General features: G+C 40.3%; 1 protein-coding gene across 1 annotated transcript; it reads left to right on the top strand.

Annotated features, from left to right (window-relative positions):
- Nucleotides 1–14,435: 14,435 nt before the first annotated feature.
- On the top strand, nt 14,436–60,139 carry Tmem26 (transmembrane protein 26). The gene is made up of 6 exons (XM_027395066.2): nt 14,436–14,626; nt 32,650–32,728; nt 38,177–38,290; nt 41,428–41,648; nt 56,733–56,809; nt 59,724–60,139. Exons 1-6 carry the CDS (start codon nt 14,436–14,438, stop codon nt 60,137–60,139), a joined length of 1,098 nt encoding a protein of 365 aa, XP_027250867.2.
- The last annotated feature ends 11,950 nt before the right edge of the window (nt 60,140–72,089 follow it).

Raw genomic sequence — 72,089 nt, 5'->3', positions numbered from 1 at the left:
TTCAGGAAAGCTTTATTTGTTAAAGCACAAAATTCTACAGCACAAGGTCACAAAGTTTTCTTTTTCTTTCATTTTTTTTTTAGTTTCCTTAAAAGTAAGAAAAGGGTAGGGCTGAAGAGACAACTCAGCAGTGACAGTACTAACTGCTCTAGTAGCCTATTGGAGTTTCATTCCTGGCAGCCATGTTGGGCAGCTCACAACAACAGAACTCCAATTCCAGGGCAATCTGGGGCCTTTCTTTAGGCACTTTCATTCACGTGCACACACCTCCATGTAGACACACATAATTAAAAATCATAAAAATCAATCTTTTACAAGGGCAAGTTTAGAAACATTAATAAAATTGTCTGCACTGAGACCAGCCTATCATGTCAGCTTGATCACCAAAGCCAGCCCAAACCCTTACCTTGTCTTGCTCCTTTCTGCGCTCATGAAAGACATTCAGGCAGTTGTTTCTGCTGTTTGCAACCTGTCATCACTCAGCAAAAGTAACTGTCCTTGCCTTGGTTATTATTTATTTATTTATTTATTTATTTATTTTATTTATTTATTTGTGATCAGACCAACATATGTGGAAGTTGGAGGGCAACTTGTAAGAGTTTTTTTTTTTTTCTCTCTCTCTCTTTCCACCATGTAGGTAGGTTCCAGGGATCAAACTCAGGGTGACACTTGGTAGCAATCCCCTTTACCCATTGTGATGGTTTCAATAAGGATGCCCCTCATAGGCTTATATATTTGGATAATTGTCTGCTAGTTGGTGAGCTTCTTCGGAAGGATCACGAAGTTTGGTCTTGCTGGAAAAGGTTTGTCACTAGGGTGAGCTTTGAGATTTTAAAAGCCAACACCTGACATAGTCTTTCTCTTTCTGCCTCTTACTTGAGGATCAGATGTAAGTTCCAATTCCATGCAGGCCTGCCTCCTGCCATGCTTCTTGCCATGATGGTCATGGACTCAAGTCTTGAAACCAAAATCAAGGTCCTAACTAAATGTTTTCTTACATAAGTTGTGTTTGTCTGGGGGACTCTTCCCTAAGACACCCACTGAGTCATCTCACCAACATTCCTGGCTTTTTCATAGCTCATTCTTGCACACTTCTGCACCAGTAGTGACTCCAAATACCAGGATATATTCTTTGTTGGCATTCAACTGAGTGCCTACCCTTAAAAAATGATTATTCTGGTTTGTATAGGGCTTTTCCATGCAGGTATATAACATGCTCAGTGTCCATTTCCTCCTCAGCTCTCCTATCCTCCCTTTTCCTGACCCTCCTTTCGTTAGTCCTCTTTGTCCTGACGTAGTTTCACTTCCACTCTCATGTCATCTTTCTATTAGCATTTCATGTGCATGTATAAGATCCATGACACACAGCTGAACACGATAGGTGTCTTTCTGAGACCGACTTAGCAGACATAATATAGTTTTCTCCAAGTCGTATCCATTTTACTGCAAACAACATTGTTTTATTCCTTATAGCTGAAAAACATTGCACTGTGTACATAAACCATAACTTTTTTTGGTCCTCTGTTAGTGTACACCTAACTAAAATGCTACAAAAATGCCGTTGCGCAAGTGTCTCTGTGATGTGGTGACTAACGTAGTGAAGAAACATCCTACAGAATGGCAGAAAACCTTTGCTAGTCACGTAACTGACGGAGAAGATGAATCTAGACTATACAAAGAACTCAGAAAACACTGTAACTACCAACCAAGCAATGCAAGCCATGAATGGGCCAAATAAATGAGCATATAGTTTCCAAAAGATAAAGCACAGTGACCAATAACTTCGAAAGCCATGGAAGAAATGCAAACTACGCCCTGATTTCATCTCGCCCAAGTTGGAATGATGGCCCTCAAGAAAACAAATAACAACAAGTGCAGGTGAGGATTTGGGCAAAGGATGACACTCATATGCTGCCGCTTGGAATGGAAACCAGTCCAACCACTATGAAAGCCAGTGACAAGGTTCCTCCAAAGTAGGTTTACTGTGGGATCTAGCCATCCCCTTCTTAGGTACCTATTCCAAATCTTCTCATCCTTTTTAAGATACTAAGCTCCTTTGGAATCAGTGGCAGCAGATGTTTTTAAGTTAAATTTTACTTTATTTGTATTCGTATGTATAGTCTGTGTACATATGCCTGCAGAGGCTTGACAGGGGAGTCAGGTCCCCTGAAGCTAGAGTTAAAAGGTGGCCATGAGCTGCCCAGTATGAATGCTCAAAACCCAGCTCAGATCCACTGGAAGAGCAACAAATGTTCTTAATTGCCACCCTTCCAGCCTGGCATCAAACTGTCATGTCCTTTGCTTCTCTTCCCCTGGCATCATCTCCTGTCTAGCTCCTTTCCCCAGTAGCCATGCTCAGACTTTATGATTCTCTTCTATTAAATTCAGTTTAAAGGGATTTTATTTTTCTTTCAGAATAAAGAAAACCTGGCCTCCTGATGCTCTCTATTGTTTTTCAATTAATTGAATTTCTATTCCTTTTTTGTCTGACATGCCATGGACTGACATGGGACCTGTTGCCATCAGCCTCTGGGGATCTGTCACATCCCTCTTCTCTACTGCCTTTAAGATGGTAAAATCTTCAGCAATACTGGCATCCTTTTCTCCCTTCTCTATCCCTGGACCACTGGAGACAGCTGGAAGAAAGGGCACATCTTACATTTTTTGCCAATGCAAACTTAGAATCACCCGTCAACCTCTCATCTCTTTTGAATAGACTTTCTGGTCCTCAGAGTCAAGCTCAAATCTTAGCCAGGTTCCTCTGGTTCCCACCCTCAGTCCCTACCCCTCCTTTTATCTAACAGCCTTGTGTCCTACTCTGCTCTGATGACTGAGGTCAAAAGGGCTGACTCATGCCAACTTCCTGTCTCCCTCCAGTCTTTGCTTTATCTCAAGCCACACCCTTCCTTCCTCCCTGCAATCTCAGAGGACATGATGTTGCTTCTCCCATCTGGAATCTTCACCATCCCCCTTCTCTCTGTGTGTTTATCTCTGCTTTCATTTTTAAGGCTTCTCCAGTGGTCACTCTTCTCAAAGTGTTTCTTAAGAACAGTCCCACAGTGGGGTTGGGTGACGTGATGCTCCTTGCCGACTTCCCAGGGCACACATGTATCCTCTCAGTGGCACTGTGTCATAAATCTTTTTGGTTGTCTGTTTCCTATTGGGAGGTCCTTGGGGTGAAAGGTCAGATTCTTCTCACCCAGTGCTTGGTGAAAACCTGTCCCAATAAAGAGATGGTTTTACTTTTCTGCTTTAAAAAAAAAATAATAATCACACTTTCATTCTTAACTGAGCCTGGCTGTATTCCCTTGGAAGCCTGGAGCAAAATCAAAACCAAAACAGGCCAACTAGATAGGACTATAGCTCAGTGGTAGAGAGCTTTCTTGGCATCCACAAGGCCCTGAGTTCTTTCCCCAGCATTTCAAAGGAACAAACAAACAAACAAATAGGAACAAAGCAAGCCAAACAGACCCACAGCAGGGATGTCTCAGGCTCTCATACCTTTTTTATTTGAAATAAAAACCATGTATGTGTGCTTCTTTATAAACATACAGAAATACATAGAGACAGTCCTATTTTTCTAAGATTTTGTGTGTTATTAAGAATAGATCTTTTGATTCACACCCCTAACACTGTAAAAAGTCAGGTTTTTGCTTTTGTCAAATATCCCTTTGGTGTCTCAGCTTACAAAATTGGAAGGTTAGATTAGGTAAACACTGTGGCCATTGCTACATGGAGGTACAAGTTTTATCAATGATAATAATGATGATGGTGATGACGATGATGATAACAGACTAACAGCAGTGTTAACAACAATAACAACAACACAGAGAACACAGAGACTCTTCCCATAGCAAAATAGCAAAGTCAAATCTGATAATCTGAAAATATTACATAATCCTTCTTTTATTTGACACCTCTGAAAGACAAGGATTTGTCTTCTAAATTGATTTCACATAAAATGGAGTAACCAAGTAAAATTGTGAGCAGTTGGCCTTTCATACCCAGGGGCTCCTAATCTGTGGAGTCAACATACTGTGAACCTAAGGAAAGACTTTATAAATTTCCACAAAGCAAAACTTGGAATTTTCATCTTGCCGAGGATTCTGCTGTGTCAACATGAAGTATGCCATAGGGAAGGGTCCCTGTTGTGTCCCTGCCATGTCAGGTCCTTCAACTTCCCTAAGGCACTTTCATGGACATTGCCTTGTAGCTTGTGCCAGGGCTGTGTACTCAAACCTACATGGGGTAATTATTACATCTGCACTGAACGTGGGCAGACATTCTTCCTGCCGTTATTCCCTGACTATTCAGTCTAAGAGCACAGCACATAGCGTATAGTTTGAATTAGGTATTATGAGTGACCTATAGAAGACAGAAAAGCACATAGCAGGAATTCATATGTGATGGGTAATACAAACACCACATTGTACAGTGAGATATACTTAAGCATCCTTGGCTTTTAGTACCCTGATCCTGGGACCAATAATTTGATAGCAAATGGACAATTTTATTTATATGCCACTTAACACTTTGGATTAATTCAATATGCTCTGACACAATTTCGCATATACATAATGCATAATGACCTCGTGTTGACTTTCTCCCACCTCTCTACCCCTCCCTTCCTCACCACAAAGCTCTCTATCATTTAAGTCTGTTCATTTTGCTTTGTGTCCCATGGAATTAACATTTTAAGACAAATTTTAACTTTGATAATAGTTTTAGATTAACAGAAAATTTGTGAAAACAATAGTTTCTTTGTCTCTTCACTAAAATGTTTCTTTCAGGTTAACGTTTTTAAGATATTGTGCTACGTTTCCCACGAATAAGGAACCAACATTGAGTTGTTATTACCATGCTAAGCAAACTCTCTCAACCACTTGAATTTCACTAGTTCTTATACCAGTTTTGCATTCCAGAATCATGTTCTGGATATGGTATGGACATTTAATAGCCACCCATGTCTCTTCAGTTTTAACTGGTTTTTCAGGGGGTCTCCCAGTCTGTTTTTCAGACCATTAAGGGTGTTGCAAAGGACGCTCTCCAGGAAATTCCTCAATCTGGCTCTGGTATATTCCTTACAGTGAGACTCAAACGGTATTTTAGGTAGAATACCATTCATGCAGCATCATGAATGGGCATGATCAGCATGACTAACGGCCAGTGCTATTAACCTTGACATTAGTGCACACAGAAATTTCTTATCTGTCTCTAGTTTGATTCATTTAGTAATCACAAAAGGGACAAAGCTGTCACCTCCCGTTCTATTTTACAGAGCACTTGAGGCAGCATCAAGTGCTCTGAAATACCGGTTGCCCCAGACATCTCTGACTACTCCTTAAAGTCACATCTAAGAGAACAGGAACCAATATCTTACAGTGTTTTCCAGTATGGCTCATCCTCATGCTTCCACCATTACTTTCCTTCATCGTTCGATGATCCATGTTTCCTTTATACCGTTGTATAAGCAACTTTGGGGGAAAATCCATATCAGAATAGCCAACCAACCAAGTAACAAATAGTAAACTATATAACTAAATACATTGGTTTAAATGCATGTTTAAAATGAAATTCCTTTCTTCAAGCTGTTGTTTTTGTGTCAGTCAAACCTTATGTACCTCAAGATTCATGGCTACTTTTTTAAAAAGGTTAATCCATTTTTTATTTTATGTATATGGGTTTTTTTGCCTGCATATATGTCTGTGTACAATGCATATAAAGTGCTCACAGGTGCCAGAAGAGTGGATTATATTTCCTAGAAATGGGATTACACATGGTTGTCACAGACTACATGGCTTACCCATCACTAACTCACTTCCCTGCATTCTGGAGGCTAAAGATCCCAGACTAAGGACTAAGGACTAAGGCCTGACAGGTTTGGTTTATTCTTATGTCTTCTTTCTTAGCATGCAGAGAGAGCTAAGTTCTTATTTTTACTTCCATGCTTTTTCTTTCTGAAGCTAATTCTTCTGGAATCTGTGGGCCCCAATTTCCTTTTATCCTAAGGGTAATGGTGAGATTAAATTAATGGCTAGATTGTGGTGGCTCTGCTCTTATGTGGTGTAATTTTCCAAATTCTGTAATTTATAAATTTCCAAATTCTGTAACTTATGATGCTGTATGAGAGGTGGGGCCTAGCTCATATCCCTTGCATGGGTTTGGTACATTGTGCAATGACTAGGCATGGGAATTTGTCTGTTTTGCCCTCCTGCTCTCTGTAATTCGATGACACCCTGTCCTGTTCTTCAGAAAGTAGACTGCTTATTAGGCCTATGACCCTGCTAGAGCTTGGGATTTACTCTGCACCCAAAATTATAAGTCGCAAATTCACCATTGTTTGAACTAACCAGTCTAAGCATTTTGTTGTAGTAACACAAATGACCAAGACAAGGTTATATTCTAAATTAATTATCTTTTTGGAAGACTTTATCTTTAAAACTGCTCCTGAAGAAACCACATGTAGGGAACTGAAAATAGGTCCTGTTTCTCATCATGTACAAAGACCTTAACATGAAGCCTGGGATGTTGATGTTATTATAGAAAAACCTGGGAACACTTAAGCATACAGATCCAGACAAATACTTTTTTTGAATAACACACTAACAGGAAAAAAAAAAACCCGGAAAAATACTGACAAGAGATTGAAACAAATTAAATCTTAGCACAACAGAAGAAAGAAAATACAGAGAGTAACTGGGCTATAGAATGGAAAAGAATCTGCTAGATTCTTATCTAACATAGATTGAATATCCAGAATGTATAAAGAACTCAAAAATATTTAAAACACAAAGAGCATGCAACTCAGTCAATAAAAAAATCAATGAACCAAACAGATAATTTGAAGGAAGTGCAAATGGCCAATGAATACATGATAAAAAATATCCAGTATCCTTTGTCATTAGGGAAAGGAAATTAAAATTACATCACAATCCCACATCACTTCAGTCAAAATAGTTGTCATGGGGAGAGTGAAAAAATAAGGAATGCTGATAAGGATGGAGGAGGGGACCCTCATGCACTGTTGATAGGAATGTTAATTAGCTTAGCTACTCTGGAAATCTATATTAAGGCTTTCCAATATCCTAAAAGAAGCCTGGTCTTATCACTTCTGAGTATACATCCCTAGGCATCAAAGGAAGGATGAGATGGAAATAAATACCTGCACTTCCTCCGCAGATCATGACATGGGTGAGAGTAACCCAGATGCCCGCCAACAGATGAATGAATAAAGAAGACATGGGGTAAACATATTATAGACTGCAGAGCCATATTTACCATGAGGAAGAACTAAACAATGACATTTACAGGAAAAATCATGGAACTGGAGATCCTTGGAAGCCAGCCTCAGAAAGGACAATCATCGTAAGTTTTCTCTCATGTGTTGAATGTAGAAAAGTAATAAAGGATGGCAATTGAGTAGGAAGAAAAGTATTAAGATGAGTAAGTGGGCGGTGAATAGAAGGGAGAGTAATGGGATGCTTCCTCGATCCTGTTGTACATTTGTCTGAAGGCATCACACTGAACCTACTGTTGTGTATGACTGTTAAAAGTTAAGCCCACCCAAGGACAAGGACAAAAGATGACTTATTTCCAAATATAACTCCCAGTTAGACACTGGGAGTACTAACTTAAATATAACACAGGAGGGGGCACAATTCACCTATAAGAGATCCAGTTCAAATCTAGCCTATATCAGATCCAGGGGTCAGAGCTAGCCACGTGGATCTGGAAGCTAATTAAACCACTCAGCTGTTCTGGAGTGTGTGTGTGTGTGTGTGTGTGTGTGTGTGTGTGTGTGTGTGTGTGTGTATGTGTGTGTGTCTAGAGCAGCCAACACTCCAGTAAGTTTAGGATTCCTTATCAAAAAAGATGGGACAGGATTTTGTCTGAATGATGGTCTTGCTTCCCATGACAGAATGACCTATTAAGCTCCCATTCTCACAGGAAAGGCAGCCGTTGGCTCTATTCTTTCCCTCCCACAAGAAGCTGGCCTTACAAGAAAACTCAGCCATAAAGCCTCTGGGGAATGAATCACATACATGCTGTGTGTGGTGTTCATTCAACCCTTTTGATAACTCTGTTTGCTTATTTAACAAATATTTGCTAAGCACTTACATTCTGAGCACCTCTTAAAATACAAACCTGTTTAATCCTAAACATTGACAAGAAGGAGTCATCAGATCTCCAATGAAGTGACATCACAACAGGCAAATCACTTAAGAAAGAGGAGAGCCAAGAGTTGAAGACGGCCAGCAGAAGTTAGACACATCTAGATCCTTATCCAAATTTTAGCTGTTTCTCCCTCACTAGCTTTCAGAGTGTCCACCTGTTGGCAATTACATTTACAGTTAATTGTAAGCTTCCTTCTGCTCTGTTCTCTACCATCGCCAACTTCTGGGAGAGGTGCAGCTAGTGTCTCCTGTTCAAGCCACACATTTTAGGATAGTAAATAAATCAGTGTGTTTTATGTTCTGGTTTGCCAACCAGGAACTAAGACTCTACTTTTAAAATGACAGAAACGTGTCTTAAACCTAGAAGAACAGAATAGAGACAACGCTGGAAAGCACGGGCGGTCGGGGAAGGGATTCTAAGGAATTTCAGGGAGGCATGATATGGGTAGAACTGTTAAGTAGAGAAACCAGAGAAAATAAGACAGCCTGGGACAGTGAAGGGGCCCAGCTCCTCCTCTGAGAATCCCGGAGAAGCTGACACTATAACTGGCAAGAGGAGACAGCCTCGGCGCTCTGTTTGCTCAGGTGCTGTATCAAGAGCAGTAGAATGGCGGCCATGCATCTCTGCCTCCTTCCTCAAGGGCGCTGTCAGTGATTCCCTCAAAGTAATAGAGCAGTTCTCTAAAGGAGGGGACAGGGGCTCGGTCTTGCTTTAAGTTCATCTGTAGAGGAGACCGAATAGAAGTATTACAGGTGGGTAGATGCAGATCTCTGACGTCACAGCTGGTATGAAGGGTCCGGGGAAAAACATGGCTTGAATCGTGTCTATGACGCCCCTACTGTAACTGTTGCTGCCTGCCTCTCTTCACTGTACTCCAAAAGGAATCAGTTCTGACAAGTGTTTCATGCCCTTCTGTCTAGAACCACAGCCCTTGCTATGGGCAAACAGCAAATGGAGTGTACATGCATACATTTATGTATGTATGCATATGCTAATTATCTTTGTCATTACTGTGATCAGATACCTGACATAAGTAACTTAGAGAAGGAAGGAAAAGGTTGTTTTGGCTCACCGCTTGGGGGATAAGTCTATCAAACTGGGGGAAATCTGGCAGAGGAATATAAGACTGTAGCCAGGAAGCAGAGAGAGAGGAAGGCCTGAGCTCAGCCATTCTCTTTCTTTTCTTTTCTTTTTTTTTTTTTTTTTTTTTTTTTTGGTTTTTCGAGACAGGGTTTCTCTGTGTAGCTTTGGAGCCTATCCTGGCGCTTGCTCTGGAGACCAGGTTGGCCTCGAACTCACAGAGATCCGCCTACCTCTGCCTCCAGAGTGCTGGGATTAAAGGTGTGTGCTACCAACACAACGCCCAGTTTACCATTCTCTTTCTTTTCCCTGTGTATTCAGTCTGGGATCTCAGTCTGCAGGGTGGTGGTGCCTAGTGTTTCATTATTCTCTCTTTTCTTAAACTGTTTTGGAATCGCCCTAGCACACATATTCAAAGGTGTATTTCTAGACTTTTCCCAATCCAATCCAATTCCATCGATTGTGAAAACTCATCGTCATCACAACTTATTCCACCCTATAGTCAACCCAGTCATAGATTTTCAAGCATGACAAGCAAGAGAACATCCTCAGATTGTTTGAGAATGTATCAACTACAAAACACTGGCAGTGAGACATGGGATTGAATAATGTGAGCAACAGAACGAAATAATTCAGGAGGACAGAATTACTTAAAGGCTGGAAGTAGCATTATTAAAGACAGTTTAAAAGGCATTAGAATTCACCAAGCAAGAACAAGCCAGTGTGAAAAAGTATCAATTCACAATTAAATAACTTGACAAAATTCACTCCTGAAGTTTAATAATAATCAAAAGACAAATGTAGACATCCTGGAGATCAATTTTAGAAACACTGTCAGAATATAGATGAAAAAGCCAAAAGGAAATGGAGAAGACATTTGTCTAGTTTACTTTTGCTGCTGTGAAAAAAAAAAAAAAAAAAAAAAAAAAAAAAAAAGAACCACTGACTGAAAACTGCCTGAGGAGGAAAGGGAAGAAAGGTGCGCTTTTTGGCTTGCAGGTTATATATAGTCTGTGGGGAGAAGCCAAGCCAGGAATTCAAGGCAGAAACCTGGAGGAAGGAACTTAAACAGAGACCATGGAGGGATACTGTTTACTGATTTGCTTTCTCTGAATTACTCAGCTGTCTTCCTTTGACAGCCCAGGCCCACCTGCCCAGGGATGGCCTTGCCCTCAGTGGGCTGGCCATGCTATACTGATCCCTAATCATGAGCACACACTACAGACTAATCTGATGGCAGCAATTCCCTGGTCCCCTTTTCTTAAGAGTGTCGAGTTAACAACTGAATCTAACTATGACCCCATTCTAGAAGAAGGTGGTAGATGCATGCAATGGAAAAATCACCAAAAAACTATCAGGAGACTGGACCCAGCTAAAGTGGAAGAATGTAAAATATATTTTAGAGGTGGGACTGTGGCCACCAGAAAAAGTAATAAAAGGCATTGACTGAGATTAATTCCTCTGGGAAATAGGTGTACACCTCTATATAGCAATTGACTTTTTTCTATCATTGTCTTACACATGCAGACACACACTTACGTATCAAACTGATATCTAAATAGTATGAACTTGTAGTTAAGGGAAGAGTGGAGATTACCACCCCAGAGGAGTGTGACATCTGACACCAACCTGTCCCCTTTGTAACCTCTGGATGGAGAGGTAAACTTGGACTGTATCCCCACTGCAAACACACAGATGCCTTCACAATCACATGCCAGGGTATAGGCAGCATGAGACAGGGATAACTGTATTATGGCAAGTATTATATGTTAGCATGTAAATACAGATATGAAGGTTCTCTATGTGTCAGCCAACATACCTGCTACCCTCCATTCTACCACTAGTTAAACAGCTCTGTCCAGAAGCCCTTGTTGAAAGACCCAGAGAGCTTGACAAAAGCATTCATTGTGTAGGGATGGCCAGTAACTGGTAGTCTATGACCTGCTGGGGACATAACCTGGTTAGTTACTTTTCCATCACTGTGATAAATGGAAAGGAGGAACAATGGATTTTGGCTCATGGCTTCAAAGTATTCACTAGAGGTTGGCAGACTCCATTTATCTTGGCCCATGGCAAGGCAAATGCCATCGTGATCATAGAATAGAGTAGATTCATGTCACTCATTTCATAGATGCCAGGAAACAGAGGGCACGCTGTCTGGAGACAAGATACACCTTCAAAATCCCAACTCCAGTGACAGTTCAAATCAGGGGCAAGTTTCAGCCATCTCCACTATCTCCCGGTGGCTGACTCAGTCATGAATCCATACACAGATCAACCCATCGTTTAAGACAGACCCACTCTCATCCACTCACTTTTTCAGCCCTACCATCACCTCAGGACTGGACCTTTAACGCATGAAGCTCTGCTGTAATTGTTCCAAATGCATCACAGAGCTCCTGGTGTCTAGAGTGAAAGGAAGTTAATAAAATCTCTTTCCAGCTTCAAACATTTAGCTGGAAACTAACAAGGTCAGAGTTGCTGGGCAAAGATCCACAAACTGCAACTCTCCGATCTCTGGTGCCACTAAAGTGGCACAGCTGGCCTCCAGCTCTCATATCCTGTTCTGGTTCTCAGGGATTCTACCACCAATTTAGAGCATGCATTCCTTTCCAGAAGCTACTCCTTTTACTTGGGTGAGCTTGGAAAAGGCTTTATTGAAACTCAAATGACAGTATTAAAAAAAAAGCCTGGGAAAGAGCAGTATTCACTTGGCATTCAGAAGTGACAAGGGGGCTGCTGGTGGCTACAGTGGACGGGGTGGAAGGTGGCTGGTGTGTGTTCTGTGTAACAACAGCTGGTACCAAAGCGGCCGGGGATTGACACTGAGACCATTTTTTCCCAAGTTGTATGGATATTTAAAATTTCGTGATGTTCTATACATTTAAAAGGGTTGTTGGAGATCTCCACATATTTCTCAAAGTCTCTTTTCTGTTTAGATGGTATTTTTTAAAAAGGAAAGAAAACTTTTCAACTGTCTTTAATGACAGTTTTGTCTTTCAGATCCAGACAATGGACTGCACACAACTCAAACTTTCGAAATCAGAACTGATAAAATGTTTAGAAGACATTGCATGGATGTCCCTTGTTGCATGTCCCTTCTGGAAAGCCCTTGATGGGACACATGGAGGACAGAGAAGTCCCTGGTGCCAGTAAGAGACTGGTGTGTCTCTGACAGTCATTGTTTGATTTCCTCCTCTTGAACAAGGGAACTTCATGCCAGAGAAGGCCAACTCTGTAGATAGGGATATAAACACTGTCCCTTTACACTCAGGTGTGAACAGAGTCAAAAGGCCAACTCTGTGTTGCTGTATCCCTTTATGCTCAGGTGTGATCACAATCAAAACAAATTGTTCAAGCTGCAAATGACCAAACACCATCTGATCCAAGTTAGGCTTAGCAAGAAAGCCGGTCATGAAATTAATTATGCCTCTTTGTAGCATCCGATCTAAAGCCCCATGGTCTTTAATCCCCAAGGTCACCTAAATTAAGTCCTGATACTTTCTAATAAGTCATACCTGACATTTAAAGAGTTTTCTAACACTCTTGCTGATCTAGTCTGGTCTCCATGGAGTGTCTCTCTCCAAGAAACCATAGTAAATCCAATTTATTTGGCTCCAGGGGGATTAGCTTGGTCTCTGCTGAAGGGTTTGACAATCTGTGACTCTCTACCCTTTCTGATTTTCCTTGTCTCGATTACTAAAGAGCAGTGACACCCTTAGTCCTGGCAGTGATCTGCACATTTACCATCTGTGACGAGATAGGGGCTTTGTGTGGGTTTCTCTCTGATAGCATTCCTGTTGCTCTTTCTTTCCATGTTATTTTATGGACAAGAGAATGCCCTTGCTTCACAGTACTGTGACGATCATTTTCTGAACCCTCTTTGTAACCAATCAAAGAGGGAGTTAGCAGCACAAAGCTTTGAAGGCCCTAGGTAAATCTGGTAAGGTCCCAATAACTTCATTCACTTTATTATTTTTTACAGCTGTCTCCCAGCTGCATAGCCTTTCAATTTACAAACAGCACAGTTCTTCCACATCGATATCAGCCAGATTTTTTAATCCAATTAAAGGTAAAAAAAAAAAACCCTGCAAAATGAATAATAATAAAAGCTTGGAGGACATCAAACAAGGAAACAATAGTCGTGCAGGGTTTTGGAGCCCTGATGTCAGTTCCCTCTCTTGGTATGATGCTTGGAATTTAACTCACAGATTTTCATCGCAAGAGTTTTAGATCCCAAAGCTCTACCTCAAGTTCTCCTAATTTTCCTTCCTCCTTCCCTGCTCCCCATCTCCTGTCTCCCCTCCCCTCTTTTCATGCCTCCCCAACCCCCATGCTAGGTAAGTGCTTCAAGACTAAGCTAAAACTATAGCCTTCCTTTAATTTTTTTGCGAGTCATGGTTTCACACTGTAGGCCAGATTAGCCTAGAATTTGCAGCAAATCTCCTGCCTCCACCTTCCGGAGTACCTGAGCCAAGAATACTCATGCACTGAATGAGATCTGGGAAAGACCAGCCTTTCTGATTGCCTCTGGTCCCTGGAAGTTTCAATTCTTCAAACTGGGCAAAAACTTCTTTTCTAAAACTGCTTGGACAGCAGATTCTTTGGTTCTCCTGAGTCCCATATTCGCGAGTCACCAAGAGGGCCAATTGTGCTGAGTGTGGGAAGGACCCAGAGAAAAGTTGGGTAGGAAAGCGAAGAGAGTGTGTACTGTGCCCCTTCCCCCTGTCAGCCCTATAGCACCTTGACCATCAGCTGAAACCCTTTTGCTCAGAGTGGAGTGGAGGGCAGCATTCCTGTGGACTCCCTGATGTCCTGGGGGTGGGGAAGAGGACAGGGATGGAGAGCATCCGCAGGAAGATGGGCAGCGCTGCAGAATAACACCCGGGGGAGCCTGGGTGGTGCAGCCTCAGATGCCTGCAGAGCCCAGCAGCCAGGGGAAGCTGGCTTTGGCCTCGGTCTTTGAAGAGTTCTCTGGAAGTTCTCTGGAGGGGGCGGGGCGAGCAGCAGTCTCCTGTCCTACCGGAGCCCTGCGCGGGAGTGTGCGGAGGAACTCGGCCTGCAGTCGCAGCCCCAGTGCTGTCCAGCTGCTGTCCCGCTCCTGAGCAGGGGTGGACACAGGGTGCTGTCCGCGGGGTCGGCAGGGCGCAGACGCCGGGATGGCAGAACGCACCGGCAGGATGGAGGGGCTGGTTTTGCTCAAGGCCCTGGTCACCAGGCTGCTGTTCGTGTTGCACTCTCTGGTCGCTGTCTGGCGAGTGACCTGGGTGAAAAAAGAGCACCGTTACTGGCTGCTGGCCCTGCTCAACCTCTTGCTGATCCTGGAGACAGTGCTCACCCTCAAGTTCAAGCGCGGCAGAGGCTACAAATGGTGAGTGTCTTGGAAAAGGAGGGTGCAGAGGGTCGCGGGCATTGTTCACCATGGTCCTAGCAGGTGGCACCAAAGCCCTTGTCCCAGTAGCGTGTGGTTTGCTCGCTGGCATTCGGGCCGGTTTTGTTCTCCGCTAAGCTTGCCAGCACGTGGGATGCTGGTGCGGTGCGTCTTTTGGATAAGTCAGTGGTACCTTGGGTCCCAGTGCAGCGCTGGGAAGGCTGGAGTCTGTACATATGTACTTGGCTACCCCAGCTAAAACTGTCTTCACTAGAGGAGTGAGCTGATCTCGGAGTGCTTTCTAAGTTCCAGTGTGAGATCAATCCGGGACCAGTACAGCATGTACGTGCAAGAGTGGGGATGCCTTGACGGACATCATGAACCTTGCAGAGCTTAGCGCTCCTAAGTGTCCATTGCACAGTGCCCCCCACCCCCACCCACGCACCCATCTTTGGTTTTAGCCTCTTCCTGTCTTTCCAGCCCTCAGTGCGCCTGTGGTTTTAGCCACTTCCAATTCCATCCAACCCCAAACGTCCCTGGCTCTCCAGTGTGATACCAGTTTCAGGTGTCTGGGTTTGGTGGCTTTGAAGCTTGGTGCCTACCTCACCAGGCATGGTTTGTGCTAGAGATACTACAGGAGGGACCAGCAGTGGTTCAGCCTTAACCTCAGAATAGGAACTCCGGGTTCCGCTGGTGGCTGTATTTCCCCCTCTAGGCTGAATGCAAGTGAAAAGGTTTGATACAAAGATTGCCTGGGCGTTTGCACAGAGCACCCCCAGCCACCCACCCTTGCCTTTCAGGACAGTTCCATCTCAAACTTCTGCAGGTTAGGACTTTTTCCTGTAGGAAGGAGGTGGTGATATTAGTTTATTATTTATTGCATGCACTTTGCCGTTGTATTAGCTGTCATGTTCAGAGACAGGAGCCATTCTGTCACGAAGTGCAGAGAGGTTGTATATTTCATAGTTATTGTGGGAGAAAATGGGCTACCTTTGAAGATGATGTGAACATGACTTCAAACCTCTGCTTTTGAAAAATATCTAGAATTGTCAATGCTCAGGTCCTTTGAGGGTCCAGGATAGCTAGCAGAGCAAAGGTAGGCACGTTACTTCCCATCCCCCTTCCCATCAACAATTTGGTAAACATGAGGCATTTGCAGTAATTTTACATCTGACTTCTTGACATCACAAAGCAAAATGCTATTCACTTCCCTGCAGAAGACTTATAAAGGAGAAAAAGAAAAGGGGAGAAATGTTTTGTTACCCGCATATCCTATGGTAGATACATTTGAGGTGTTTTTGTCTTTTTCTTTTTCTGACTTGTAATACACTACAGTAGACATATCTTTCACTGCAGGAGGAAGTCCAAGCCCCAAATCTGTCCAGTGTGAAGTAGTCCTGACATCAACTATGAGCTCTTCTGGGACAAATGTAGATCTCAGAAAGCAGCCCGATCAGCAAAACCTGAAGTAACCCCTTCCTCCCAAAAAGAAGGCCAGAGCCATTCTGGTTGTGAAGAAATACCATAGCTGGTGGAATATTAGCCTTTTGTGTGTAGTGCTGATTCAGGCTGTCATGGCACTTAAAACAAAAAAGGGAAAATAATCTTGACAAAATGTACATGGGTCAATGAGTCAGATTAAAGGGTAACCAGAGCCATGCCGGTATTGGTGGGGGGGACCTTCTTTTCCAACTACAGACCTCTGCTGTGTATTGCGTATTACATCACTGGTTCAAGGGAAAGTTTGCTGGCTTAACATCCCAACTAGTATTTGAAAGTAAGGAGGGGGAAAGGGCTGATACATTTGGCTTATTACAAAAGTTCAGGGACAAATGAGTATTTGTAAAGTGATGCAAATGGTCTGCTCTTAGTGCTGCACACTCCCTAGGCTGCACTTTGATGTTACAGAACATAAGCTCTAAGCCAGCCTGCAAAGATGGTCATTTGCACCGTAGATAAAAACCACAAACTAGGAAGAGAAAAGTAAGATAATGGGCTTTGGAAAATATAAATGAAATTATCCTTGAAATAACATGATGACAATGGGAAAGGTTTTGATTTGGGCCCTATTTCATTCTAGGTTGGAGTTTTCTGAGAAAAACACAGCATAATCATTTTCTGTTTGAGATTGTTAAGAGCCATTTTCTATCCCAAATTGCTAGCTGATAGAATCAAAGAGAGAAAAAACAAACACCACAGTACTATCTGTGCTAACTACATACAGTGAAATGCAAGGCATATTATCTATATGGGAAATTGGTAATTTTATATAGTTGTATGTGCAAATTGACATGAACTGAGATAGAAAAATAGGTAGGTAAAGTTTTGAACCATGGGATTCTATTTTGCAATCAGCCCATAGAACCAAAAATATTTGTATGTAAAGAAATGAGCAGGAACATCAACTCTCCAACATATTTGTGGAAAATAAAAGTGAAAACACCCTGATTTATATCAACAGACTGGTGAGAACATTGTGATTTATGCATGCTGATACTATTGAAAATGGTGAAATAGATTTTAGCCACTGTAGTAGAGGGCTACCCATTGTTTATCTCCAGATCACTACAGTTACAGACATCTTTGTCATGGCTCATTTATTACAAGGATGGATTTGGAGGAGAATTATACTTTTTCCAATTGGGAACGCTTGTTATACCTGTCACAGAAGAAGACGAAGAAAATGAAGTGGCTGAATGAGAACAACTATAGAAAAGAAAAAAAGAGGCGGAAGAGGGGGGAAAGAGAAAGAATGATCAGTTCACTCAAGGTTTTCTTGATTTCTATTTTTTTCAGTTATCTGAGAAACAATCCAATTGATCTAGGAATTGTCATTTAGGTAAAGTCGAAGCATACAAGATAAGCGTTTCAGTTGCTTTCCAGACAACAGTGCTAGGGAGGAGGAGGCTATCTCAGCAGTAGCAATCCTCCCATATTAAAAGATCAATAGAATCCTGTAGAGTTGAATCAATGGCTATGACAGACTAGAGTGAAGCAGAACAGCTCAATCCCGCAGGCGGAAGTAAGCATACACACTGGGAGTAGAAATCCCTATTACACCCCTGAACTTCCTTTGGACTATTCCAGGCTAATTTGAATATTATTCATTTTGTTAAAATTTAAACCTGGACCCTGGAACACTAAACCAGGAATGGCACAAATCCCAGTACTATGAAGGACAGTGGGGATTCAATTTCTTGATGTAGCAAGCATGCACATGTCTCCAAGGACATCTTCCCAGCTCTTTGGAAAGGAAAAGTGCAGCTAGATGCTGAGCTCAGCTGCCCAGGGACAAGGAGCATTACAGCATCCCCGTTAACTAGCCAGCTGGAACAGTTAATGTTGGAATCCTATAGAACCCAAAGGGTGGACCCACCCGTGACCCACCCATAAGGAACACCAGGGGAGCTTGCTTTTCATTCCCCTAGTGTCTACATTACCTGGATCTTCACTTGTGTGTCTCCAAGATGGAAATCAGCAACACTTAGTTTAATTTTTTTTTCTTGATTTTTATTTTCAGTTGCCTGGGCAAAGATCCAATGGATCTGTGAATTATCATTTAGGTAAAATCAAATACAAGACAATATTTCGATTGCTTCCCAGCCAGTAGTGATGAAGTACTCCTCAGGGAATAGAAAACATTACCAAGTTTGTGACAAGTTTCAAGCCTGTTCTCTTGGAAGGAGGTAGTATCTGAGGGAAAAAAAATCCCAAGTTGAATTTATTGGCAACAGCACAGAATTTTAAACACGGCTCTTTCTTCATCAGAACATTAATAATGCAAAGGACTTTTGTCATCTCTCCTTCCTCCTTCCTTTATGTTTGATTAGGCATAGATATTTTTTGCTTTTGCTTTGTTTTCTAGACAGTCCTATGTAGTACTGGTAGCCTTTAACCTGAGGCATTCTTTCCTCCTCCTGTGTGTTGTGATTACAGATACATGCCACCAAATCAGGTTTGACAATTATTTGTGTGGTGAGTAACAACAAAATTATGCAGGTACCATGGCCTGACAAAAGTATCAGGGAGCCAAAAAAAAGAAACCTTGAAAATTTTAAATAAAATGTGGCATTTTGATTAAGTGCTCTAATGTGCGGAATGACAACCATTGTGAATCTTTAGCATTTATCAAGTTCCGAGGTCTGTTGGATTTCACACCAGTGGCCCAATCTAATCCAACAACCACTGCAGCTGTTTTTTTTTTCCTCTATTTTTCCCATTTTCATATGGAAAACTGAATTACTAAACCTTTTCACTTGGCTGACAGACTTGGAAAGGAGGAAAGAGGGTGTCATGAAGACCACAAGCTCTCATCCTTGTCTGGTGCACTAGCTCTTCAACATTCCAGAGGATGAGTGAGCAACAGTGGAGAGGAGAGGGAACTTTGTAGCATTTGAGCTTCATCAGAGTTAAAGGGTGAGTCCTGCATCCGGATGGAAGAATACCAAGCCCAGCTGGGAGGGAGGACACTCCCAGTTGACAGGGCATGGAGCCTTGAGAATCACCCTTCATTCAAGCACGATGGAAGTCAGCACTCATTCAATGTAGTAGACATGCCAATATGGAAAATATGGAAATGAATAGAAGTAAATTCCTTCCCTCAGTCTCACGATTTTAATGAAGAAGTGCATACTTAATAAACTAATGAGCTAATATATTGAGTGAACTAATGACTGATACAAACAGTGGGCACCTGTGTGATGTGGATTACAGAGTGAGAAACAAGCAGGTTCTATTCAGTAGTTGGAGGGGTAGTTGAGCTAGGCAGATGTTTTCGAAAGTGAAATGGTCTATATTCATGACTTTTCTTTTGCTTTAAAGAAACACTGTGGCCAAGGCAACTTGCAGAGGAGTTTTCTTTGTCTTCTGACCCCTGATGGTTAGTTTACAATGGTGGGGAGCACAGCACGAGGGCCACGGGCACGCTGGCAGGAACAGGAAGCTGCAAACTTATCTCTTGAACCACAAAGGCAAATCAGAGAAAGTACACCGAAAATGGGGCAAGGCTTTTAATCACAAAGCCTGCCCTTAGTGACACTGGTCCCTGAGCAGGGACATGCCTATTAAACCTCTTCAAACAGCTGCATTAAATCCTGGGACTAAGTATGCAAATGTCTCAGACTATAGAAGCTGTTTTGCATTCAAACCATCATAAGGGCCCCACATATTAGAATCATCCAGGGAGAAGAAATAATCAAAAGGGGATAATTTTTATGTGCCTTAAGATACTAATGACACATCCCCCCAGTGTGATTCATTTTATTGTTACGTTCCTTGGGCAAAACAATTCTATTTGGTTTTCCCCTTGGTCTATGGCCTATCTAGTCTCATGTTCTTGGCCATCCAAGCAATGTCATCATGGCCCTGGTATCTTTTTACAGCAATAGAAATCCTAACTAAGACAGGTGCCAGCTCATGGAGTGGGCCTTAAATATAATCAGATGATATTGTTCATTTTCAATCCCACTAATCTTTGGGACCCCAGACAGGATGAAATAGAGACCTTTGAAGGCAGACCCAGTGACTTCCATGTGGCCAATTTAGGCCACGGATATTCTCTCAGAAGGTAGAATGTGCTCTGTCTAATCTCAGCCTCACTTGCTGTTCATATTTCCTGAAAGTTCTCTGGATTTTTAGTCCTTTCAGTAAAATTTCCACTGTGAGTCAGGTTTTCCAAGCCTGTCTGCAGTGAGTCAATGTGTACCGGAGTCATTTAACATCATCTTCTATATTCTCCATTTCTTCTGGTGTGCTTGCAGGTGTATGCACGCTGTATCCCGAGCCCCCATCTCAGTATAGAAAGATGAATTAAGGTTCTAGTGATTTTGGAAGCACACATTGAATACCTCCCCTCCAGTGGCTTTGTTTTGTGTCATTCATGCCAAGGCTCAGTCCTGGTCTTCCCTTACCATCCTTCTGTGATGGACTGTGAAGGCAAAGCCAGGGTTCTCCCCTTTTATTTCATGACGGACAGGGCACAGATGTCATAATTATACTTGAATTAGAGTAGGATATCAAGGAAATTGAAGCACTGGCCAATGTCCAAACTTCATCCATGAGAATATAAAACTGATAACTTTCAGAACTGAAATCAAGGTGACTGACATCTTTTGATTTATTTTCTTGTCTTAGAGCAAAACAAAGAAAAAATCAATATGTGGAGCTCAAATACATCAGCACAAAAATATTCCTACTTTTTACATTTCCTATGATACTCCTCACAGCAGTGACAATATTAGGTACACAGGATTGGGACAAATGTGAACTGTTTAATTTTTCTTTAGCAGTGGAGAATTCACATGTACATCAAGGCTGGGTTCCTTATGTGGGTGCCCCACACTACTTTATAAATTCTTCTGAAGTATTAGTATCAGGAGACTGAATCCCCAAGTGCATCAACTATGTTGTTATGGAAAACCAGTGGGGTTTTTTTATTTTAAAAATAATAATGTAGTACTATGAGAAGTTCTTGCTTAAAGTTCTAATAGAAATGATATTTAAGATACAGGAAATTGCTCATACAAGTGGCAGGGATGGTACTGACCTGGTTCCCTTGTTCTGAATGTAAACTTATTACCCACATATATATCTGTGCATCTCCATATATATATATATATATTCATTTCATATAATTTCATATAAGTATATATATATATAATTTCATATATAATATATATATATATAAAACACAAGGGTATTATATTTTATGGTTTATATGTTGGGCCCCACAAGTGGACAATGTGTAATTGATTGACTTAACTTATGCATATATTAAAGATTAGTCATTCTCAAGAGAATGAAATCCCTCCCCTAACTTGGACTTGATGGGTAATGTGCTTCTGTGTACATGTTTATCTCATTGGTTGCCAAATAAAACACTAATTGGTCAGGCAGGATGATAGGTGGGACTAGGAGACAAGGAGGATTCTGGGAAGTGTAGGCAGGGAGGAATCATCATGTGATCCCAGGAAGTAGCTTACCTGGTCAGAAACTGCTACTAGCTAACCATAGAGGTCTGGAGGTCTGTACAGAGAGGCAAGAGGTGACATAACTGGGCAGAATCAGACTATAAGCAGGGACAAATAGGAAATTGTCCTCTTCTCTGTGGACATGTAGCAGACAAAGGAGTTGCAGATCCAGCATTCCCAGGAAGCCAAGACCACGTGGAAATACTTAGATTTGATAGAAATGAGTTAATAATTTAGGCAGACATTCCACATAGAGGGATACTCCCTGAGCCAAGACACACAGGAATGGGCCTAGGCCCTATCCCAAAGGATATGATAGACTTTGATGACACCCTATGGAAGGTCTCACCATCCAGGGGGAGCAGAAAGGATATGTGATAGATAGGGTTTTAGTTGGAAGGGGTGGTAGGGGAGGGAGAAGGGAAGTAAAAATCACTTGTCTAAGAGAGCGACAATAAGCCAAGATTTCCATTTCATTGTCTCCTCTTGCTATCAGGTGTAGGATGTTTTCCATAAGGCAGAAAAGTTCATGCTAAACACATGGCTCACATATTCATGGGCAAGCAGATGTTCTTCTAAAAACTAAATATGTTATAAAGAAAAAAAGAGGAAACAGAAGTTCTAGATGGCTTCAGTTTGGATCTCCAGGCAAAGATTCAACCTTGTCTACAGAAAAGTGTAAAATTATATTATTATCTATATGTAGAATGAAATGAATTATAGTAGTACATACATAGCATTCATTATATGTTTTATGCTACTAGAGATCCCCCCAAATCCCTATAATCATGACCAACTTAACTTCACTTATGCATTATTTAAAAAAAAAACATTTATTCTCAATAAACAAACATTCCTCCTACAAGATGTTGTGATGTTTCTTGAAGGAATACAAAGTTTGGACAGCTGCATGCACATGCGTGCAAAGTGACATGTGAAGACACACAAAAAACAGTCTCTAACTAATAATGTCCAGGGTACAGAAAGGCTGGAGGGTCAAGATACAATGGCATAGTCAGCTGTTGTCTGAGGGAAAAGAGAGACATAATGACATAGGTTGAGGAACTGTCATGACAAGAATCCTCAAGCCTTTTCTCAGTGCCAGTTCATGTAGAAAGATGTCATTGTTTCCTCTGCCCAGAAATATCTCATGTTAAGAATTATACATGGGTTTCCAAATCAATTCATACTCTTCCCCTGTTACTGGCTCCATTGTGGGACAAGATCCTGAAATTCAACTGTCAGATATCTTCTTGTAATAAAGCTGGCCTTACTTCAAACATGCTCTTGGGAATTTTGAGACTGAGTGCAGTATGGAGAGCACAAGTTTCCATTCCCATTTACATCATAATTTGGGAGTATGATTGTTGCTTTAGAAAATATTAACAAAGAAATTAACAATTTAATATTCACCTTCAAAATTGTCTCTCTTGATAAAACCTATGTGTGAGCAGACCTCAAGGAATCAAAAGTACAATGAATGATTTTGTTGCAAGGCACAGTCTGAATCCTTTCAAAAATTCCCTTCCTCTCTTGCTAGTGTCTGTCTAGTATATTTATATGGGATAAATTAAAGAGAATCTTTCATATGATTGACAGTTATTAAAATATGCCCAGTCACCCTAAGAGAGACATACATGCTCCCCTGGAGAAGGGGAAAGGGTCAAGATCCCCTGAGCAAATTGAGAGCATGGGAAGAGTGGGGAGGGAGCTACAAGAATGAGACGGGAAGAAGAGGAAGGATGCAGAGGTCATGAAGGAGCAGAAAGGTTGAGTCAGGGGAAGAATAGAAGAAAGGATATGTTATAGGTAGGGTTTCAGTTGCGGGGGTGGTAGGGGAGGGAGAAGGGAACTAGGATTGTCTTGTAAATCAATCTTGTTTCTAATTCAAATAAAAAAATCTGAAAAGAAAAAAATAAAATATGCCCAGCCTATTTCTTTGGGGGTTCTCATGAGTTTATGGACAATCAGTAATGGCTTCCCTTGACTGCCAAAGGTACATGTAAAGAGACCTGAGAGTAGGGGTAGAGGAGAAGGGTATTTTACTTTAAAAAAATAATGGATAATTGCTGGTGTCTAGATAGTGACTTTCCAGGAGTTCAGAGGCTATAGTCCTGCAAAATAATTGGGCTTATTTTGAGATGCTACAGAAAGGCAGGTAAAGTACCAAGGTGTTGACAACCATAAATCCCCTGACACTCATGACATCCCCTTGCTGAGGAGCCAACATGGAAGTCACACAGTCTGAAATCCATCCAGAGAAACCAGCCACCAATAAAGATGACAAGAAACCCTTAAGGCACAACTCAGGGCCTCAAAGATGGGCAACTTGGTATAGTTTCTTAATTTCCAAGAAAATAATATTTCCAGAAATTTTACTGAGCATATTTAAAAGGCTTTAACATTGGATTTTGAAATTTGAGTGTATGACCCTTGCAACTCCATTCTGTTTTGTACAGTGTACTATGAAGTGAAATAGAAATTAAATCTGTATTCACATAGAAGTAATTTTTGAATATTATTTTTGCTTTATTTAAATATTACCCCCAAGTTCATATTTGTATATGTGATTGGAAAGCCAGAAAAAAAGAAAAACTAATGTAACAAGTGATATTATGGGTAATTTCCCTCTATACATGTGTATATAATGTTATATGTCTAGAAATGAATGGTTGTTACATTTTTTAGTAAGAACAATAAATTGTCATTTTTAGAAAGAGCAAAATTGAATCATAATTCTAGGCTAATGCTGAATTGAAATAAATAAAATCCATCCAGCACTAAAGTGCTAAATGTCATGACATAATCATTTTATGAAAAGCATTATAATTTGTTGAAATGACTACTTTGTGTGATAAATAGCATTTTAGTTTTAGTACAAAATGAAAGGAAAAACATCAGCAAGTACATCTTTTGAAGAACTTAGTGCTAAGCTGGATGTAGTGGTACTTGCCAACAACACCAACACTAGCAAGATGGAGGGAGGAAGAAGAATCCAGACTTCAATGTCAGCCTGAGCTATCTGATATCCTGCTTTAAAGGATAAAAAATAAAACAGGAGGTAAGAGAGTTCAGAGTAGTGTTGAGCAAGACATAGATATGCAAATGTTCAAGAAATAAAACCAAGTAAATTAGTTTATTAATCAGCATATAATTATATTAGTGTACATAGGAAAAGGCTATTGGGTATTCCTATGGAGAGAACTGGTACGCAGGAAAGAATCTTAAAGGAAATTTTAAGTTAGAAAACACATGTGAGCAAAATAATTTGGTGCTAAAATAGCAGGACCTGGCAACTTTAATTTTCTGACCATAATTGAGATTATAATACGTTTGAGTTTCTCCAAGAAGCTAGCTCATTGATTGTAAGCTATTGTCAGTTTTGTACAAATTTTCTGATTGGATATGTCATAGTCATTGTCTAGTAGTATAATGTGTGGTATTTTTATAAATAAGTGTGCAGGAACCTAACACATTTCATTTTCTGAGCTGGTTAGTTTCTCTTGTAGCGTTAGTCATGGAGCAAGTACTTGGAACATAATTATTCCTGAAGCCATCAAGTCAAAAGAACAAAAAACAAAACAAACAGAAAAAACAAAGTGCTATTATCTGGAAGCTCCTAAGAAAGACCAGGCAAATTGATTAATTACACAGCCAAACATGGGGAAAGGTACAATTTATTAATTTTAAAATCCAAATTCTCCTTGGTTCCCAAACTGAAGAGAGCTGATGGCACAAAATCGAGACTACTACAGACCTGGGACAGTAAAGACACTTGCTGCCAAGTCCCAGGACCAGAGTTCTATCCTCAGAACACAAATGGTAGAAAAAGACACCAACTCCATAAAGTTATCCCCTGGTCTGTATGCATGTGTTGTATCATGTGTGTAAGCAACACGCACAGATTAAATAAATTATAAAAGCATTTTAAAGGGTATGACAGTCCTTCAAACTAACACAAGATAGCTATCTCCTCAGGATGAGACACTAAACTTTTGTAAGAGCAGAAAAGAAAAAAAGTAATAGTTTCACTCAAAATTTCTAATAAAATTAATTTATGGTTTTATTTCAAGAAGATATTTCTAATCAAACCAGGAACTTCATCAAATCATTAAATGTTTGTGGGGACCCCACGTGTGCCAGGCACTCTGAAGGAGCAGAAAGTATTGTTTAGTTACGGCAGACAGTCAAAAATGCATTTCACTAAAATTTAGGATTACTTGGGGGAAGATATATAACTAAATGATATCTGACATGTGAGGGCACACTAACATAAAGAGGGAGTTTCTGTCCCACCTGGTTCCACAGCCATTTAGTCCCAAATAAACACACGGAAGCTTATATTAATTATAAATTGTTTGGCCGATGGCCCAGGCTTCTTATTGGCTAGCTCTCTCTTAATTATTAACCCATTTTTATTAATCTAAATATTTCCACATGGTTTTATCTTACCAGACAATGCCAGGTGCATCCTATCTTCCCAGTAGCTACATGGTATCTTCTGGTGGCTTCTCTCTATCTCCCCTCCCCAGAATTCTCCTGGTCAGGTAGCCCCACCTGTATTTCCTGCCTAGCCAATCAGTGTTTTATTTACCAACCAATAAGAGAAGCAAATATACAGAAGAACATCCCCCATCACTAACACACGTATACAATCATAAATTCTGAAAGCATAAGGAGAAAATGCATGAAAGGAAAACTTGAGACTTGAGTGACATGTGAAAGGTTTCTAAGGGAGTCTCTACACCCTACAGTGTTGACATGAACCAGGAGAAAGAAATATTCAGGCTGCACTGGGGAGAGAGAATCTCAGAGAGACAGACACGTACATGAAGGTCTGAGTCAGGGAGGCAATTTGTCATTGCAAGCATTGGAAGAATATTGCAGAAGCTTGGTGAGGAAGAAAAGTAACACAGCGCAAGAGGCATGCGGGGCCCAGAGTGGGCCACATCTTGCATCTCAGAGCCTAAAATGGGCAAGAGTCCCACACACTTCTCCACTTTGCAAAGGTCAAATGAGAAGCCAGTGGTTGTGGTGTTCTCAGCTGAGCTAACAGCACGCTCTGGTTCAAGCAGTTTTAAATAGGTTTAGTTGTGAGAATCATGGTTTAAAAACAGAACTGGTCTTAGGATATCTGAAAAAAAACTCCACTAAAATGAACTAAGTAATTGTTATGCATAGTCACCATTGTGTAGTCATGGCTAAAATTTCAGACCTGAGCCCAGGGAACGCAGAAGAAATGTAACCAAGCATATGAAATGTTGGCCATGTGGGTCATATTGCTTCTCCTAACACTTTTTTTTTATAAATGTGTCTTCTTGCAATCAATTAAACTAATAAGACAATCCCTCACAAATTGTGCCCACAGTAAATCCTAATGTATGCAATATTCATTGGGATTTTCTTCCAAGAGCTCTCTAGGTTAAGTAAAGTTAACCAGTCTAACTGTCACAGAGCCCTATATATGTGAACCCATATGTGAAAGACAAAACATTTGCTCCAATGAGATTTTAGCCCATCATACAAAGCAGTGAATATCTCAGTCCACTCTCCAAAGCACTGCTGAGATTGCAACATAATTAAAAGAAGGGAACAATCAGCAGCCCAAATGTTAGCATAAACCAGGGAAATCAATATGAAACAAAACTGAACCGTATCACCAGAGACTTCTTTTTTTCCCACGTTAATAACTTTATTAGTATTTACATATTACATTTTAATAAAGGAAATTCTTAGCCAAGTTTGCTTTTTTAATTTTTTAAATTTTTTATTTGAATTAGAAACAAGATTGTTTTACATGTCAATCCCAGTTCCCTCTGCTTCCCCTCCTCCCCTGCCATCCCCCCCCAATTAAAACCCTACCTCTCCCATACCCTTTCTGCTCCCCAGGGAGGGTGAGGCCTTCCATAGGGGGGTCTTCAGAGTCTGTCATAGCCTTTGGGATCGCTTCTCGTAACACTCTTAACCAGCTTATATCTCAAAAGGTTGAAAAAAATAAACCCTCAACATGAAGGAATGGAAGAAGTGGTAATCCAATTCAGGTCTTCCAAATGTGACCATTTCTACTGACCATTCTGCCTTAGACATTACGAGTCACTGGACAGGAGAAGCAGCTCAGTAGTCAAGAGCACTTGCTGCTTTTCCGGAGGACTCAACTTCAGTCCCTAGCCTCCACTTCAGGCAGTTCACAACCACATGTAACTCCAGTTTCTGGAGTTACATGCGGATGCTGTCTGCTGGTCTCTGTGGACACCTGCACAAAGGTGTTGTGTGCATACCCACGTACATCAGAGTGTATATTAATCTTTAAAAAATAAATGGTGAGTAATAATTCTTCCAAGATCAAGGCTCAAAGAACATCTTTGGTGCTGGACATGCAGAAATAAAAGATCCATGTATACGTTAGTAGATTCAGCCTTTTTTAAAAATCCATTCAGTTATTCTTTATTAGTAAATGCAAGAGTTTAAACACGTGCTGAACTTAACTGAACGCAATTAACTGAATGCAAGATAATGTGGTCTCTTAGAGACAAGGATATGAACAATCGGAGAGAGGGAAAGGTGGAGAGATACAGGGTCTGCCTTCAGAATGCTTGGATTCGGAAAGCTAGTCTGATATCCACATGACTGCAAATTAGTGCAGTGTTCTCAGCAGGAACAAAGCAGGTTCTGGCTGCCAGTACACATCCAATATAAATGGGCAGACAGGTACAGAAGGCCATCCCCCAAAAAAGTTTTCATTGTTTTGGGGGAGATGCTCACAGTTAATGGCACTCCACATCCTCTCTTCACAGCTCAGCCAAAGTAGGATGCTGTTCTAAACTGGGACCCAATGTTTGTTAGAGGGCTGTTGATACAGTTAAGTGAATTAATTCCTCAATTTGATCCTTTTTTCTCACCTCCTTCTCCAAGTAGGATAACCCTGCTAAAGAAGGGATGAAGAAGGGGAACCTCTCCCTATTTTTTGCTATAGCAGCACTGGGGCTGGAACCCAAAGCTCCAGCAAAGCCTTATACCACTGACCTAGTCCATGTTTCTGTTCGATTTGTTTTGCTTTGTCTTAAATACACAGTAAGTTGGGCTACTGAGTCACTAGTCTTGATGGGATGTGGTGGGGTAATGGGAAGTAACACTAAGACAGGTCAAGGAGTCCTTGAGTATCGGATGAGGGAGGTTAGACTTTCTACGTTACATTATACAGAAAATCCTGAATCTTGAGGTAGGTAGGTGCCTCTGTGTGTGTGTGTGTGTGTGTGTGTGTGTGTGTGTGTGTGTGTGTGTGTGTGTGTGTTTGCATAGCCAATCTCCTAATTAAGGGACATGCACTGAAATGGAAAGTATTTTTCTAATTATAGAAATGAATCTAGCACATCAAAGATACTAAGGTCATTGTTTTATTCTCAGCTTCCTTTGAGAGCTTGTGTCTGCTCAGCCTAATACTCCCCCAGATTATTATTGTAATGGTATTACTAGGCATTAGTCTCAAAATTAATTTCAGGTTAACAATCTTTTGCTTCAGTCAACATTCAGTGTGTCCAAACAAAAACAAGTGACATAGTTCAGCTTGCTCTCTGACCAGAATTCGCTTCCTTCCCCGTGTCACACAATAGCTCTTACTCACGTTTCCTGTGGTATATAAGGTCAAACAGTTGATGGTTTCTTTTTTTTTAAGAGCTTGCTCAACATGGGTTTTTGACATTTCCCCACAGCTCAGACATCTTCCGCGGCAGATTTTAATAATATCTTGACCCATAACCTTTTGCTTCAAAATTGGTTTGGGCAAGAAATCAAAAGTAGGAGCGTGTCTATATTAAATATTGATTTTTTTAAAGACCTCTTTTTTTCTTGTCCTTTCTTCTAAGAAGGTAAAAGAAGACAACAAAGGGGTTAATAACCTTTTAAAACTTCACCCATTTTTCCCTTTATCTTTATTTTTGGTTTATAATAGTATTGTTTGGGTAATATTTAATCTCACAACTACAAATATGTACTAAAACATTTTTAATAAAATGAATTAACTTACAAATGTGACTTTGTGATACTCGATCAAGGATGAGTTTAATCCAAAACAAAACGTGCCAGACAGTGGTGGTACACACCTTTAATCTCAACATTCAGGAGGCAGAGGCAGGCAGATCTCTGTGATTTCCAGGTCTGCCTGGTCTACAGTGCATTCAAGGACAGCCAGAGATACACAGAGAAATCCTGTCTTGAAAACACAAAACTAAAAGCAGAATATAATTTGAAGAAATTAATTTGGAAAGAACACTTATTTCAATTATTATTATTATTATTACTACTACTACTACTACTACTACTACTACTACTACTACTACTACTATTTGGTCTTTAAAGGAATCTTGTTACCCATCACAAATTGGCCTCAAGTTTGCAATCCTCCTGCATGAACCTCCAGGGTACTGAGATTACAGGTGCACATCACTGTGTCCAATTTGTTATTTCAAAATTTTAAGGGTGCATTTTCTTTTTTATTTAATTTAGAAACAATCTTATTTTACATGACAATCCCAGTTCCCTTTCCCTCCCATCCTCCCATGTCCCCCACTGACCCTCCCATCCCACGCCCCATCCACTACCCAAGGAGGGTGAGGCCTTCCATGGGGATCATCAAGTCTGTGACATTATTTGGGGGAGGGCCTAGGCCCTCCTCTGTGTATCTGGGCTGAGAGAGTATCTCTCCATGGGGAATGGGCTCCCAAAGTCTATTTGTGCACTAGGGATAAATACTGCTTCCACTGTCAGAGGTCCCATAGACTGCCCAGGCCTCCTAACCAGCACCTACATTCAGAGGGCTTGGTTTGGTCCAATGCTGGTTCCCCAGCTTTATGACTGGAGTCCATGTGCTCTCACTTGGTCAGGTCAGTTGTTTCTGTAGGTTTCTCAGCATGGTCTTGACCCCTTTGCTCATCCCTCCTCCCTCTCTACAACTGGATTCCAGGAGTTTGGCTCAGTGCTAAGCTGTGGGTATCTGCTTCTGCTTCCATCAGCTACTGGATGAAGGCTCTAGGATGACATACAAGGTAGTCATCAATCTCATTATAGGGGAAGGGCATTTAAGGTAGACTCTCCACTATTGTTTAGATTCTTAGTTGGGGTCATCCTTGTGAGTCTCTGGACATTTCCCTAGTGCCAAATTTCTCTTTTAAGGGTGTATTTTCATTGCACATTGTACTAGTTTCATTTCTGTTGCTGTGATAAAAACACCCTGACCCAAAATCAACTTAGAGAAGAAAGGATTTATTTTGGCTCTGATTCTAAGCTACGATCCGTTATTGTGAGGAAGTCAAAGCAAGAACCGGATCCATCATCTCCACAGTCAGAACACAGAGCAAGTAAATGCTTGGATCTCTGCATTTTTTGTTGCTATCTGTCTCTGTACTGACTCAGTTCAGAGACCAGCCTAGAAGACAGTGCTGCCCACCTTCAGAGTGGACCTTCCCAAGTCAATTAACTCAGTTAAGAAAATTTCTCACCGATGCCCACGTGCAATCAAATCAAGACAATCCCTCGCAGAGTTTGTTCTTCCTGGTGATTTTAGATTGTGAAGATGAGGAACACAGGCACGATTCCACAATCAGCAGGAGTATAATCCACTTTCTATTGAGCTCTTCCATTTGCCAGATATTGGGCACACTGACCCCTGCCAGGTCAGTGCAGCTACAATGTGCTACCACACAGCTCCCGTCCAGATTTCATATTCATAAATGGGACAGGATTTGGAGATAAAATTATATTATACAACTGGCTCCTAATCCAATGAAACTGCTTCAAAAAGAGGGGAGTAGAAGGGCTCTTCCAACATGAACCCTGAGACAAAGCTATGCAAAGTCAACAGCCAAAAGTTCTCCTGTAGTAGCCAGAATGGGAGACTCACTGAACCCTGCCATGCTGGCCCTCTATGGGTAGCTGCAACCTCCAGACTCTGAGAAAGTCAATTCCATTGGCAAAGCCATGCAGATTGATCCCTGGCATTAAGAACTGGTGGTTACCATACTTGTCTCCATTGTGTGGATTTGGAAACAAATCAGTAGGTTATCAGCACAGGCCATTTGAACCTAAGGGTGTCTCTATCAGCCTGCTCTTCAGCTCTCCCTCTGAATCAGGAATTGACAAATATTGAACTAACCTCTCGAAAATTCCCCAACCTCTGGCTGTTGTTTTTCTTTTAATTTTCTGGGTTTAGCAAATACACAGGAAACCAATGAACCGTTCTGCCTCCTTGTCCCCATCATTTGGGTTTTGTGTTTTAGCAAGAAGTTATTATTTAAGATAACAGAATTCTATGTTGAGAATTGAAAGAAAAAATTACTGTCAATTTCCCTGAAATCTAAATAAACCCAGGATTTGCTCTGGCTGCATTTGCTTTCTATAAAACATCATAAACACAAAATAAGCAGTGTTGTGCCTGAAACTAATTGGCAGTGTCCCCAGTGTCATATTACAGCCAGCTTCTATTAATTGGATTAGGGATTCGGTGAGAATGGCAGCTGGTAGAGGCTTTGCAGTTACTGTGGCTCTCTGTAATCCCTGCAGCAGAAATAACCATGTAACAATATCAGAGAGTGACCATGATCAGGCTCAGGCATTTGTTTTCCTTCTATTGGGAAGGACGTGTGTGTGTGTGTGTGTGTGTGTGTGTGTGTGTGTGTGTGTGTGTGTGTGTGTGTAGTGCACATGTGTGTTCACATAGTGGGAACTCATGTGTTTAGGTGTGCACATGCACACAGAAGGCAAAGGGTTGATGCTGGATTCATTACTCAGTCCCTCTCCACTTCTATATCTAGGCAGGGTGTCACATTTGAACCTAGAGTTTGCCAATTCTGGTAGCCTAGACAGCTTGCCCAGAAGGTCCTTGCATTTTGGGATTACTCAAGGTCACTTGGCATTTACGTAGGTGCATGGGGTTTGACCTTAGGTCCTCGGGTTGTGCAGCAAGCACTATATCTGCTGAACCATCTCCTTTGCCCTTTCCTTAATTATTTCCTTGAAAATTAAAAAAAAAAAAGAAGCTAAACTCACTTTCTCCCCTTGCAGGCTTTCTCCGGCCATCTTTTTATACCTGATCAACATCATGCCATCCTTGTGGCTCCTTGAAATGCACCATGGAAACCAGGTACTTATTTCTTAAAAGCAAAAGACAGTGATGTTCAGCAACAATCCACTTTCAGAATAGGACATAATTTGTTTCAGTTATATACTTCCCCAAGGGTTTGGAATTATCTAGCATTAAAGAAATAAGAGGCCAGGGACAAAAGACAGTGACATCATAATCTATCAAAAATAAATGAAATAACCACAATTACTTCTGAGTTACACTTATTTAACCAACACCTGTTGTGGGCAATTATCTTAGTCAACTTTCTATTGCTGTGGTTAAAATCATGGCCCAAAGCAACTTGGGAAGGAAAGGGTTTATTTGGCTTATATGCCTAGTCACAGTCCATTGAGGGAAGCCAAAGCCAAAAGGCAAGCAAGAGCAGAAAGGCAGGAACTGAAGCTGAGGCCATTGGAAGAGTGCTGCTTACCAGCTTACTCATCACCACTTGCTCAGACTGCTTTCTTACAGAAGCAGGACCACCTGCCCGAGAGTTGCACTGTCCAGAGTGAACTGAGCTCTTCTACCTCAATCACCAATTAAGAAAAAAAATGTCTCATAAACTCACCTACAGGCCAGTTTTCTGGGGCCATTTTTTTTCAATTGAGTTTTCCTCTTCTCAGATGACCCTAGGTGGTATCAAGTTGACAATAAAATGAACCAATCAGCACAGTGATCTTCTTCTAAGAGCCATCCTCATTTTCCTACCACATGCTAGCTAGAGTTCCTAGGGAGATGTAAAAATGATATATTTACCTATTGATATTTGTATGTGTATGGTGAATGTGGTGTGTGCATATGTATCTGGTATATATACATGTGCATATCTGGAACTCTGTTCTTCCTGCAGAAGCCCACAGAAGATAGCCTGCTCTCCTCTGTCACTCTCTGCCAAATTTCCTTAAGGCAAGATCCGTCACTGAACTCTGTCAGCAAGCACAGTCTGTCCCTGCCAGCTCTGGGGTCACAGGGTCATGCAGAAGAGCATAGCTTTCATATGGGTGTTGGGAATTGGTACTTAGGTCCTCATTCTTGCACAGCCAGTACTTAGCCACTAAGCCATCTCCCTATCTCTGTGAGTATGCTTTAAGGCTTGCAGCTCTAGGGGGTTCCAAGAAGTTATGATAAGAGTCTCATTATGCTAAGGCCTGTTCTGGCATTAGTGGGAAGACATTTTTAAGAAACACAAAAGTAAAAAATGAAACTGCATTTTAAAAAAAAACCCTTTATCTGTGCTCACATGAATGCATTCAAACTTCTAGGGATCATTGTAAACACAAGGAAAGTGGATTCCAGGAGACACACTCTTGGAGTTTGCTGGGACTTCACAGCAAAACAGAAATCTGTGGGTTTTGAAGAGAAGCTCAGCAGTTAGAAGCGCTTGCTGCTCTTGCAGAGGACTGGAATTCAGATCCCAGCTCCCACATGTGGCTGCTCACAACTGCCTGTAACATTTCTAGGATATCTAATAATGCCATTTTCTGGACTCTACAGGCATCTGCATGCATGTGGGGGTGCATGCGCATACACGCGCATGCACGCGCATGCGCGCGCGCGCACACACACACACACACACACAATTAAAAATAGAAATAGAATAAAATCTTCTTCTAGGGCACTGATATTAAAGATAAGAGAGTGATATCATGGAGCCCATCACAGGAAAAGGTATCATACTCATCAACCACAAGGGAAATGACCATGACTTCCAGTCCAATCCCCATCAGTTCCCATCACTCATGTTTGTTTCATGAGTCACAGACTAACCTGGTATTTGCTATGGTAACCCAGGCTGGCCCTGAACTTGAAGCAATCTCCTACCTCACCTTCCTGAGTTCAGACATTCCCCAGCATACCTGACTTATATAGTGTTCTAAATATTGACCTACTTCCTCTGTGGGCTTGTCTGGCTCATGGGCTCAAGACTGAGTCGGTCACTTGTTTTTTGTTAACTCTCCTGTAGGAGCCTTGGAAGCTTCAGTGATAAAATAAATGCTTCAGGCAAGATTTGCTCAAAATTGACCCTGTATAGATTTCTTTTCTACAGCTGTTATTTTATATCAAGGTTGAGTCTCCAATTTATATGTAACTCTATCTAAAAATGCTTCCTGCAAACTTGAAGCACAAAGAGAGTAATTTACCTTTGTGGATCCCTTTTGACAAAACTCCCAAGAAAATGTCAATCATGTTGCCATGAAGAAAACATTTCTCCTCCTCAAACCTCTTGCTGAAATTCATTAAAGTCCAAGGCAACCTCAATGTCTGCATTAGAGTATTTTTGTAACTGTAGATTGGTTGCTTCAAGTCACCATGGCTTTGATAAAAAGACCACAAAGGGCTAGGGGGCCACTTGAGTCTCCTTTCAGGACGATGAAAATAAGCTGTGGTGATTTAAATCAATTTCCCCTCCACACATCTGAGTCTATGACATGGCTACCATCCACAACAACAATTCATTTCTCCCAAATGCTTTCATAATATAAATGTATTACACAGCTAATTGATATACAGGTCAAATCCTATTATAACCAATAGCATGCAACCAAAACCTCTTTTGTGTGGTGGGGGGGGAGGAGAGAGAGAGTTTTAAGCCTTGGGCAGAACTTCTGTGATTTTCATACTACAAAAGAAATCGAACTTTTATTGCTGTGATTTGACGCTGAAAATGAAAATGAATACCCAGATATTGAGGCAGGCAGGGCAAGCAGAGATGGAAGTTAAAAAAAGAGAGACAGAAATATTGGGATTATGTTTAGAGAAATAAGTGGCATTTTGGAATTGAGGGAGATAGAGAAATCCCCTCTGTCCTCTGGTTGTTGTTATAGTCACTTTTGTTTCATGGAACCTGACATTTCACAGAATTTTCAGATAGATTTTTTCTCACTTAGAGATTTAAGGACCCCATACATTAGGCATGGTGCCGATATTTCTGTTTTATAGAAGAGGGCCCTGGGGCTTAGAAGACTTAAATTCAGAGCCAACACCTGGTCCAGAAGAACACACTCTCTAATGTCTCAGGGAAGCTTGCATAAGGCTCATCTGAGTTTTTCCATGATGGAAAAGAATCATTTACTTTTCACTTATGAAACTAGAGAGATGGACGGATGGATCAGTGATTAAGACCACTTGCTGTTCTTGCAGAGAACCTAAGTTCAGGTCTTGACACCCGCTGGACCCACAACATCCTGTAACTCCAGCTCCAGGAAATCTGACACCCTTTTCTGGCCTCCTCAGTCACCTGCAGGGATGTGGCATAAAAACTCAGAGAGGGATTAGCCGGGCAGTGGTGGTGCACGCTTTAATCCCAGCAGAGGCAGATGGATCTCTGTGATTTTGAGACCAGCCTGGTCTACAAGAGCTAGTTCCAGGACAGCCTCCAAGCCACAGAGAAATCCTGTCTCAAACAACAACAACAACAACAACAAAAAACAAAAACAAAAACAAAAAACTCAGAGAGGCGTACACATACACATCATTAAAGACAAAAAATATGTCTTGCTTTCCATTCATATTTTCCACTTATTCACATCATAATTGTTCTAGATGACCTGTTTTATACCTTCGTTCCTGAAATAATGTGAACTACACACATGGAAACAAAAATGTCCTAAGGATTTCCATTCTAACAGTGTGTGAGCGCTGCTTGTGACAGAGCTCACTGAAAGGAATGGGAATGCCCTGCTCCTCATGATATCCTTGTTAGCTTTGAGTCAGAGATATTTTAGGTTTTAATGACACAGCCATATGAAGTTCCTTAACTTCAGAAACCCCTTGTATGATGATGCCTACTAAAATGACAGACACAAAAGCAGAGCAAAGCAAATTAGGGGTAAGGAGTCAGCCACCTGTTTGTGGCAGCCTTGATGTGCAAAGGAAGGTTTCATATTTCTAGAACTGAGTAACAAGGAGAGGAGCTCAATTAGCACTGTGATGCACACACGCTAAGTTGTTTGCTTCTGCATTAGAAGGCACTGCCTCAGAGGGTGTTATTTTCTTTTAATAGCAAGTTGTTTATGGAGTTTTAGAGATAAAGGCATCAGAACCTATCACCTCACCACTGTTAGTACACAGTATGTTTTCATGCCTATAAAAAAAGTGATCAAAATTTTGTCTGTAGTTACAGTTTCATAGTTAGGCTGATAAAACTACTCTGCAAAAGACGATTTGGGTTTGGATCAAAGATGAAATGTTTTGTCTCCATTGTTTCTTCTTGAAAACTTAGTGGCGTGTATGTAAACACATGTGCACATGTGTGCATGTACACACACATGCACATGCACTCACATGAACATGCACACACATGTAAACACATGCACACATGTGTGCACCCACATTCACATACACACACTAACTTGCACTTTCACTTGCATGTACACACGTACATATGTGCACACCCACACGCACAGACACAGATAGTGTGCATACTCCTAATCATGCTATTTCACTTACAAAACTAGTCACTTAGGTGGAGAGCAGAAAATAATGGCTTCTTGGCAGACTTTACTGTCTACTTGTCAAATAGCTTGTGAAATAAATGGCATGGTATTGAGAATAACAGAGAAAAAAATCTTTTCTTATAGATTTAGTTCTTTTCTCCCAATAATTTCTCTCTAAAGAAATATGTGAGCATGGAGAACAGTGGTGATGGTGGTGGTTAGCAGGTGGAAGCAGCTCTCTGTCTCTGTGTCTCTCTGTCTTCCTCTTTGTGTCTCTTTATCTGTCTTTGTCTCTCTCTATTTCTGTCTCAGTCTCTGTTTGTCAGCTGTGTCTGTGTAAGTTTTTATAAAACATGCAAGCACTGCAGAAGCTTAGAAAGGGTCAACCACTCTAAAGTCAGCCAAGTGTTGTCTCTTTGTTGTCTCATAAAATTTTCCACCTCATATTCTATCTCAGTTTCCCAGTATCTGGCTAGGTAAGATTATAGACCATTCGTTTGCAGAAATTCATGTACAGCACAAAGAAAGTAAAGAAGGAAATCATCTTTTAGGTCAATAATCCAGTTTCCCACAGCCCTAGGTTGCCTTAGTAGCAACACTGGATTACTGACTTGTATGTGCCAAGCCTGGCCTGAAGGGTGAAAGTAATTAGATTATTTATTTAACTGGAATGTTATTTTTAGATAGAGAGCTTTCTTGGTAAGAAAGCAAACTCATTAAATAAATGTCTTCTCAGAGTTTGTATCACAAATGTTCCAACAAAGGTTCAAGAAAGGGACTCTGGTTACTGCCACATAGATTTTATAGCTTTCTATGGTGGTTCAGCATCTGTATCCTTCATGCTATGGGAAAGGGGGTCTGGCAGTGAGTGCTGTCCACAGGTACCTCCACCTCATGTTCTGGTCTCAGGTAACATTTACACGGTCACTGAAAATGTCCCACATCACCATCATCGTCTCCTGCACGGAGTGAAGCTGCTTTGCTGTGACTTTGTTGTGATAGCTTTTCCATACCTGCTCTCCATTCTTAGTATTGCAGTGCCCAGCCTGAGAAACCAGCACAGAACTTCAGCAGAAGAGGAGATGTCAATCAAACCCTGACATCCCATGAACACACCAATGGAATGGGAAATATCCTTGACCTGGTGAGAGTTTTCCCATTTATGATTAGCTTCATAAAGTTGCAAGTTTAGGGTACAAGAATTGTAAAAGAAGACATATTTTATTCATTAAACCCATATCACCTTCAAGATCATGTACATTAGGAACACAACTCTTACAACAAGTGTATAAAAACATTAACCAAAATGGATCATATTACAGCATACTAATTATATCGTCACAAATGTATGTGCTCTATGTCTATATTTTATATAGAGTTGCGTATAATAATATCTTCCTTTAATCAGAGCAAATTCAAATTTGCAGCACAACTGAGAGGAAGGTAGCTGGATTATCCATATACGTATTTTCTCTCAGAGATACACAATCTCCCCTCTTGCACCATGGTGATATATTAGTCCAACATCTGTATAGATTTGAGAGGCAGGGTATCACATGGCCCAGGTGATCTAAAAACTCACTATGTAGCTGAGAATGACTTTGAACCTTCAATCTTCCTGCCTCCACCTTCCCCATGCTAGGATTATAGACATGTACCACCACATCATGTATGTGTGGTGCTGGGGATTGGACCCAGGGCCTCATGCATTCTAGGGACTCTACCAACTATATCTACAGTCCGGATATGTTTAACCAAAAAATTGATGAGCCTACATAGATGTGTCATCGTCACTGAATGTCTACAGTTTAGATAAGAGTTCACTTGAGGTATTGTATGTTCTATGGGTTTAGACACATCTATTACAGGATTGATCCAAAATGTGTGCTTGCCTATCAATGACCCTCTCTTTTCCACACACCCCAACCACTTTTGGCATGGGAGCTCCCTTCCCTCTCTCCCTCTATCTTCCTCTCCATCTCCCTCTATCCCAGTGGGTTTCACCTATGGACCATGATCTCTTTGGGGGTCAAACAACACTTTCATAGGAGTAGCCTAAAATCATCAGAAAGCAGATATTTACATTACAAGTCACAACTAGAAAAATTACAATCATGAAACAGCAAAAACAGTACTTTTTATGGTCGGAGATCACCACAACATGAAAAACTGTGTTAAAGGGTCACAATATTAGGAAAGTTGAGAACACTGCTCTATCCTTTCTTCCAGCCCTTCTTCCCCATTTTTCTTCTTCCATGCCTCCCTCTCTCTGTGATGCAAGAGATCAGGTCCATGGCTCTACACATGCTAAGCACATCCAGCCACTGAGCAGCATACCCTCAATAGGTCTATTTATACATCTTGTCTGTTACCCTCTGGTTGAATTTTATGGATCTTTATGTGTTTTGGATAACAGTCCTTTCTATATGTCTCTCTTGAAAATATTTCTCCCAGTCCTATAGTTCTCTTGCCTTTTACAGAGTAGGCACTTCAGTGAAGATCGGCTTACTAATTCCTTTTCAGATTTTATATATTGTATCTAAAATCGCCATCATAACACATATTGTCTGATACATACGTATTAATATAACATGTATTTTAACATAAATGTGCATATAACATATGTGTGCTTTAACATTTTCTTATATTTGTAACCAAGTGTTTTATTTTTCTCAGTGACAATGTAAGTGATTCTGAATTTTAGTTTAAATATCTATTTATTCACTAGTATATAGGAAGACGATTGACTCTTGAATATCAACCTTTATTCTACAGTTTGTTTATTAATTCCAGGAAAGTTTTTTTCCCCCACCAATTCTTTAGGACTTTCTACATATGAACATATGTGATATTTGAACAAAGGCAATTCTATTTCTTCCATTTCAATGAGCATACCTCTTATTTTCTCTGTTGTCTTATTTTATTACAATAGTTGGGATTATATAAACATATATTCATTATTATATATTCACTTCTTATAATATTCATATAATAGAAAATGGTATTTGCCAAAATACAATGGCACAGTGTTTCTTTTTTCTTCACACATCTTATATTTAGCAAGTTGAGAATGACCTATTTGAAAACAGTTTACAGAAGGGACTCAAGATAAGCAAAAGTGTCTACCAACAACAACAAAAAAGTTTCCTAAAATAAGATACACTGTTGAGCCCCAGAGTAGAACAGAGTGATGCATGCATTATCATGCAAGTTCCAGTTAGAAGTTACCTATCTCACCATGGACAAGTCAGTCATTTTTTTCATTGTAAATAAAATAGTAATATTTATCCTGATAATGCTTTTGCCCTGTGAGTTACATGAGTTGTATGTGAAGCCACACAGGAGAAACCTCAAGAAGAAAATGAAAAGAATTTCTTGATCTTCCTGTATGGATTAAGTCAGATCCTCTTCTTCATTAATCATTTCTCTTCCTTTGTACTGTGGATTTTGTACGGACAACTGATCAAAAGGTGATGTCAGTTTTGCACGAGGGTAGCTATGCTGTTTGCAGAAGTCACCTAAAATCATTGTCCTGTCTACTTGTGACCTAGATCTTGCAATCTTTAAATATGTTAGCCTAAGCCAGTAATAGCATACTTTGAAATTTACTTAGAAATTAGATGGGAAAGGATACTTCCTCCAGGATATATTAGGGGATCTAAGTATTTCTCAGAACCTAAGAGTAGAGGCAGACTAAATTTTTCTTGCTGAATTATGGATTATTGAATAATATGCTATATATTCAGAATAAAGATAAGAAATATTACAATTATTATCTTCCATTAAGTAAATGGATAGACACTATTTTTTCTGTTTAGAGTTTTAAAGTGATGCTGAACAAAAGGAAGATTGTGTTAGGCTAAAATTCCAATGTTAGTAAATTCAGATTTAAAATCAGTAAAAGTAAATATTAGAACTTTTATAATTTTAATATGGAATTCATCAAACTTTTCTATGTGTTATACTTTATTGTGGAATATAATAAAAATACATAAAACATTATTACATTGGTCCTTTAACTCTTACAAGGCATCATCTTACTAATGGCATAAGGCTGAAATTAGCCACCTGCTAAGTAAGTCCTACCTTAAGGAACCCTCTATATTTTCTTTTTAGAGTGTTCAACTAAAAGTACTGCTATTTTCCTTAGTAAATGAAGAATGACTTTTAGAAAATGTTGACAAAAGCACACTGTTGACTGAAAGCCATGTTGAAGTGGATAACCTTCCGCACATGGATGGTTCCTAATCGTGATGTCTGTGGGACATCTCTGTTCAACAGGCCTTGGGGTTCGTAGATAACTTATCCATGGTATGTGAACCAGTCTGGACCCTAGGACTCCATCAAACGCTGCTGTTAATATTGATCATTGGGCGGTGGCTCCTGCCCATTGGAGGAACCATTACTAGAGACCAACTTTCAGAACTTCTTCTGATATTTGTGGGGACAGCGGCCGACATACTGGAATTCACCACCGAGACTCTAAAGGAAAATGATGTCAGGTAAGACCTGATTCTAAGTCAGCACCACACTTCTGTCTCATTGTCTCTAATTTGTACTTTGCATGAATATGGTTTTTAAAGATATCTTTATGTCAGGGCTAGAGAGACGACTTATTTAGTAAATTGTTTGCCATGCAAGCATTAGGACCTGAGTTTGGAACTCCAATACCCATGTAAATACTAGGCATAGAGGTGTGTGTGTATGATCCCAGAACTGGAGATGTGGAGAATCTCTATGGCTCACTGGCTAGCCATTCAAGCCAAATCAGTAAACTCCAGGTTCAGTGAGAGACCCAAAAAGGAAGGTGAAGATCGATAGATGAACATACCCAACATCAAACCTCTGGGCTTCTTGTGCACTTACACACATATGAGGGCACATAAGCACATGTCCACCCATGAACGTGTATTCACATTTTACAACATGTACCATCTATGCACGCGCGCACACACACACACACACACACACACACACACACACACACACACACACGCATGCGCGCGCGCGCGCGTGTGTGTGTGTGTGTGTGTGTGTGTGTGTGTGTGTGTGTGTCCTAGAAACTGGTTTTCATTGTAAAGAGTGAAATGGAGGAAGGGGTCTTTTCCTGAGAATGGGACATGTTATATCCAGCCTGGATTAGAGTAGATCACCATATATTGGCACCAGCAGTTCAGGAGGGTCAGGGAGAAACCACAGTGACTGTAGGTAATGAAGACCCTCTGATGTCTCTTTCGTCTTCAGCCAGGTGGCAGGAGTATAGCAACATTTTCTCTTAGATCCCAGCATAGTTACAAAAGACATAGAGGAATTGTCCCTTTCTGCGGCTGAAGAATTTACATTTCCCGGTGAGAAGGGAGAATGGGGCAGATGAAGTTTTATTGTATGAAATTTTATATTTAGTCAGTTTTGTTCAAAGTGCCCAAAGGCTTTCTGGTGGAGATGCCTATAAATTAAAACTTATTGAGTTGGTACTTTTATTTTTGCCACAAGCAAATAAACCCAGAATCCATGATCACATCTGTTTATGGAGCCACTTTTTTCCCATTAGGGATTTGAGTCCCCGCGCCTGAATGTACTTTAAGCTTGGGTTGTTTTGTATGATGCTATAAAAATAAATTGGAATGAGGCTGGCTTTTAATGCTACAGTTTACTTTATCCCGCGCTCTTCAAACAACATAGCATAAAGCCTGAGCAAAACACACCAACTTATTGAATAAATTTAATTTCTCAATTATAGTCTGAATCATTATTTATAAGCGGGGGATATTTTTACAAGAATACTCATTGTTTTGTGCATAATAATTTTTCTTTTAGTTTATTAAGTTGACAATCTTTTATTTGAGGAATCCAATATGAATCAGATCACTGTAGTCATAGTGTTTATTTCAGTCTTGTGGTTTCAATGCCTTATGTTGGTCAGCACTTTACATTGCATAATGCTTTCAGATTTGTTTAGGATAATTATACTACGATGCCATTACTAGAAGAACATGAATGGATTATGATAGAGCACATGAAATAATGAATGTGGATAGTTACAGAGACATGACACCAAAATGGAAACAAATTACCCCTATCTGGAAATGAACACATACCTGCTAAATATCTACAGAGAACAGAGGCAGCACAGGATAGTAAAAGGGCTAGGGGAGGGCTATACTTTATGGAGCTAGTCATAAAATGAGAAAAATCCAAACCTAGTTACCTTAATGGGCTCTACGCGTCCCATCCTGAAGTATCATCAAAGAGTAATGTATCCTGTGTTTACCAATAAATGTTGATTTTTAAATAAGTTTATTTAATTGCTTGACCCTTAAAAAGGACCCTTGGAAGTCACTAGACATTGTTTAAATGACTAAGACTCGTTTGTTATGTAACATGTGCCAGGTACTGTGTTAGGCAGAGTGCGGGGAGCAAAACCATCATGAGCAAGTTATGAACTAAAGAACATGCAGCTCAGCCAGAATGGGACTGTTTTAGTCCAGCAAGAATTTAGGGAGCATTTGATGCTTCAAAACACCATCAATCCCCAATTTTTTTTTCTGTCACTTACAGTTCAGTTTGAATACTTTCTGAGTATGTATTTTGGAAAAATTGAACTTGCATTTCATGCAAGTTGATGCTTAATGGGGCTGAATAAATTATAGTTGGCCCTTGTATCTGCAGGCTTCTCATCCGTAGTCAGAAAGTATTCTAGAAATGATTCCAAGTTTTTTTTTATAGGAAGTGTGTGGATTATATGTTAATGTTACACAATGTTTTATCAGAATTTGAGTGTTCTACAAATGCCCTCCCATGGATAGTATAGGATTTTTGTTACAGATGCTATTTTAAAATATTGTTTCAATTGTATTTTCTGAAATTGAAGTCATTTTGTTTAGAAGATTCCTGGACTGTGCCAGTGGCCCTTTGCAATCTCCCATCTGCCCCCCTTGCACCTCCATAACTCTAACGCTCTTCACCCCATGGTCAAGTTCCAGAATGCATCTCGAGATTTTCCTCTCTTTAAACAACTTCCTACCAAGTTCTAAGTTCCTGTCTCAGATCTTACCTATATTGTAAGAAATGTTACTCAAAATGTCAAGTGTGTGTGTGCGTGTGTGTGTGTGTGTGTGTGTGTGTGTGTGTGTGTGTGTGTGTGTGTATGTCCAGAACAAGGAGCTGGATCCCTTGGAATTGTAGTTATAGATGGTTGTTAGCCACTATGTGGTGCTAGTAATTGAACCCAAGTCCTTATCTGCTGAGCCATCCCTCCAGCCCCACAATGATGTCTTATGAACGACATAATTTTATGTAATATAATGTACTTATTTTATCTTATGGGTCATGCTTCTTGGTGGCATACATGAGAAATAAGAATAAATCTCCAATCAGAAGTGTGTTCCCTTTTCTACCTATGGAACTTTTTAACTGGTGTGTGTGTGTGTGTGTGTGTGTGTGTGTGTGTGTTTGCTTTTGATTTAATTTTCTGTGCATGTGAAGTAATTGGCATTGACGCAAAATTACTTGTTGTGCCAGCTTGGACTAATTGTCTCAAAAATATTTGTTGAAAATCCTCTGAGTTCAGCTACCACATTTACTCTAAATCAATTGACTCCAAGAGCCCCAAGGAAGCATGTGTTTGTCTTCATGCCAACATCTCATGATTGTCACTGTAGCTTCTGGTGATTTTTGAGGTAGAGTACTCTAGACAATGTGGCACTGCTTTCTAAAAATATTGCTTCTGGTATCCTAAGGCCTTTGCCTATCCACATGGCTGTTATTATCTTGCAAAGTTTTATGAAGAAAAAAACCACAAAAGGAAAACCTTGCGGTCTTGGTAGGAAGTGAGGTGGCTTTAAGGATCACTTGGGGAAGTTCTTTACATTTTGAAGTCCTCTCATAGGGAAGGCAAAAAGTCTGAGCTTAAATACTTTCCAATTCACCTTTGCTTTGAAAGTCTTTCTCTGCTTTCTAAATGGTTCTCCTGTACCTTTTATTATTTCTTATATTCTTTCCAATGGGATATTTTTGCTCTGATTTTCTAATTTTTAGTTGCCTTAGTAAAAACATATTTACCTACATAATGATTTTGTAACCAGCAATGACACACAGAGCTTGCTTATTTTGTTTTATGTTTTTGGTTTTACTATGTGCTAGATCATGCTATTTGTTAACAAAGACACCATGATTGTTGCCATTGTATGTAGGTTCTGTGAATTCCTTTTACTTGTCTTATTTTACTTCCTAGTAGCTATTCTCAATATTGGGCAGAGGTAGTGGGGTTATACATTTCAGTCTCCAGAGATGAGCATTCTGTCTGTCTTTGTCAAGGATGGTGTTGCCATTAGATGTACAAGAGTATCTTTATTAACTTGAGGAAATGTCTTTCTATCTCTAGATTATTGAGGGTTTGTTCTTATGTGTATTGAATATCACAAAGTCTGCCTTCGTTAGTATGATTTTATTTTGGTTGCCCTTTCTTATATTAACAGTTTTTCAGATGTTAAACCCCCTTTGATGTCAGTATAAATTGAACTTAGTTGTGCTGTATAATCCTCTATACTATGCTTTTCGCTCTGATTTAAAAACGTTTGTCTTGTATATGTGGCATGTTGTTTCCCTGTATAACCTCTAGCAGAGCATTGTTCCAGCTTTTGAATCAGGGTAACACCGGCTTTTAGAAACACATCAAGACGCCTCCTCTCTATTTTTATTTTCTGAAAATATTTTTTGCATAATTGATATTATTTCTTTAAAGATTTTATAGAATTCACCAAGGAAGCAATCTGGGTCAAGCCTTTACGGAAGCTGTTTCCTTTTCTTCTTCCTCTCTCTTCCTCACCTGTCTTTGTTTCTTCATTTCATCTAATTGCTAATTCAATGGCATTACTTCCTGTAGGGCTAATTAAATACCTTACATTTGTTATGAGTTTAGTGTATTTTTCCCCTTTCATCTAAGTAGTCCATCTTTTGCCATGAAGTTTTCATACTGTTAATATACACATGTTCATTTCTGTATAGTCAGGGGTGAGCTCTCCTTTACATTCCTGGGTTGAAGAGTTTGTTCATTCCCTTTACTTTTGCCCAACGGGAGATTGGCATGCTTACTTGTTGCATGAGGATTATTGAGCTTTTTTTGTTTGTTTGGTTGTTTTTTTTCTAAACAAACAGCTTGGGGTTTTTACTGACTTTATTGATATTCTGTTTTTATATTTTATTCATTTCTGCTCTGATGTTTGAGCTTTCTTATGATTGCTTTGAACAATTTGCAGTTTTTCATTTCTTAATGAGACCTTAGATTACTAATCTCTCTTCTCTAGCATAAGCATCCAAAGACATATGTTTCCTCTTAACATCCTGTAAATTCTGATGGGTTAGCCCTTTATTTAATATAATTCAAAATAACCTCCAGTTTTTCCTGACATCTGTCCTTGGCTTGTGATTATTTGTAAGTGAGGTGTTTTAATTTCCTAGTAAATGAAGATTCCTCAAAATTCTTTCCATTGTTTTTATTTTAATTCTACTGTAGTGTGTTAATATAATTTAAATTTGTTCAATATTATAAATTTTTCATTGTCTTGTTTTATGGTGGAGTGTATGGTTGCCTCTAGAGCACTGGTTTTCAACCTGTGGGTTGTGATTCCATTATGGGGTCGAATGACATTTTCACAGGGGTCATCTAATACCATCCAAACCCACAGATATTTACATTAAGATTCATAATTGAGTAGCAAAATTACAGTTATGAACTAGCAATGAAAATAATTTTATAGTTGGGGGTCACTACAACATGAGAAACTGTATTAAAGGGTCACAGCATCAGGAAGGTTGAGAACCACTGTCCTAGAATGTTCTGCCTGCTTAGGAAGGATGAGTTCTTGTTTACTCTCTACAATAGGTTGCTGCTGATGTAGTTACAGTAAAAATACAACGTCATCATTCCAACTCATCATCACCTATGGCTCCATCTGCTTCATGAAGGACCATAGCTCCATTTCAATCTCCTCCTTTGTTCTATTATAGCAATACATATATTATACCTTGGTATGTGATAGCACACAATATTTTTTTCCTTTACAATACTTTCATTTTAAAAAGGGTAAGAACCCTTCCCATCCTGCATGGCATCATTTAGAGTGTCTACCAGGATAAAATTAGCAAGAGACTTCCCAAGTCTTTCTTTAACTGGAAAAAATGTTTATTTTGTGTTTTGGTTTGAAGAATAGCTTTGTTTTGCACAGAATATGCGGTCAACAGACTTTCCATTATATCATTCATATATATATTATTATATCATATCATTATATATATCATAATATCATTATATCATAATATATCAATCATATATATATGATAGGAATATCCATATTACATATATGTAATTCAATTATGCAGTTATTTTCTGAAAACTTACCAGATGTTAGTCCTTGCTTATTCAAGGTTATGCTGCATGTGGAGAATCAGTTTGTTCTCGCTGACTTCAAGGTTTCTTTTTCTTCATCTACCAGCAGTTTGTCTGTGCTGCTAGGCACATACCTCCACCATCATCTTTAAATACATGCTCTGCTTTCTTTGCTCCTCCCCTTCCTAAGATTGCTGTCGAATGTTTCAGAGGTCTTGGTTTCTTCTTGAAAACATTTGACTCTCTGACCTTCAGACCAAATATTTCTTATGAGTCTATCTTCCCATTCACTCATTATTTCTTTTACTATTTCAGATCTAGATGTGAAGCCAAACTATAGAGTCATTTTAGTTGGCTCCTCACAATCCCTGTGCTACTGACTCTAGGCGTCTTTATGCTCATTTCATACAGTTGCTATACCTTTGCTTAAACTGTGGAGTTGTTGAGTCTTTTGCATGCCATAGTCCTTTAATTTATGCACATAACTATTTTTCATTCTTCAAAATATTATCTGCTTTGATGTCCTTATTTTTTCCCTAAATATTTTGATCTCTAGTTATAGGCTCTTCATTTCTGTTCTTGACATATCACACACACTGTTAATAACTGAACATTTTCCATACATCTCTAACACCATCACAAGCTTCTTCATTTGTCAGCTTCAAAGATGCTTTATTCTATGCATATGTATTTGCCTGAATATATGTATGAGCTCCACTTGTGTTCAGTGCCTGCAGAAACGAGATTATTCACAGAGTTGAAGTTAGAGGTAGATGTTGGGAACTAAACCTCGGTCCTCTAAGAGAGTAGGAAGTGCTCTTAACCACTGAGATATTTCTCCAGCCCTCTGCCTTTGTTTTCTTAATCTGGGGAATCTATCAACCTTTGGGTGACACTGGTTGATGCCTTGATTATGTATTGATTGACTGATCTACTTATCTATTTACTATCAGTGTTACTTTTGGTTTGAATCCTGAGCAACTTCAGTAAACTGATGTAGTTTGTAGTCAGTCTGTAATTTAAACAGAAATGATCAGCTGTACCCACTGAAAACATGTGATACACTGAGAGGCACATTTAGGGTCAGGAAATGTTCATGTGTTCCTCATCTTTTCATTTAAGCAGAGCACTGTTGGTTCTTTACTGAACATGCCTGTAATTTCTTAATCAACTGAGCACACAGAATTTATCATGTCCCTCCATAACTTTTTTTTTAGAAATTCTTTATTAAAATTGAAGTCTATTTATCACTCACCACCAGTGGGCTGGGCTTACAACCTTGAAGCAGAAGTTGTACATTTTCCTTTTTTTTTCTAAACAAGCCCATCATGTCTGTAGACCATCACATTTCTGAGTGTGAAGTTATTTACTTGCTTTCTTTTTCTCCCTCCATCCCTTCTTTCTTTTTCCGCCTTCTTTCTTTCTTTGAGACAGCGTCTCTGTGTAGCTTTGTCTATCTTGTAACTCACTATATAGACCTGACTAGCATTGAACTCACAGAATTCTATCTACCTCTGCCTACTCAATGTTGGATTTAAAGGCACATACTAACATGCTTAGCCTGTGTCAGTTTTTATACTGCATTCTAAGTTAGTTCAGCTCCTTCGAGACCAGGTCCTCTCCTGTAACATTCTTTGATTGACCAAGATGCCCTTAACATGTTTGCCTTTCGCATAAACTTTAGAAATGTGTCTCCCTCCTTCCTTCCTTCTTTCCTTTCTTTCCTTCCTTCTTCCTTCCTTCCTTCCTTCCTTCCTTCCTTCCTAACATCCTCCCTTCCCTCTCTTTTCTGTAGGTGTAGTACTTTAAGGGCAAAAAGGGTTTATTTAGCTTACAGTTCCTGACAGGATACCTCCCACCATGCTGGGAAAGGCAAGGCTGCAGGACAGGAAGCCGGCCTGGGAAACAGAAAGCAGAGACACAAGAGAAGTGAGACCAAGCTATTAAAACCTCAAACCCCATCCCCAGTGACATACTTCCTCTAGCTAGGTTCTGCTTCCTAAAGCTTCCACAACCTCCCCAACAATGCCACCAACTGAAGACCAAGTGTTCAAATGCCTAAAGTGATGGGGGGTTCATATTCAAATCAAGTCAGGCTTGGTTTTCTCTTCCTTGGAACACTTCTTTCAGGAAAATAGAAATGGCAGATCTTTCCATCTGGGTCCTGTTGAGTTTCGGTCTTCTCCCAGCTCTTGTCTTTCTCAAGGACCAAGGATGTAGGATCCATGTCTTTCAAATGTATTAAAGATTCTAATAAGGAGGCAATGTCATAGAGAAAAATGGGGCTCCACCTTGCAGTGTTTGTGGAACACTTTAAATCCCAATTAGCAAGCAGAAATATGTAACTCTTGCCATTTGCTCTCGTTGCTTCACTGGCAATAGGTTTCAAAGTGGCATATGTGGTGTATGTGAGCCTGTGGAATTCGATCTAGGGTCCAGGACAGGCTTGCTCTCTCGTGGTTCTGGTCGGGTCACAGAGAGCAGCCGGAACTGGAACTTGTGGGTTATCGGTTTCTCGTGTAAGTGACTTCTCCTGAAATAAAATTAACCTACATTATCCGAGTCCCGTGTATCTTAATCTGTGCGCCCACAGAAATCCTCCACCCACATCAATCAGCTGCCACAGAGGACCCTCCAGTGCTTTCTTTCATAAGGTTTAAAACCTCTCCCACCTTTTGTTGCAGAATATTATAGTCAGTCTTCCCAACAATCGTTGTCATCTGGAATAAATTCTTCTCTGCCCCTTTAACTCCAACCTATACAATTTTTCTTTCATGTAGCTGAGCCATAAGTGTGGACACTGCAGATTCTTACTGCTCTTACCTGAAATTCTGCTGCATTAAGGAGAGTCTGTGTTACTGAATTTGTTGCTTGTCTCTAGTTAATTTCCACAGCATGGATGGTGATCTTTGACAGCGTGTCTAATATAAGCCATATTTGTTAAGGGGGAGAGGCATCTGTTGACCTTTTCATTTGCTGTAGCTTCTCTTCCAAAAATGTTCATGAGTCTAAATTCAGCATCTTTGGGAGAAATAGTTCATCACCTCTGGGAAACACTCTGTATGGTTTCTGAACACGGATCTCTTATTAAAAAGAAGTCTGTTCCCATACCATTACTATATCTCAGAATATTTGACAATAAAGAGGAGGCCCTCCCCAAGTTTCTTCTGTGCTCAGCCTCTCTACTTTGCAGATTTCTAAATGATTTGTTCCCTCTGAAAGTTTTGTACTTTGTGCCCATCCTCTCTCCCTCCTTTATTATCTTAATGTGTTTGTTGTATTTTAAATGTACATGAATCTCATTCACTGACTATTTTATATTAAAAACCTTTATATTCTAAAAAAAAAAGCTAGTTAAGGAAATAATCAAAGTGTGACTTCTTTTATACATTTTTTTTTCAAATTGACTTTTATGTTTGTGGGTGTTCTGCTTGCATGCATATCTGTGCACCATGTGTGTGCCTGATATCCATTTGGCCAAAATACAGAGTCACCTCCCTGGGGACCAGAGATACAGATGGTTATGAGTCTCCATATGGGTATTGGAAATAAAATCTGGATCCTCTGGAAGAGTGGCCAGTGCTATTCATCGCTTAACCATCGCTCCAACCCCTGTGACTTCATATTTTTAATTCTCACCTACTATATCGGTTTTGTGGATCCATCAAAGGCTAGTAACTTATCTTGCCATTTGTCAAAAAGAAAGTGTATACTACACCTCAGTAATTTTACTTCTGAAGATCTTTTATTTCATGATGAGAAGACCTAAAATTCAGGTAACATCCTGGTTGTAGATGGTAACACTCTGTGCGCTGAGATCTGACACTGAACAGCAAGGAAAAAAATGAGACAACAAGGTGAGTACTAGCATCCATCTGCCGGTTTCCTGACTGTGGATACCGTGAGAAGCCCACTGTAGCCGTGCTTCTTGGATAATATTTCTTTTTTATTATTTTTTATATTTCTTTTTTATTTGAATTAGAAACAAGATTGTTTTACATGTCAATCCCAGTTCCCACTCCCTCCCCTCCTCCCCTACCATCCCCCCCAACTAAGACCCTACCTATCACATATCCTTTCTGCTCCCCAGGGAGGGTGAGGCCTTCCATAGGGGTGATCAGAGTCTATCATATCCTTTGGGATAGGGCCTAGGCCCACTCCCGTGTGTCTTGGCTCAGGGAGTATCCCTGTATGTGGATTGGTCTCCCAAAGTCCACACCTATGCTAGGGATAAGTACTGAACTTATCTACAAGAGGTCCTGTAGATTTCCGAGGTCTCCTCACTGGAACCCATATTCCTGGGGTCTGGATCAGTCCCATGCTGGTATCCCAGCTACTTGGATAATATTTCTAAAGGCCGATTGGTATTAGAACAGTAGTAGATAAATCCAGCCCACAGGCCTTTGAGATTCTTGACTGCTGCTTAAGCTCAACACTTATTTATATTCCATTAGTAACCTTCCTGGTTTCACTCTCTGATCTAATAATTCATTATTCTTCTCTAGATTTTTTTTTAGATGCAGCTTTCCAAAGTTATCTTTTTTTGATAATTTTATTTCTTAGCACTCACATTCTTCCATACTTCGTGTGTGGACAGGTTATGTGTGCACATGTAGAACTTTGAAGTTGCTATTTGTGATTCTTAGTCTTGGCTATCAACTTGATGGGATTTAAAATCACTTAGAAGACACAGCTTTGGGTATGTCTCTGAGGATCCTTCTGGAGAGGTTTAGCAGAGAAGGGAACACCCCTCCTGAATGTAGTGGCACCATTTCCTGGGCTGTTTCCGAGAGTGAATAACAAAGAAGGACTGGAAAATTGAGCTGAGGACTAGCTTTCCTATTACTCTACATCCTGACTGTGGATACATTGTGGCCAGTCATCACTTCCTCCAACTGCTGAGATTCTCCGCAATGCTGAGCTATACCCTTAAACTGTGAGCTTAAATCAACCCTTATTTCCTTCCTTAGGTTGCTTTTGTCACAGTAATGGAAAAAATAACTAATTTAGAAAATGCTATGGTTACAGTTGAATATGTTTGGGTCTAGGGCCAGTCTACAATTTATCTCTATATAAATGAGAAGACAAAATTGAGGCACAAAGAATTTTAGACAGAAGGTCGCATAAAAATAGCATATTCATTAAGTAGATAACAGTTCTGGGTATTGCTTATTCATCATAGTGTGTACCTGGAATTGTTCTAAAGTCTTTAGGTTAATAAGTTAACTCGGTTTTACATTCGTGCTGAGGCAGACACTGTCATTATCTTATAAATACGAGCATTAGAAACAGTTTCAGGATCATGCATAATAAAACAAACATAACTAATCTGCTGTGGTGATATCTTCCTTGTGAAACTAAAGCCCCTCTGAAGGTCAGAGAATGGAGCTTGCCATGAGCTAACCATAGAGGTCTGGACAGACAGACTGGAATGAGATAGCAGGGGGGGGGGAACAGCATATAAGCACAGCCTGTATCAAGATAGGTTTCACAGTAAAAATAATACACTATATCCAATAACTATTGAAATTATCAATCTCGTGATGCAGAGTACACAAAAGCATGCAGAAGTTAAATGACGTGTGGATATGATATGGCCTGTAAGTGTCAGTGTAATATTAGAGACTGTATTCTGCTTCTCTGGGGGTAGTGAAGCTGGTTTTTTACATTCCTGTCCCTAGGTACCAGAGACTGTGCATGGCCACTGCCTTACAGACAAATGTCTAGGGTTGAATTATTGAAGTTTGAGATTTCAAGAAACCCCAAAAATGACCGTTTTAGGAAAACTCTCTTTGCCTTTATCTTTAAAAAGCCTCTCTAAAATATCAACCATTTTCTTGCAAGCTTGGTGAAACTAACGCTAACGGAAGCTATCTGTGCTGGAAGTGATGTATTCTGTCATTAGGTGATATTATTAGATATGATAGATGCAACTAAGCTTCTTTGAACCTGCACTTTCACTCTGAACTCACAAGACCAAAGTTTACTTTATTTCCCTCACTGGGTCCCATTAAGCACAAAGGGGAATAAACATTCATCCCCTTGATCTGTTCTGTATCTAACATTGTTCTAAGTTTTCTGGCAGTCACAGGTGCCGTCCTTTTGTGTGAGCTAACTTATACATCTCTCCTCAAACATGAAGCGTGTTTCAGATGTGTGCTGAGCAGTCTGAAATACAGTAGGACTCACACTTTCCGATTAAGTCCTGGAGCTGCTCCAGGAGGCTGGTGTGATGAATGCTCTGGATTCTCAACTGGGTGGGCTTTAGAGTCTCCCAGGAGACACACACATATCTAGGAACATCGGTGAGGGTACTTCGGAGGAAGAAGATGTACTCGGAATGTGGGTGGCACAGTATAGTCTCCAGTGAGTTATTTCATCTTTGCATGAGGTGTCAGGGGACTGGGATGAATAAGAGCAAAAGAGAGATGGTGTGCAGTGCACCAGCAGTCACCTCTGTCTGGTCCTGATGCAGAATGCCTGCCCGCTGTCATGGATCCCATCACTCAAACCATGAGCCAAGATCAATCTTTCCTGTCTAAACTTGCTTTGGTTACCTATTTTGCCACAACCAGGAGAAAATCAACTATTGCAACTAGCTAAAAGCCTGGATGTGGGCTCAGCAGTTAAGAGTGCATACTGCTCTTCCAGAGGACTGGAGTTCTGTTCCTAGAAGGCCAAATAAGATAGTTCATAACTGCCTGTGCCTCCAGCTCCAGGGGGTCTGGTGCCTCTTCATGGCTTCCATGAGAAACCCATACACATGTGTACAATAGCACACAGATATACATAGAGAAAAATTTAAAAATGAAAAATGGCCCTCTTAAGGGGATAGATGCTGAAATCCACTATCTAGCTTTATTCCTTCAAGAAAATGAATTTGGACATGTCCCCCCAACTCCCCATGTCCCGTTTCCTTCATGATCAAATGCGGATACATGTGCCTTCTTGGTTGAGTTACTAGACGATTTAGTGTAATCACGGAGTTAGACACGGAGAAAACTGCCTGCTGTGTAAGCCTGAAATCAGAGGCCATATATGATATTAGTTAAAAATGGAAGGTTTGCTATGCATAGACATTGACACAGCAAAGAAGAGCTTCGGTCTCCATCCTCAAAGGACTTCCACTTAAAATTCGATTTCATATTTCTTGTGAATTGACCTATGCTTGCATTTGACTCTGGAAAGCCATAAATCATGTCACTCCATAGGCACATAATTAGATATCAAGGGAAAAACCCGAGAGCTGCTTCTGGGAAAGGGAATCTTTTCTGTTCTGTTCCATCCCAATTTAGGCTGTTCAGTCACATCTCTTGGACTTGTGATTGGGTTTTCTAGAGAAGTGCTCTCTGTACTGCGTGTGCATGAGAGACCTTCCATCTGCGTCATCAACAGGGCCATTGATCAAACACACGGTGGAGTCAGAGACAGAGCCTGAAGCCATCAGTTAGAGCACTCTGTTTGGGGAGTCATTTGCTCAGTCAGAAATCCACCTAGCCATACTCACTCTCAATATTTCTTAATTTTGTTAATAAGACACTATGGGAGATATCCGAGGGAGGCTTATCTAGATCCAAATGTCTGTTATCAATTTATAGCATTACCTGCCTGGTAATCCCAAGTCAGTTTTTGAAAGAAAGAAGAAATAAGCTTATTGGAGAGCAGTTATTCTCAGACAAGCCACATGACTCTGGTAATTAACTCCCTCTCCGAGGACTCTCAGAAGCCTTCTGGAGACTCACTTATATAATCCAAGGAGGCGTTAATGGTACTTTGTCTTCTGTACCTTGAGACCTGTCTCTGCTTCATTTTGAAAGTGGAGCCTTCATTTTGTTTTTATTTTATTATTATTATTATTATTATTATTATTATTATTATTATTTCTGTCGCCAACACCTCTGCCACATCATCCACTGAGGCAGGTAAAGACAGCTTAGATATTTCCTTCACAAATTCAGAGTTTTGAGGTTTAATTTCTCAAGATCACCATACTTGGTGCACTTGCTGACACCCCTTGAAACCACCCCATCTAGTTTGCCATGGATCACACTTCCAGATGCCTCTCTAGCCCCCTCCAGTCAAAGCTCTCACTTGGGAAAAGTTGGAAACAAAATCTGTTGTTATACCATGTGGTCTCTTTTTGTTTGTCTGCTTGTTCCTTCTTTAGTTTCTTTGCCTTTATGCCGCTTCTATTCTTTCTGACTCTACTTTTCCAGGTAGTTCTCCTGGGTCTGTGATATTTGAGGGTTTCTTCAAACATGACCCCTTCTTTTGAACATCCAATCAAAATTTCCTATAAATACATACTGAATACCTGTCAGTGCCTGGTACTGTTCTAGGCATTGAGGATACAATAGTGAAAGACACAGGGATAGACATACACACACACACACACACAGCACCCAGCATGTAGCATGCCTCATTGTCTATTCTCTCCTGAGAGCCCTTTTTAAATGAAAATACTACTGCACTTTTCCCACATAAGGGTGCTTTTCTTTTATTATGTTGAGCCTTGGGTACATGAGCATCATTCCACTCTCCTGAGTTGTCTCTTTGTAAGGATTCTCTAAAAGTTAATGAGTATAGGAGTTCCCCGTGTTAATGTGTGTTCTTGATACTAGAGGTCAGAGGAGTCTCTCGGATCTCTGTAGATGTTTATAGATGGTTGTGAGCTACCCTATGGGTGCTAGGAACCCAAACCAGGTCCTCTGCAATAGCAGCAAGTGCTATTAAGCACTAAGCCATCCTTCCAGCCTTTTGAATTGTCTTGGTACTGGGGTATTATTATTGAAGTTTAGAGTCTGAATATTTATGTCTGTATCTAAATATTTCTTATAGCATTTCTCTTCCATAATGTTTCTCCAGTGTTATCAGATTAGAAAAAATATGAGACCAGTAGGCTCTGTCTTCATTTATGCTTATTATAATTCTTTTGTGTTTTTTTTGTTTTTCTTTTTAGAGACAAGATAACATGTAGACAAGGAAGACCTCAAAGTTGCTATGCAGCCAAGGACCGTATCTTTTGTATGGTTCCATTATCGTACACGTTATTTTTTTCACAGACTTATTATAACACAGGATATTTTGCCAACTCACAAAAACATTTTTTAGTGCATAGCAAGCTTCAGTTCAGCTGATGTCTCTCTTCTGCATGTGCTTGTATGCATCATTGCTAATGTGAAATGCTTTTGTCTTCTAGGAATAACCCTACATTGGTCTCTGGCATCCTAGTGGTATGGACATGGAGCATGCTGCAGTTTCCCCTGGACTTGGCAGGTAAATCTATTCATATTTGTGTAAAGAATGAGAAAATTGCGACTCTTCAATGTAAACTATACTAGGGCAAAGAAGGCAGTTGAGAGAACTCATGTTTTGATATCCTAGTGTTAGCTCTATTCCAACTTAGAAGGAAAGTAGGCTGAGACTCAGGAAAGACAAATTGTGGATCCACTTTGGTGCGTGATGGAGCTTAAGATAAATCAAATGAGCATAGCCAGGTATGGTGGTGTGTTCCTTTAATCCCAGCATGATGGTGATGGACACAGGAGGATCAGGAGTTCAAAGTCATGCTTGGCTAGATAGCAAGTTTGAGGTCAGCCTGGTTTATGGAAGATTCAGTTTCCAAAAAGTACCCTCCCAAAAATTAATAATAATAATAAATTCTCAAGCAGTAAGCTATACTGCTTTATATTCAACTCAACTAATAGTTACTATTTATTGTATATAATCCTGCCAAAATTAATTTAGATGTATGTTCCTCAGTTTCTCATCTGTAATGACACAGCAGTTCAATTGATGTCTCAATTAAATAGTGAGTGCTTAGTGACCTGTTGGTGTGTGTTCTCCATATTTCCAGCCAGTCATGTTGTGAGACCCCTCATACAAAGTAAGAGCTGTAGTTTCAAGCCCCATGTGGAAAGTTATGATTTCCATTAATGGCAGTCTTTATTCTAACTTTAATGAATACATAAATCCTTAAAGGTTGGTAAGAAGTAAACTGTTTGGGCTATCATGCCATAATATTGATTTTGAATAGCTGTGCTGTCCTACAGCATGGTACCCACCAGCCACACACAGCTGGACAGATTTATATTAAATCAAACTTAGGGAACAACTCCTCAGTGACACTGGCCATATTTTACCTGCTTCATGGCCACATGTGGCTCTCATGTGATATGAGATATGATATGAAACCATTTTAGCATCATAGAGAGTACTATTTGAATGGTTTCAGCTTGGAATCACACCATAACTTTTTGGTCTGCTAGAAATGTGACTTGGCAATTCTTGTCCTTGGTCCTTTACTCTGGAGGAGCCCCAGACTTTAACACTTCTTTTTCTTAATCTATTTTATTCTTTGTGACACTCTTCCTGCTGGCCTCAGAGTGAGAAGAAGACAGAATCTGTGAACTTGGGGGTACACGTTAATAGACTCAGAGATCTTGTGAACATTTTGGGTCTTAAGCACACACTTTCTTGGAGAAAATTGTTTCCTTAACAAATGGAAAGAGAGTTGCCTGCCTTTTTTCAAATTAGAAAAAAAATAATAAAAAAGATTTGCCATGGCAGTACACTCCTTTAATCCCAGAACTCTGAAGACAGAGACATGCAGATCTCTGGGTTTGAGCTCTGCCTGGTCTACTTTGTGAGTTCCAGGCCAGCCACAGCTACATACTGAGATACTTTCTCAAAAAGAAAATAAAAGGAGAATACCAATGCAATTACAGATTAATAATCACAAACAAATATATGTGCAAACAACATGCAGATGTTCTGATGAAGGGTGCCTTAGATAAGCAGTACTCGTTACTAGCAGTACTTCGTAAGCTAGAAGCCAGCCAGCTGCTGTTCTGTTAGACTTCTGGGCTCCATCCTTTAGATATTGAGTCATACCCTTGTGAGAGGGGGGTCTGCCAGGAAGGATTCCCTGAGCATGGCTTCTCAAGAAAGGCACCCACTGACCTTATGTTTGTCTTTCCTTTGTCATTCCCTCCCCCTTTCCTATCTTGTGGTTCACAGACTTGCTAAGAAAAATTTTATTTCAGAAAGGAATTGTGTAAACGTTCAGAGGTGATAATGCTATGCAGCTGTTTGAAAAACAAAGACCAAATGTCACTTCTGACTAAACCGCTATTGTATTCACCAACCAGCAGTACATTGTGTTCACCCCTATCAAAGCCACTCCGTGGTATTTGCACGCCCTTGCTGGATTGAGACATTCTTTGTTGGAAAACTCCAAATGGAAGGCTTTATTATTACTGAAAGGATTATTTTCTACCCTTGACCCTGAATTTAATTTACATCTTTGAAATTAAAACAAAAGTTTCATCTGTTGATGGAGTCTCCTTTTGTTCAACTGGCAAAAAAAAAAAAAAAAAGAATATCTGCAATTATTCTTGGTGTTGCTTATAAACAGGAAAACAAAAGCAGAGGGAATGAGGACAAAATAAAATAATGGCCTATATTTGCACTCCCATACCAGACACGCAATCACCAACATAGAAAAATATGTTCAATGTGAGTTAAATTTGAATTTGAATTCTAAGCACTTGAGTGGAGTAGTAAGTAAGGACATGCTTGAGAAAGCATCTGGGATGGTCTGGCTGGGAACGCTGTCACTCATTTATTGCATTTACCAGTTAAGAAAGTCACTCATTGTCCCAAGAGGAAGACTGGAGGAAGAAGCAGGGGGCAAAAAGAGAGGGTGCTATTCTAACAGAAAACAAATAAGTCAATGAATAGAGACCCGGTCTTAGGATTCATGCTATCCTGGGTTTCAAGGGAGAACCTGAAGTGCCTGTCGGTTATGCCACATGGCCAGTATCTCAATGCTAGAGAGTGAGGCAGCAAGGGGAAGTACCAGGCTACCTGACTTGAGGCCCCGGTACAGACAGGTTGCCTCCCCACTCTGTAGACCCCCAAACACACGCACAGCACTTTCCTTTAAACCTTCATGTAGGTCATTTTCTACAGGGAGGCTGGAAGATGATGCAAAACCTTTAAAGTAGATGGACCCATGTGGCCAGGATATGGAGGCCTGAGGTGAAGAGAAATCTCCTCTGTTCTCCCCAGGCTTAAACTGCATGGTCATTCTCCATCCTTCATAGCCAGCCTTCCACTAGTGACTTTTCAGATGTCTGTTTCCATCTTGCATTTCTAAATGTTCATTGTTGTTTCTTTCATTTTTCAGTTCAGTTGAAACTGGTATGCCCCTCCTCTGTGAAAGCCAGGGGCTTCCTCAGGCTGTTCCTGTGCCAGTACAGTGCCGATCTATGGGCCATTGGCCTCAGTTTCTTCATTCAAGATGGCCCCTTCCTTGTTGTGCGCCTTGTCCTGATGACCTATTTCAAAGTGATCAACCACATGCTGGTGTTCTTTGCCGTGAAGAATTCCCTGGTGATGGCACTGCACTTCTACCGACTGGTGGCTTTGATCATGGCCACCCGTGCTTCCATGCGAGATCATCCAGAAAGTCCCCAAACACGGCACACTGGCCCAGACCAACCCTCTGAGAGTAGTCCCAGTGAGTGGGAGGACACCTCCAGGGAGGCCCTGCCTTTGCAAACCTCACCTGTCACCTCTGAGGAATCCTACCCCATACCTTAGTTATATGTTCCCTGCACACAGCCGGGAACTTGACTCGTTTTCTTCTTATAGACTGGTTCTCTTTTTACTCCCCGCCCAATTTTCACATACAACAGTTTCTACGGAGACAACATGAAAAGATGATCTTATACCAAAGCCAATGTCCTCTTCATTCTTTCATCTGAATGGAAGAAACTTTGGCAGGTACCTGTTGTTACAACTTACTGAGATTAGCAGACATTACACAACTCTAAGAACCACCCTGAGTGATTGGTTCTTATGGAACTGTTTGGAAAGATGTAGATAGGGCTGTCATAACACACCCTTCCAAGATTTAGGACTGGCAATTACCATCCCCACCTCCAACCCTCTAGGGTGACCTGGCTTGACTGTTACACTCTCTCATCTGATCTCTTCATTGTATCTCTGACATAAAAAAAAATGTGTATTTAATGAATGAAGAACAAATGAAGGGAAAATGCTTTTAAAGTCAACTTGCCGTGGAATGGAAGCTTAGAACTCATGACATTAGGCTTCTTTGGTACAAAAAATAGCCATGGTAACTACATGGGCCCTCCTAGGAATATCCTTCTGGATATTTTCTGCTGTAGTACATACTTTCTTAGAGGACAGTGACAACTTCGAGCTTTGGTAGCAAAAAGTTGACAGCAGGCCATTTTGGTTCACATACCAAGTTAGTTAACTTCTTCTGCATTGTCAAGGTGCATCATCACATGGTCAGGTTCCAGGGAGCTCTGGTGTGCAGTGATGAAGGAGTTTGTGGCCCTTAAGTGTTGCCATGGTATCTGGTGGCTGCCTGCAGCCACTGCAAGAGCAGCAACAGTAACAGAGTAAGCCACAGGGAAATGCCATTCCTGGCTCCAGCTTGATTTCAGGAACAAGGTGTTGGAAGATGGTACCAGCCTCATGCATAGGGCCTCCATTAATGCTGAGAGTCACCAAATACTGCCCTATCATCTCCTGGGAAGCCATGATGGCTTTGTTTCCCATGTCTTAAATAGTCTTCCTCTTCCTTTACACATCTCTCCACATTCTGGGTGGATGATTCCAAACCTTTGAAAGCAACTCTTGTTTATAAATATGTGGTGAAAACTGGACTTGGCAATCTAGCAAACAACACTAGAACTGTACTGTTCGAGTTTAAGGCATCAATCAACCCACACTAGCATTCCCAGGAACTCAGAGACATTTATTCAGGGAACTTCCTAAATTGGATGTGACCATTAGATGATCAATTGAGACATATTTTTTTAATCTCTGAATTTCTGATATGGCATGGTATTTATCCACCACATTTGATAACACGTTTTATAAACAAATTCTATTTTATACAAAACCACAACTATTTTCTAGTAATTTCTGCTTCTATTCCTTGTGATTTCCATTTAAACAATGTCATGGTTGTAAAATGTGCAGGAAACAAATGGAATGCATTTATAATTTTTCTTAATAATTGTATGCAAGTTAAGGTCAAGATTGTATGCATATAAACTGAAGAATGTGGCAATTTTAAAGGTGTGCTATTTAAAATTTTTAGCAATGGGACGTGGGGAGATGCCTCATCGCTAAGAATATATACTGTTCTTGCAGAGGACTGGAGTTCATCTTAACACCCATGCCCTAAGGCTTGCAATGCCCTCTTCTGGTCTCTATGGACATTGGCTGCACTAGTGCAGGAGTATATGTACACACACACACACACACACACACACACACACACACACACACACAAATAAAAAATATTTTCAAATATAGTATTCAACAATGGGAAGCAGAAAGGAAAAAAATGCTAATAACTGCTATTTGTCAAACTGCCTCAGCCTTCTCTTGCAGTGGTGGCCTATTTGTATTGCATACCTGTGCCTGTGACATGTATGTGCCACTCCTTACTGCCTGTTTGCTCACAGCATTTCCCGCCCCCAGAGAAACAAACACTGGGCCTCTAAAAATAGAGCATAAAGTAGTATGACTGTCACAAGGATATTTTTAAGTGCTTTCAAATCTGAGGCTTGGCTTGGTTTCATGAAAGACTTTCTAGTGTTTAAATAAAGAATTTTGTAATTAGCCCTCCTTCTCGGGCCTGTCCAAAATCTGGCTTAACTTAGAATGCCAGGAAGTCAGAGAGCACCCAGGACCAGCTTGGTAATTAATGGATGGTCAAAAATAGACACGTAGTCTTCAAGGCTTTTCCAGGAAAATCTGCTAAAGGCAGCATTTAACCTAACTGCCAGTGTTTCCACGTCCTTATGTTGGCTGCTTTGATCATAGCAAAAAATGTCTGTTGCTTAGTCTAGGTTTTATCTCTGATGAAAAGTTAAAAATGTATTCAGTTAGTTTGTAATTATTACTATTATTTTACCCTTTAAAATTGTGTGTTTTTTTCTTGTGGACTGGTACACGTCATAACGTTTTTAGATTTCCAAGCACTTGTCACAAACTGGTCAGAGCATTGCTCATCCCTCAGGTGTTGACATCTTGAGACATGTTTACATTTTCTTAGTAGTCAAATAGCTTACATCACTTAGGATACAGACTCCGTCGTCCTCTGCCCCCAGCCACCATGCATGGCAAGTTCCTACCTCTGAACAGGAGGGGGCTTCACTTGCAGATTCTGAAGCCATTGCTGGCTGATTGAGGCTCAATCAAATACCTTCCTGTAAACATGTTCCTCCACTTGTGAGAAAGTCCAGTGTCCGTGTTTACGGGATGCTGTGTGTGGACATACCTCAGGGTCCTCTTAGGCATGATGCATATTGACGAAGTCTTAAATGCCACAACGCTGTGCTTAAGACAAGCATACTATGCTGCCTTTGATCATTCTGCCAAATTCTGTTGCAGTTGCAAATGGCAGTGCTAGAATGTGGTGGCTTGAACTGGTCAATGACATTGGATGCTTCCAGGGAGACATCTAAGAGAATTCTGCCACTGGTTCTGTTGTCCCACAACAAACTCGTCAGCAGCCAAGAAGACACAGCAGCCATGAAGACACATCTAGATGATGGGGCTCGCTACTGTCAACACGTATCTTTGTTCTATAGGAGCCTTTTAGAACTCTGGGAAGGCACACCTCACCGTTGCCATGGTTCCAAGTTCAGTGTGGACTCTACTCATCTTGGGTATTTAGTATCCAGAACTCTTGCCAGATTCTCTAGTAAAAAGAGAACTGTTGAAATGAGGTCCATCGACCTCCATTCCACTCCTTAAAATAAACGGCAGAGCCTCACAGATCAAACAGCCTTGAATTGTGAGATAAAAAGACACTGTTAGTTCTTTTGCTGTCTTCTAATTCTAAGCTTTGCTTTTCACTTAGGGGGACTTTTGATCTGTTCTCAGACATATCTGATTAGGGTTTGACTAGGCAGCTGGAGGCTCCACATAACTTTCAGGATGGCAAGAGCAGCTTGACAATGATGGAGGAATGAGCCACCATGGCCTTCTACTTTATCAGCATTTATCTTTGAGGTCTTTTTTTTTTTTTTTTTACTGAAATAACATGTGAGTGTATTTTCTGTGAATATTTCTATATTTTGCTGTGACTGGCCTTTTTGTTTTATTATGGACATTAAATACTTGTGTACAGCTTTCTCCCAATGCCTATTTTTGGTTTTTGCCTACTTTGTGTGTTTCTCTACTGTAATTCATTTCCTTCGTGGTTTTTAAGCTCTAGCTTAATAAGTAATACTGATCTATTTAGAACATGATTAAAGTGGCATTTCCAAATGGCGAGCAAAGAATGACCAATTTTATAAATGATGTTGGAAAATGTTGCTATCCATCTGGAAAACATAAAATGGGATTTTTATCTCATGAAATCTATAGAAATAAATTCCAGATGGATTAAATCTCATTGTAAAATGAAAACTATAAATATTGGATGGAAATACAGAATGTGTCTTGAGCCTGTGGGGGATGGGCAACTTTCTCTGAAGCAAGACCTAAAACCCAGAAGCTATTAACTGGCAGACTTTTCTACATAAATGTTTCACATTTCTTAGTGGCAAAGAGTGTCATGAACATGCAAGTTGGAGACAAAGAAACAAAAACTTCTGTAGTCAAGAAAGAGAAGGGTAGATATTGAGAAGGAAGAGCCAAAGGTATATTTATCCATAAAAGACTGAGCACTTAAAATTATCAAGACCTAAGTGACAATTTAATAACTAACTTAAAAGTAAATAAATCCAGTAGCATGTATGAGCAATCCACATGCAACACACTTTTAAACAAACTTTTCTTACAATATTAATCAAGCCCTTAAAATGTGTAAGTTTAAACTTCAGAATTTCGAGGAATGTTTCAAATGATGTGGAGAGTCATCAATGAATAAATTACCAAGTAGATAGGTCAGAAATACCAAGGTCTCCTAAATTCATTTGTAGATCTAACATCGTCTCTACCATGTTACTAATAAGAGCATTTTGCATGCATGTATGTGTGTGCCATGCATGTGTGTGTGTGTTCAAATGTGTGAGCATGTGTGTTAGAAAGCCTTCACAGTTGTCAGATATCTTCTTCAGTTGCTTTACACATTTTATTGACTAAGGCAGGATCTCTCCATGAACCCAGTACTAGCTAGCTCAGTCAGTCCAGTCAGCCAACTTGCTTATTTCTGTCCCCCAGCACTGGGGTTGCCAACTGCCTTCCATATAGAAAGACATGGTCACATATCCTAGGGATTCAAATTCTGCTTCCTGCACTTGCAGGGCATGCCTTACCTACTGGATCATCTCTCCCGGTTCCAAGTCTTTAATCTCTAGTGACTACTATTGATTTTAACAACAGATTTTACATTCTAGTGATGACTCCTTATGCTAGAATATTTTATAATGAAATAAGCACAAAAGAACAGCTGGAGCATGATTTTAAAAGACAAATGAGAGAGTGGTTTCAGTATATTTAACTACATTACACAGTTACAATAGACAAGAGAATTTGGTTCTGTCATGTGAATAGGCAAGCCAAAAATTTGAATGGGATAAAGTCAATAAATATGCTGAACTACGTAAGGGATTCGGGTACATGATAAATCACAGGCCAGGAGTAGAATATTCTGAATAGTTTAGTTTTTGTAAACTATTAAATTGGATCTTTACTTCAATCCATATGTTGAAAATACTTCCAGATGGATCAAGTGATTAAAGATTTAAAATAAAAAAATAGAGAATGTTGCTTTTGTACATAAAATGGCAAGAATGACTTTTTAGTAAGACATAAACAAGGATGCAGAGAGGATTCACACAGCAGCTCATGGAAAATTACACATCAGAAGAACATCAGAAAGCAAAGAAAGCTGAACAACAAACTAGGCCAACAGAATAGTAAAACAATACACTGGGTGGATGGGCTAAGTATTGCTAAGCATGAGCTTTCCTAAGGAACAAACAACTCTCATAAATAAGGGGAGAAAAGGAAAACGCCACTGAAAACAAGAAACATGAGTAAAAGACTTAGCATATGATTTTATGCAGAGAGAATAAAGTATTGAAATGCACCACAACAAAATATCGTCTGTCAAATTAAAACTAAACTATGAATAAGAACTTTTCACATGTGGTGCAGAAAAAGAGGCCCCATTTCTTTGAAGGTGCTAGGAGAATCTAGTAGGAGGAATCTAGGAGAAATAGCTACACTGTCCATGGGAAGTGAGCATCCATATTGGTTCACTTTGACCATAGAACTCAGAGATGAAAATTAACATTTGTGTTCTGACCTAGCAACTCAACGTCTAAGCCACCATCCTGTGATTGTATGCATGCAAAAATGTGAAAGCAGACAGTCCCAGCAGTAATGAGCAAACAATGGGAATATGATACCTTATCAGTTTTAGGAAGATTCATCTAAAATCACTGGTAGGAGCAACCACTTAGAGATTTTGTTAAAATTAAGGATGAATGCAACTTTGTGTGTTATTTACACCTTCACAAGTAGCTAATAAACATGAAATGATGCTTATTTTAAAGATTATAGACATTTCTGACTGATTTGGTTTTTTTGCTCTTTACTTCTTTATTAAAGATATATTTGTCTTCATTAAGTATTTGATTATTTTGCTTGCATGAATGCATGTGCACCTTGTGAATTCAGTGCCTGTGGAAACCAGAAAAGGATATCAGATTACATGGAACTGGTGGTAACTGGGAACCAAGCCTTGTCTTCTGCAAAGAAGCAAAGGCTCTTAGTAGATAGGCCATCTCTTCATCTCTTATGCTTTTTATAGCTTGGATTTTAGAAATTGACAAATTGCTTTCCATACATAAAAAGCAATTATCAGTAAAAGGAAATCTTGCTACCTTATAAACTTTACAAGAATCTTCTATCATGGATATAAACTTTGATATCATTTTACAAATAAAGAAGCAGTCATTTCTTTTCAACCTAAGAAAATAAAGACCTTACCATTCTAACCAAGAAAAATTCCATAAAACATGTGCTAAATCAAGGGCTTAGACCATGTCAAATTCTGCTTGCCTCATGAAGTATTGAATACATGGGAAATGAAACTGTGAGTAGATCTATAATAGCTCAGAAAATCAAACTGACTAAAGGACTCACTGGGTCCTGACTGGTAAGCATCACAGAGATTGTGTTGTAATTACTAGCCTGAAATCCTTACTCTCTGACATTTCTGGAGCCACCTAAACAAACCATACAGAACTGTAGCTTTGAATTATATAGCCAAACTTATTTTCTGAAGAGAGACAGAGAATTGAATAGAGCCTTGGGGGTAGCAGACTTCTGAAAGAACTGAGCTTGCATTTCCAAGTCCATTTTCACAGCTCATCTAATTTGAGTATGCAGCCATTCTAGATTTTGTCAAATATTTACTAAATGTACAATGGGTTGTGGTGTATGATCTAATGGGTCATATGCAAATCTGATCAAATCATGGAGCAAAACCAAAATTCCTAAGCCAACCATATGTCAGATACCATATAGATTTCGTATCCAATGAAGAATCTGGGCCAAGGAAAATTGGAGCTATAAGACAAATATGTTTTCTGTGTGGAGGCGATGCTCAGCTCCTGCCAATCATGTGGCTGGAAAATTCAGATGGCTGTGGTTCTGATATCTTGGGAGTTGTTCCTACTTTCTGGCAAAGATTGCTTCTCTCCATTACTTAAGGGTTCCCACATGACTTGAGTGACAGCTCATGGTGGGTCAAAAGCTGAAATTACATCATCAGCTGTCTCAGTTTCAACTGGTTCCAAAGACTAGTAGGTTTTACTGGTTTATCTAAGTCAAAGTATTTCACAGGTGCCATGTTTGCTCTCCGATGCAACATGCACATTCCACAAAAAGAACTCACTGGCTCTTCTGTTCAGAACACCCATAGCAGAATCAGATGAGCCCATAACCCTTTCTCTTTGTTCTTGCTTCTCCTTCCTAAACAGCCACAGTTTTGCAAGATGTTTTTGTGGTTGCTTCTGCTTGTGTTTCTCTTCCATCTTTATCCTGCCATGGATAATGCCAGGGTTTTGTAGAACAAAACTCAGTGAACGAACATATATTACAAAGGGGATTTATTAGATTGGCTTGTATAACATAGGTTGTAGGCTGGACAGTTCAACCATCATTATCTGCCCACCAGAGAGCTACTGAAAACTGACAGCTACTCAGGATATGAGGCTTGATGTCTCAGCGATTACAAGATGTTGCAAAAGGCAATACCTTGAGAGTCCCTGGTCTTCAGTCTATGTTGGGAGGATGAAGCAGCTGGGTTCCAGTGTTGGTGAGGGATGGTGGCAGTGCTAACAGCAACACAACAGATGCACTTACCGCAAAGAATACAGGCAAGCAAGCAAAAGCTTTCCTGCTCTTGGCTCACACATATTTATTTTCTGGCCTGTTACCCCCATGAAGGTGTTGCTTAGCCTCCAGTGGGGGCATCTTCCCTGTCCACTCATCCTTTCAGGAAGTAGCCTCCCAGAGGGGAACCTGCTTAGTTGATTCCAGATCCAATCACACATGTCTCTGAATTAACAAAATCAAAGTTCCTAAGACATTGTAAAAACATGCTAGCCTGGATCCAATGCTTCAGCTCCCTTTGCCATCAAGGCAGGCTCTCTCCGCCTCTCACAAAGTAGCCACCACAATCAACTTTCCATGTCTGTCGCTATCTTCTACAGCATGTGCTTATAAACAGAGTTTTTGTTTGTTGAGTTTTTGTTGTTGTTTTCAACAAATTCCCTACAACCTGCATTTCACTAGTAAACTCATGTCTGATTGCCTTCTCCTCCCATGGACTGCCAAAGTACCCAAGGGAAGAAAGGACTTCTGCAGCCATTCTTTCACCCTGGGAGCATAGTCCCCAGTCCTGATTCTTAATTTATGGAGTTTGCATTGGATCAGCAATGCCAGGGAAGATAAAGTGGACACGGGGCTGTGACTGCTTATTTATCATGGACCCCAGCTGCAGTTTCAGAAGAAGCAACAAGCCCATGATCTCTGGAAGTTTCTTCTTCTTGAGTCTGGAAAGATGTACATTTCCTCCGCTGTTCACTAATCCTGGAACAACTTCTACTTAGACAGTCATGATTTTGCCCATTCACTGACTCCTGACCCCTACACAGATTTTGCTTCACTCTTCTGACAGAATTTCTCTCTCAAGGCTTACCAGTCTGCTGGCACCAACATCAACAAATGGTTCAAAAAGTTTTAGCTCAAACATTGCACTTTTCTTTGTTCAGAACTGATTGGCTCCCTGTCTTTAGCTGTGGTTTACAGCATGATGGACTTGCCTCCCCCACCCCCCGCCCTGCACCCATTCTCATCATCTGTATTGTGACAGTGTGGTTATAAGTCTATCTCTGGTGTCAGGCTTGCAGCTGCTTTGGGGCCACAGGGTACAATTTATACTCCCTTATAATAACCACAGAATTCGGTTCCCAGAATTCACCCGAGTTTTTTTTTTTTTTTTTCTAACTTTCTGGTACTTCTCAGGATGCCCCTGTCCCTGTCTCCCCTATTGTGAGACAACTACTTCTCATTTGATTGCAGTTTATATGCAAGATCATCAGGGAGACTATCACATTTCTCTTTCCGCCAAATTAATACTGCCATTAATTTATTCTCTCATAATTATATATATGATTACATTCACTTCTCATTATTCTTTCTTGTTCTGCTCTTCTTTCACTCTGTATGACCCTTTTTCCTCTTCAAAACAAGTCCCCTTCCTATGTTTGTGTGTGTACTTGTGTGTTTGATAAGGCAGCTTGCATGACCACAAATGGGATTTATTTACTAAAGTAAGAGCAACTTGCTAGTGGTTACACCACAGAGGAATATGACCTCACCCCCGCCCCCATTCCCCAGAAATCATTAACTGCTTACAGCTCCTTGGGCGGGAAAGAAGCCTCAGGATCCTTCCATGGTAGACTGCTGAGTGGCTCAGTCTTGTGAGGTTAACACAGCTGAAGTGAGTTCATGATTGCAGTAGCCATGACAATGCAGAAGACAGTATTTCACCGGACTCCTCCCTGTCTCCTTGCCCTTACATTCTTTCCATACCCTTTTCCTTGGTGTTTGCTGAGCCTTGGGGAAGGGGGCTTGATATAAATATCTTGTTTAGTAATAAACACTGAATAGTTCACTTATTCTCATCACATCCATCCGTTATTGAGTCTCTGCATTAAACTCTGACCACTACGAACAGACCTTTCTCTCACCAAGGTGGAGAGCAGTACTGTCTATATAAACATAAGCATTTAGAAGGCAGTTTGACACCATGTCCATTTAACAAAATAGCAGTATTGGCTCTTGCCAATGACCTCCTCAGCCATGGGCCTTTGATGGGTTTTTGCAGTAGTGGACATAATCTCCTGCCTGTAAAATAGACCTCAAATCTAATCAGGAGGTGTTTGGTTATACCCATAACAGTTATGCCCCTAATGCATGTGGAGGCACATCTTGCCTGGGATGGTACTATGATTGTAGCGTGTGAGGTCCACAGCTGAGTTAGTTCATTGTTGACTGATCTCCCCCAGCAGCCTGCCTGGCACCTTCCAGCCCTGTGAAGGCTAGTCAGCAGGAAGGAAAATTCCAACTAAGTTCTGGTTTGGTTTCTTTACATTTTACCACCCATGCATATGGCAACTTCTGCAAGAGTCTTACCATTTAGTTCTGGTGGGCAGTCAAGGGCAATAGCAGTAGCTTGCATTGCTTGGGGGATTTCTGAAGCCTCCCTGATTACCAGCCCACGGGGAGGCATCCCCTATCACCCACTTGGATCCTCATAGGCTTTCACTTTGTAAGCACATTTGTCTTTATTTCCTTCCTAAAATTTTGACAGGTCAAACTTTCCTATTTAATAGGTTTATAGTGCCTAGTTTACATGCAATAACAATTCAAAGATCGAGAATATCTGTCTTGTTCATCTCTGTTTATTGGCAACCATGTTAGTAGTTGCTCACGTGCTCATTTTTAGTATATTGTGTTTAGTATGCTCATGTATACAATAACCCTATTATAATATGAGAATCATACTTTATAGTTGCATACATGAATATACTAATATGTTATCATCACGTGTATTTCCTAATATGAACTTCTTTTCCCCTTAAGAGCATCTACTGTTTGGCTGGGTGGTGGTGGCACATGCCTTTAATCCCATCCCTTAGGAGGCATATGCAAGTGGATCTCTGTGAGTTCGAGGCCAGCCTGATCTACAGAGTGAATTTTGGGACAGCCAGGGCTACACAGAGAAACCATTTCTCAAAAAAAAGAAAGAAAGAAAAGAAAAAGAAAAGAAAGAGGGGATGCCCCTCAGCTGAAGAATGGATAGAGAAAATGTGGTACATTTACACAATGGAGTACTACTCAGCAGCAAAAAGCAATGGAATCTTGAAATTTGCAGGAAAATGGATGGAACTAGAAGAAACAATTCTGAGTGAGGTAACCCAATCACAAAAAGACAAACATGATATGTACTCACTCATATGTGGATTTTAGACATAGAGTAAAGGATTACCAGCCTACAATCCACACTGCCAGAGAAGCTAGGAAACAAGGAGGACCCTTAGAGAGACATACTTGGTCCCCTGGAGAAGGGGAAAGGGTCAAGATCCCCTGAGCAAATTGAGAGCATGGGAAGACGGGGGAGGAAGCTACAAGAATGAGAAGGGAAGAAGAGGGGGGATGCAGAGGACATGAGGGAGCAGAAAGGTTGAATCAGGTGAAGAATAGAAGAAAGGATATGAGATGGGTAGGGTTTTAGTTGGGGGGGATGGTAGGGGAGGATGGGAGGGAGAAGGGACCTGGGATTGTCATGCAAAACAATCTTGTATCTAATTCAAATAAAAAATCTGAAGAAAAAAAGAAAGAGGGAGCAAGCATCTACTCCCATCTATCTACTCTACTCCTACATGTGAACATAGAAAAGACCCAGTCAGAGGTCGAAGGATTTCCCACCTCTAATCCTTCCCAATTCTCTGCCTTTTCTTTGTGGCCTCCTTGCATTTCCTGTGGTGATATGAGAGCCATCACCTACTAACCACTCCTCATATTTTCTCAGAATCAGCATCACCCCTTTTGTCCCAAAGGGTCTGGTTGTTCCTTCATTCTCAGAATACACAAGTCCCACCTTAGCTACCTGAGTGAAGCTCTCCTTTCCTGAGTCTCCTCTCTCTGTCTCATTGAAGAGCCATTCACCATCATCATCTGCTTTCTCCCATACTTCTCTTCTGTGTTTCTATATATACACCTCAGCCCATCATGTACAGATTCAAGTCCTCTCCCAAATCCATTTCTTTTCTTCCCTCCTCTCCTTTTTTGTCAATAAAAATCCCTTCTTCCAGTTGTTTCATCTCAATGTTGGGGATCCTCTATGGTTAACTTTCTTCTTGTACGTGTTTGATTCTAACAATCCTAATCTTGTTTTATAGCTAGCACAGTGCCTTACTTTCTCAGATTCTGTAAGTCATACTTTCATTGCCAAGATTTCAGGCATACACAC

This window comes from Cricetulus griseus, assembly GCF_003668045.3.
Source record: "Cricetulus griseus strain 17A/GY chromosome 1 unlocalized genomic scaffold, alternate assembly CriGri-PICRH-1.0 chr1_0, whole genome shotgun sequence".
NCBI lineage: Eukaryota > Metazoa > Chordata > Mammalia > Rodentia > Cricetidae > Cricetulus > Cricetulus griseus.
Note: the sequence above shows the minus strand (reverse complement) of the source record. Positions and strands in the feature narration are given on the sequence as shown.

Bases quoted from the DNA above. Each gene is read 5' to 3' on its own strand.
- Tmem26 (XM_027395066.2), top strand. From the start codon at position 14,436: ATGGAGGGGCTGGTTTTGCTCAAGGCCCTGGTCACCAGGCTGCTGTTC. The intron at 32,729-38,176 runs GTACTTATTTCT...CTCCATTCTTAG, and splicing joins AAATGCACCATGGAAACCAG to TATTGCAGTGCCCAGCCTGA. The intron at 41,649-56,732 runs GTAAGACCTGAT...TTTGTCTTCTAG, and splicing joins CTAAAGGAAAATGATGTCAG to GAATAACCCTACATTGGTCT.